The sequence below is a fragment of the Neolamprologus brichardi genome, chromosome 11 (assembly GCF_056152115.1).
Source record: "Neolamprologus brichardi isolate AB-2024 chromosome 11, ASM5615211v1, whole genome shotgun sequence".
NCBI lineage: Eukaryota > Metazoa > Chordata > Actinopteri > Cichliformes > Cichlidae > Neolamprologus > Neolamprologus brichardi.
The window spans coordinates 18,450,066-18,506,474 of record NC_142114.1 but is presented as its reverse complement, the minus strand read 5'-3'; the positions used below and the strand labels follow the sequence as shown (position 1 = coordinate 18,506,474).

At 38.7% G+C, this 56,409-nt stretch overlaps 6 protein-coding genes across 10 annotated transcripts; 1 reads left to right on the top strand and 5 right to left on the bottom strand.

Moving 5' to 3' along the window:
- Positions 1 to 1,396: 1,396 nt before the first annotated feature.
- cldc1 (C-type lectin domain containing 1) lies at positions 1,397 to 9,780 on the bottom strand. The gene is made up of 6 exons (XM_006802842.3): positions 9,269 to 9,780; positions 7,352 to 7,462; positions 4,458 to 4,592; positions 4,204 to 4,355; positions 2,815 to 2,936; positions 1,397 to 2,541 (listed from the first exon to the last, which is right to left on the bottom strand). Exons 1-6 carry the CDS (start codon positions 9,357 to 9,359, stop codon positions 2,379 to 2,381), a joined length of 774 nt encoding a protein of 257 aa, XP_006802905.1. The 5' UTR covers positions 9,360 to 9,780; the 3' UTR covers positions 1,397 to 2,378.
- A 757-nt stretch (positions 9,781 to 10,537) lies between these two features.
- Positions 10,538 to 13,968, top strand: LOC102780723 (perlucin-like protein). The gene is made up of 5 exons (XM_006802843.3): positions 10,538 to 10,739; positions 10,827 to 11,021; positions 11,130 to 11,281; positions 11,369 to 11,490; positions 13,679 to 13,968. The coding sequence occupies exons 1-5, from the start codon at positions 10,718 to 10,720 to the stop codon at positions 13,839 to 13,841; spliced, it is 654 nt and encodes a 217-aa protein (XP_006802906.2). The 5' UTR covers positions 10,538 to 10,717; the 3' UTR covers positions 13,842 to 13,968.
- cd4-1 (CD4-1 molecule) lies at positions 13,891 to 17,431 on the bottom strand. Its single transcript, XM_006802844.3, has 9 exons — positions 17,374 to 17,431; positions 17,122 to 17,277; positions 16,872 to 17,021; positions 16,368 to 16,604; positions 15,903 to 16,280; positions 14,950 to 15,195; positions 14,703 to 14,803; positions 14,556 to 14,599; positions 13,891 to 14,339 (listed from the first exon to the last, which is right to left on the bottom strand). The coding sequence occupies exons 1-9, from the start codon at positions 17,429 to 17,431 to the stop codon at positions 14,309 to 14,311; spliced, it is 1,401 nt and encodes a 466-aa protein (XP_006802907.2). The 3' UTR covers positions 13,891 to 14,308.
- Positions 17,432 to 35,456: 18,025 nt separating this feature from the next.
- LOC148100535 (uncharacterized) lies at positions 35,457 to 40,637 on the bottom strand. Its single transcript, XM_087848266.1, has 9 exons — positions 40,316 to 40,637; positions 39,347 to 39,387; positions 38,896 to 39,054; positions 38,677 to 38,814; positions 37,021 to 37,263; positions 36,872 to 36,937; positions 36,640 to 36,776; positions 36,448 to 36,512; positions 35,457 to 36,229 (listed from the first exon to the last, which is right to left on the bottom strand). Exons 2-9 carry the CDS (start codon positions 39,372 to 39,374, stop codon positions 36,154 to 36,156), a joined length of 912 nt encoding a protein of 303 aa, XP_087704392.1. The 5' UTR covers positions 39,375 to 39,387; positions 40,316 to 40,637; the 3' UTR covers positions 35,457 to 36,153.
- Positions 40,638 to 44,418: 3,781 nt separating this feature from the next.
- LOC148100534 (roundabout homolog 1-like) lies at positions 44,419 to 47,373 on the bottom strand. 3 transcript variants are annotated; one of them, XM_087848263.1, is made up of 6 exons: positions 47,346 to 47,373; positions 46,895 to 47,053; positions 46,674 to 46,811; positions 44,994 to 45,236; positions 44,824 to 44,910; positions 44,419 to 44,720 (listed from the first exon to the last, which is right to left on the bottom strand). In XM_087848263.1, exons 1-6 carry the CDS (start codon positions 47,371 to 47,373, stop codon positions 44,554 to 44,556), a joined length of 822 nt encoding a protein of 273 aa, XP_087704389.1. In that variant the 3' UTR covers positions 44,419 to 44,553. The 3 variants fall into 3 exon arrangements, with proteins under 3 accessions (XP_087704389.1, XP_087704390.1, XP_087704391.1); XM_087848264.1 differs by having other exon boundaries at positions 44,833 to 44,910; XM_087848265.1 differs by having other exon boundaries at positions 45,021 to 45,236.
- Positions 47,374 to 53,232: 5,859 nt separating this feature from the next.
- LOC148100533 (uncharacterized) lies at positions 53,233 to 55,858 on the bottom strand. Of its 3 annotated transcripts, none has more exons than XM_087848260.1 (6): positions 55,831 to 55,858; positions 55,380 to 55,538; positions 55,161 to 55,298; positions 53,846 to 54,088; positions 53,675 to 53,758; positions 53,233 to 53,571 (listed from the first exon to the last, which is right to left on the bottom strand). In XM_087848260.1, exons 1-6 carry the CDS (start codon positions 55,856 to 55,858, stop codon positions 53,405 to 53,407), a joined length of 819 nt encoding a protein of 272 aa, XP_087704386.1. In that variant the 3' UTR covers positions 53,233 to 53,404. The 3 variants fall into 3 exon arrangements, with proteins under 3 accessions (XP_087704386.1, XP_087704387.1, XP_087704388.1); XM_087848261.1 differs by having other exon boundaries at positions 53,684 to 53,758; XM_087848262.1 differs by having other exon boundaries at positions 53,873 to 54,088.
- Positions 55,859 to 56,409: the final 551 nt, after the last annotated feature.

Sequence of the window (56,409 nt, the reverse complement as noted above, 5' to 3'; positions counted from 1 at the left end):
TTTATTCCCTTTGTATATTTTATCTATATATGTCTTTGTATTTATATATGTGTGTATATATATATATATATAATATTCTTAACTCTGTAACTTCTGTCGGTGCTGTGCTTTTTTGGAAAACAAATTTCCCAGAGGAACCCACCCGAGGGATTAATAAAGTTTTATCTATCTATCTATCTATCTAACTTAGGAACATAAATATGAAAAAAAGGCCTCAACTGTTTATTATCTTCAATAACATTTACTAATATTTATTTTCTCTTTAATATTACTCTACATCTCCCAAAGTCTATGTATGTATTTTGGCTTCTCCTTAGGGATCGTCTGCTAGCTCCTAGCATCCTCCTCTGTTACACCAATCCTCTGCATGTCCTCCTTAAACAACATCTGAACCTACGCTGTGGTTTGGTTCTTTCCTTTAACATATTTGCTTAGGAATTAATACAGTATTCTGATTCTGAATCCTCCTGCCTGGATGCTCGATATTCAACATTTTCTCAGTGATATATCCACACTCCCTCCTCTGCAAATAAACCAAACCATCTCAGCTCTCTTATGTACCCTCTGTTGCTTTGAATGGTTGGCCACAGGTATTTAAATCTTTACTATCTCTACTCATTTTATGATCCCTCACACACACACGTATTCTGTCTTGCTTCTGCTGACTTACATTCCTCTTCTCTTCAGACTATGCCTCCATCACTTCAGGCTCTCCTTTACCTCCTACCTACTCTAAGTATAAGTCACAATGTCGTCTGCAAGGAGCATCCTCCATAGAGACTGCCTGACCTCACCTGTGAACCTATCCATAATCATTGGAAACAACAAAATGTTCCCCATACCCTTCACCACATGCTTTTAAATTACATAACTGATCAGTAGATATAACTGTATTTAAGTACTCATGGCCCCAAAAGGTTGATTCTGTTCATCTGGACGTAGCGTGACAAAACGTTTCTCCAATTGAAAACGCTACGTCCAGATGAACAGAATCCACCATTTAGGATTTACTTACCTGGATCACTGAGCAAGCATCAAGACATTACTCGTGCCTTTTTTAAATTGCACAAGTTTTCCAGTATATGTTGTTAGGGCTTGTATCTATTTAAACGTTATATTGTCTGTTTATTAAAAGGTGCTCTACGGGGGCTTGTATATGACATTCTTGCAACACATAATACTCTAATTCTTGTAATAGTCAAAAAATGTATCAAAAATAAAAAAGAATGTAAAGTCTGTAAGAGATCCGCGAACTCACATCTACACGAAGGCATTAACATTTAACAAGAGGTCAGTAATTTAGCTTTAAACAATAAAAAAGGTTTGTAAACTGTTATATCTTTTTTATTTGTTCATTTGTCTGTAAGCAGCATGGAATAGACAGAAAGCAAAAAGGTAGATGATAAAATATAGTTTATTGATTTACAAGTGTACATACATACAAATATAGAATACTCCAGACAAGCAACATGGTACATCTTAAAAGGAAAATACTAAGAAATTATACTGTAGCTGAAAGCAGATATGAAGGGCCTGTTCAGCAGAGCAACACACACACACACACACACACACACACACACACACACACACACACACACACACACACACACACACACACACACACACACACACACACACACCAGATGTTTCAGATGTAAGTCGAAACACTTGACCACGTTTACACATCAAAGCATTGCAGAGATATTATCTCATTTCCTGTTTTGCAGCCATTTTTTTGAAATTCAGTTGAAATCCTCAGTTTTAAAAAAACGCAACTTCTGTGTACGCACAAAACTCGATCAACAGAATCAAATCGCTTCCCTAACTTTTTTTTTTTACACAGGGTTTTACGGGCTGTCATGGGTTTTGTGTGATAAGGTAAGGTGGATTTCTAAGAGAAGGTCAAAATAGGACATCCGCTGCTTGGCACCCAACAAACCCTACAGTGCTATTTCTAAATCAGTTTGCAGCCCTCAACAGCAGACAGATTTAAAAAATGTGACACAGTGACAACATTCATGGTCATTTCCCAGCAGACCGTGCAACTCTGAAACTACATTGTTTCAAAAATTGCCACCTGATGTCATGGTCTCACATTTTTTAAAAAAAATATTCACGTCCTTGTGTAAAATCAGTGCACCACTAAGCAAAGGATCTCTTTCAGCGAACAGCTTAATCTCCAACAAGCTTTCTCAACATAATGTGCAGCTTTTCAGCAACCGTGAGCTTACAAAAAAACCCCAAAAACAAAAAAGCAAAACTGTGCTTATTTTAGTGCCGACATCTATTTTCAGTAATCCCAAACATGTCCCCATTCATTTTCTCGTCTTGCATATCCAGCCTTTGCAGGTCTGCATCATTTTTAGTGGTGTAGGGATTCAGTTGAGCTGAATGGCATCCATCTGGCAGATTCGTTTATAAATGTGATCACAAGGAACATCAAACCATGTCTTGGAGTGGCTGTCTAAGGTGGCACAGTCCTCTCCGTGTTCCCCTCCTGTGTGGTGGTTATCTGGCTCTGAGCTCGCTTGATCCCAGTATCTGTGACAGAGGGAGAGAGCAGAACGTGTGATAGATTGGTGAGCTATAAATAACAACTAAACATGTCTGACAAATGATAAAAACAAGTTCACCTTGGCCAGCAACCTGATTTATTGATGATGAAATGTTTGATATACCTGAGGCTTTGATATAAGTGTGGGCAGAGTTTGCCTTTTGAATTTATATAGGTTGCTCCTGGACAGATTGATTGGTGTCATAATCGAAAATAAAAGTTTAAAAAAGAAAATAAATGCATGCATTAAATTTTGTTACTTGTGTTCGAGTGTCGTGTTGTCCACCCATTTCCACTCTCCTTCAGTCTCTGTGTCAGACAGGCCGATCCAGTAGTGGTAATAAAATCCACCAATTCTCTTAGCTTCCTTTGCCAGAGCATCCTGGAGAAAATGAACACACATACATAACTCAGAGTCCTTTTTTACACCTAAAATCTAAACTCAACCTTAACCGTAACTTAGAATCTGTGTTCCTTGAAAACTGTTGATGTAAAATTTATGTTGCAAAACGTACACCCGCAAGGTCGAAAGCTCAAAATACATTCTCTTAATATTGCACTATTGAGGAATGATCTCCAGTTAATGCAGTAAACCAAACCCACATAGCTCCTTAGACATTTTTCTAGAAGCACAACAGCAAATTTAACAGCATATAAGACTAACAGTGTCTCCGTTGTGTCCGGCAAACCATCAGTCATGATGCAAGAATGCCAGGAAATGGAACCTGAAGGTGATACATTGACTTTAGCCATCATAAATCTTATTATTTACACCCATGCCTTTCTTTTTTGTGACATGTCCCAGAGTCTTTCTTGACAAATTAACTCAGTTTACACTGTGATGTGGTGCAACAAAGCCAAAACGATAGTCGAACATGATCTATTCGGATCACCTGTGTATGTTTATTTTCTTAAATTAGCATTGTAACTAGGCGTTAACCTCTGGAGCTCCACTCAGCCAGTTGCCACTTGAGGCTGACGCCCTAAAAAAGTCAAATCAGTGAACATCAGCAATGAAATGAGCATTTTAAAAACCTGATATCAAAAGGTTTTTGGCCTATTTAACCAATTCCCCTTTCACAATAACTGGACAAGAGGAGATTTTTCTCTCTTCTTTTCTTTTTTTGTAACTCAGTCACTCAGCTAGTTGGCTAATGTGGTCTTATCTGGTTCCAAAAGACCAAGATGGTGATCAGATGAAATCACACACTAAGTAAATATTACTTACACTGTGGAGTTTAAACAATTGACTGCATTATTTGCGTGTAGCTTGGTTACTGTTTTTTAACAAATTATGTTGAATGTGGGCTGAGTTTTATTTTTTCGCTCCTATTGCAGCATCCTGTATTGTGCATGACTCAGCTAACTGCCACACTGACCATGTTAACTGTGACACTTGAATAGAAGGAAGGCACCATTAATGTTATCGCTGAAAAATCCAGTGGTCCTCTAAACTTCAGCAGATAAAATAACCTTGTCTCGCAAAGATATATGAGTGTCATCGCTCCTTCCACCCACATCCACTCCTTCGCCAACAGCATGCAGTAACCCACACAATTAGGGGAATGAGCAACACCTGTGCTGGTCAGCAGGGTTCAACACACTCACACACACAAGCACACGCACACAAAACGTATTAACTTGCATACATGCTGTTCTATGGTGTGCAGTATGGTGAGATGGCTGCCAATTTCTTCACAGCTGTCTCTGCTCTTCACCCAGTCCAGCCTGTCATTGCTGAAATAGTAACACTGATTCCCGATGTGAAGCCAACCTTCAGGACACTCCCTGCACTGCTTAACTGTTAATGAGAAAGAGCAAGATAAAGGGATGAGGGGAAAGGGAAATCAAAGACAGCAGGAAATGAAGACTGTGTTCATTTGTTTGAACGACTTCCTGCCACCTGTCTTTGAACAGCCCTGTCCCAGGGCAGTGTAGTCTTCACACAGCTGGATGTAACGCCTCTGCATCGATTTCAAACCCAGAGCTGAAGAGGAGGAAGACTCCAATGGGCCTGGCGGCACCGGCCTACTAATCACTTAGATAGATAGATAGATAGATAGATAGATAGATCCAGTTATTACATGTAATGAAAAAAGTCTCACCAAAGAAGAACAGGAATTTATGCTCACTGGCCACAATAGGTATACGTGTTCAGCTAATTGCTAATTTAAACATCGAATCAGCCAATCATGTGGCAGCAACTCACTCACTGCATTTAGGCAATGTGACATGGTCAAGAAAACTTGCTGAAGTTTAAACTGAAAATCAGAATGGGGAAGAAATATGTGCATGATTTAAGTTACTGCAGTGACCTTTTGACTTTGGTTGTTAAGTCAAAAGGCCATGGCGCCTTATCCCGCTTTCAGCAGCGCCATGTCACAAAGCATAACAATGATTTTCCTGGACTCAAATGGCCTCTGTAGTGCTCCACACAGAGCACTGTTGAGATGTTGCACATCACTGTTGATGTGACGCTATCATGTCAATATGGGCCAAAATCTCCGATGAATGTTTCCAGCACATCCAGAATTAGAGCAGCCGTGAGGACAAAAGGGTGTCCGACCCAGCAGTGGCAAGGTGTACCTAATAAAATTTCTGATGAGTGTATGTACCAAATTTTATGGCAATTCATGTGATACTTGGTAAGATCAGTCTAGAAAAAAGTGATGGACCCACCAGCAAAGCAATCCACAGCAAATGTGATCGTTTGGTGGAGCATCCGCTGCCATGCTTTGCTAACAGCTATCAGAGTGCTCGCACACTAATGTTTGGAAATTAGCTGGTTGATAGGAACATTATGAGGAAAATCTAATTGTTGACTCAGTGATGATATTGATGAAAAGAACACGGATGCATGTGCAAAATTATATGAGAAAGTGACGACATTTCAATCAACACAGCCAATATCTCGGGGTCGATCACCAGATAAATCCATCCAGTATTTCTCGAGTTGGACCCGCATAAGACTGAATATAAACAAATGCAGTTTTTATACTGTTGTGGTTTCTCATTTGCCAATAAACCGCTCCCTCTTGAAGCATATAAGCCTTCTCTTTACAGTCTGTGACTCTGTATGGTTTCATTGCTGCCCTGGCTGGAATGATTGTGTTTACATGAGATCCCTTGCGGCCAGAAGAAATTATCATTTGCAATCTGGTTTCATTGCCACATATTTTTCCATTTGTGTGTCTGCTCTCTTTTATGTTGCCACTTCCCATTTGAGTACTGAAATGTTTAAAAAATATATTCATCTAATGACATAAATAGAGATAATGGTTACTATAGTTACCTCACTGTCATTAAGAAGTACCATAAGAAGTGGTGACATCCTTCTGGCCCAATCAACATGTTACCCTGAAGAAGTGTTGCAACTTGTCATGTGTTAGGGAAGTGAAAACCAAGGTGCTTGCAGCAGCTGAACTGATTCAAAGTTATTTTCAGCATGTTTATCTTGATTTACTGTAAGCTGAACTGTGGTTAGTAAATCACATCAGAGTTAATATGTGCTAGAAAAACGAGTTGGACATTTTAACACTAATGACAGGTAATCCTTTCCTGGAAAGCCCTCTCAAAACGCAGGTGCAGGTGCTGCTGTGGTAAAATGTGGCTTGCATGACGTCACAAAAAACTTTTCTACAAATGCATATGCTGCAGATGTTTGTGAAATGAAATGTGTTAACTTTTCATACGGCAGTTGTGATTTAATCTGCAGCTACTGTATATATCATTATATACCATTACATTACATTTAATTTGTTTTACTTTGGCAGACTTGCTCTACAGAGTCATGAAGTGGAATTAAAGCACTCTCTCTTTCGAAAGTCTTAAAATATGTTAGAGATCCCGTTGTCATAGGAAGTATTTCTTTTTATTTCCTCCTCTTGCTGCAAGACATCCCAGTCATCATTTTCAGATCTGAAAATTGTACTCGATAGCTTGGGAGTGTGCGTCTGAACGAGTGTGTATGTGCATGCGTGGCAATAGATCAAGCACGTACGGCCCCAGTGGTGTTTGTTTTAAATGAGAGAGTGTCCTCACAAGCACATTATCAGGCTGAGCTGCCAGAGACTCTTGGCCCTGCAGGAGAAATATTTCACAATTATGGACTTTTGTGCTTTTTCTATTACATGACCCTCACTGGACTGGAGAGAGTGCTTTATCTTTTTTATTGCCAATTCTAGGTGTCCAAAAGCCCACTGAGCTGAAATAAAGAGAGAATAATCAGCGCGGGATAGAGACCCAAAGACACAGACACAGACAGGCAGATGTAGAGCACAGTGCAAAAGTTTTAGGCACTTCAGATGTTTTTTTTAGGGGTCATTTTCTATCAACCAATACCCGAGGGAGACATCAGGTTGGTACTAAATTCAGACTGCAGCACAAAAATGACTCCAAACATAGAGCCAGAGTCATAAATGACTATCTTTAATGACAACAAGAGCAATGAGTTTTCCCCCTAAAGAGGCCTGATCCCAACATGGTGGAGTCAGTCTGGGATTTCATGAAGAGACAGAAGATACTGAAAATAAATCCTCTGAGGAACTGAGGGAAGAGCTCCAACATATACATCCGAAATACTTCGAAGCTGTGTACATATGCAGGGGAACTGATGGTAGTTGCTTGCAGCAAATATTGTTTTCTTTCCTCTTTCCTACACTCTTTATGAAGAAAAACTGATAAATATGGACTTTTAGTTACTAAGCTTTTTATTTTAAGTACCAAAATCTTTTGCACTGGACCCAAAGTACAGCACACACAGGAGGGGGCACAGTATTTATACTTATTTATACTTACAGAGCACAGCGAGTACGATGTTGCCACAGATGGAGGCCAAAAAGCCAATAAGTATCAGGAGAGAAGTCTTACTCCTCAAACACTTGACGCCTTGCTTCAGTCCCTGGGAGCCTGATTAGACACAAGACAGTCCACAGCATGCAAGCTGTCAATTCACCACTTTAATTCCTCTGGTGTAGCAGCGAGAGCAGACTTTAAAGGAAATTGTGGGGCAGAACCGTTTGACCAGAGTTTAGCTTCATTATATTTTCAAATCCCCAAAGATAGCAAGCCAGTGGATACTCTCTGCCTCATGCTGTCACATATGTACACTAACACTAAAATACAGAGTTTCAGATACTTCACTCAAGTAACATGTAACAGTTGTGCATCAATTTCATCCTTAGAGATTACAGTCATGGCCACAAGTTTTGGCAGGGTGCTTTGACGCCCCAGTTTTTATGGTGGTGGCTCTCAGCATTCCTGTATTATTATGATCAGAAACAAATATGTTAATTACAAAGAGCTTCTGGATTTGTCCTGGCAGCTGATATTAAACACACTGCAGAAGATACAAAGAAGACAGATCAACATTCCCCATGAAATGTATGAAATGTGTTTGATTGTTTCTTCACTAGATCACACACACACACACACACACACACACACACACACACACACACACACACACACACACACACACACACACACACACACACACACACACACACACACAACAGCTTAAATAAAGCTGAAGCAGCAGATTGTATGCAACAAGAAATTTGTACCACTGCCAACATTTTTGGCTGTGATTCTATGAGACAGTTGGACTTAAAGCATAATCTGCAGCCACTTCCTTTATGAGACAATCTGTTTGTAAAAAATCTTCATCTGCAAAGTAGGATTGTAGACCAACTCTGTTTAATATAAAGAGGAAATTAAAGTTTAAATGAATTTGATGAGAGTAATTTGAGCTAAGATAAGAAGGAATAACCTAGCAACATGAGCTGAAGATGCACAATCCACACAGAAAGGCAGCACCTAGCTTTGAACCCTGGATCCTGCTGTTTGAAGCAACAGTGCTAAGCATGGAGTCCCTGAGCTGCCAGGAAAGCATAGACACGAACATTCAAGTAAAATTTAGATACGTTAAAACTGCAGCACTAAATTAAAGATAGTTCAAGTTCTTTCCAACATCACATGGACTTCTGCTCATGATAGCTGTGAAAGTAAGCTTGCCTAAATAAACTGATTCCAACTGTGTTTCTTAATATTTATTGTTTTTACTACTACATTCAAAGGATACGTGTTTAAATAGTCTTAACCTCCTGAGATCCTTCAGCCTCATGTGGGGACATCACATTTATGGCTGTTCTGCACCTTAAATTTCAATGTGCTCAGTTTTTTCATGCTTTGTTAAGCAATGTTAACTTTATTGTCTTATGCTGCAAAATAAGAAAAAAATCCTCACTATCCCCTTGTGTGAAAATACTATTTAAAAAAAAAAACAAGGCATAAAAAACTTTGTAGCAAAGTAACAAGTTTATAATCTGGGGTAAAGCTTCATTATTAGACTAGACTATCAGGAGCAGCTAATCACAAATAGCTCGGGCCTCAGGAGGTTAAAACAGCAAAATCTAAAATCAGGTAACCCTAGCTACACAATAACTTTACCACACAGCAGCTGTAATGAGCAACTTATATGAATTCATTTCTTACAAAAACTCTGCTATAATATATAAAAAAGTAGCGTTAATAAAGTCAAGTGAAATACAGGTGGTAAGTACTTTGTATCCATATTTTATTCTGCATCCAGTATAAACATGGATACAAAATAGTAGTCTAGTACCATGTAAATCATAGCTGAGTGTAGCAATTAAGTAAATGTACTCAAGTCCACCTCTGGCTCTCACGCATCTGTTTGTTCACACAAATTACCGTCGCTGTGTTGTGGGATGAGCCTGTTCGCTCCCGGTCTGGGCTCCTCTGTGAACTCGTGCAGGCTGCTGTAGTTTTCTCTCTGCTCCATGTCTGTAGTTTCCTTCTCAACCCTCTTCCCCACTTTGTCCTTCTATATGCTACCTCTTCAGGTCCCTAAAGGTTTTGGTATCTTTTGTCTGGCGAAACAATGTTTCTCCTTAAAATTAAATTTGTCCCTGCTGGTTGAATTATTGAGGCACGTCCCCCTGAATCAAAGAACGTTGCAGTGTTAAATATATTTGCTCAGAGAACTACACAACACTACTCTGTGCCCTCCACGAGATAACTCAAGCTTTTCTGTGTCATCTGTTTCGTAGAAAAGGAGAATTTGTTAAGCCAAACAGGGAGGCTCTTCCCTCACATTTTTGGCACCGTGTGCTTCTTATTGGTGGGACATCTTGCCATCAAGTCCCATCTTGCGCAATCCCAGAAGTTTTCTCGGCTCTGTTTGGATTGAGCCACAGATTCTGGAAATTTGTTACGGATGAGTCAGAATGGGGGAACGTGTTCTTTAAGAGGATCCGAAAAAATACAGTGTGTACTTGAACTCCTCCTGACATTAATTAAAGCAACAAGAACTAGAACTGGAGCTGTGACAAGGTTGTGATGGGAAAGCAGGCGAGAACAGCGTGTTTTAAAAAAGAAGAGCCAAGCTGTGGCTCAGTGAGAAAAGTACAGGAAATCAGAAGAGAAGAATTTCTGGTCATGTGCAACCACAAATTTCAGCACAGCAGTCACTGAATATGACACAAACATGAAACACCCCTCCTCTCTGCTTTAATTAGTTTGGTTTGAATAACAAAAACCTCATGAAGCACAAGAGCTGACAATGTCTGTGGGAATAAGGTGCCAGGAAAAAAAATAACTTGGACATGTACCAGAAAAAATGTTGACAGTGTGCTGGAAGAACAGAGTGGGCATCTGGTGTGTGTGTGGTGAAGAGGTGATATTGTTACAGCTGTTCTGCTTATGGAGAGAATACAAATAACCTTAAGCACGCACGCACATGTTTACCAGCACACACACACACACACACACACACTTGCAGTGCTGGTAAATGCTGAGTCATAGTCAGTCCTCCATTTTTGCCAGTTTTAAAAAAGTTGGGGACAGAAAGAGAACTTTGCTCATGTTTTTGGTAAATAATACTGAACCTACATGCCAGCTCGCCATCATCAAATGTTTGTTTGTGCAATCCAACATGGCAGGTTATCACTAGTTTGGCTACAAGAGATTGCACCATCTGAGTTTACATGGTTTGATAGCCATGAAGAGTCCAATCTGTCTGGAAGATTTGTGCAAGCTGTACTTTTCCCTTCTCTTTGATACACAAACTGCTATATAAAACATCAAGAGGGCAGAGAGAGGACACCAAAGTCTGCGATATCCTGCAAGCTGACAGACACCATGCATCTTATCCAAAAGAAAGGTAAGAAGCCCCGATGCAGCTCCAGATATTCGTATGTCCGGATCTGTTTGCATGTGTGCTAATGCTGAGTCCGCTGTCTGTCATCAGCCACCCTGGGCATTAAAGGCCTCGCCATCCTCTGCGTTGTGCTTGGCCTGTTCGCTAATGCTGAATCTGCTCAGGATGCAAACAACACAGAGGGAGAGCTGACCTTTCTAAAGCTGAAACTAGAGTCTTTAAAGGACCGCTTCAGACACGTGTGTAACCAGTACTCCGACCTGGCACACAACTGTTCAGCTCCAGGTACCAAATGTTCAGCAGATGAATGATAATTCAGTGCTTGTTTCTTCTTCTGCACCTTTCTTTAAATGTTTAACTTGTATATTTGTCTGTCCCCGTGTCACCCTACAGCAATCAACTGCACAGAGTGTCCTGACGGGTGGGTTCACGTAGGTGATCACTGCTTTTTCCTCAGCAAGGATTCCGACGGTTGGCTTAACAGTACGCTCAAATGTAAGGATATAGGCGGACATCTCGCCATCTTGACCACCAAAGAAGAGCATGTGAGAATTTCTTTGTACTTTAAATGTTTCAAATGTATTTTTTTGGAATTCACAAGTGCTAAAGAATTTGACTGTACATATTTTTAGGACGCTCTTGAAAAAAAGGCCAGGACGATTGGGACGTTTAACCCATTCTACTGGCTTGGGCTGAGTGACATTGAGAACGAAGGAGACTGGAAATGGGTGGACAACTCAACGCTTCAAGTTTCGTAAGTATGAATTGATTGATTCAAATTTCAATGGTCTTCTCAGGATGGTATCATCATACAAAAAGTGGGTGATCTAACAAAAAAAAGGATAAAAGAATAAAGTACAAAGCATTTCTGATGGTTGCTAACACATGCAGTTTACAAATGATCATCAGTTAGAGAGACAAATAGTTCTCACTGTGGATTGTGTAATGTTGAAGCTTGTGGACATTTAAAAATATGTAAAAGCTATTAGTTTAAAAATGTCCATCTGATGCTTTGTTAAAACAGGTTAAATCAGCTGCTATAGCTTTCGTGTCAAAAACCCTAAACAGTTACAGGGTTTCACTTATGAGTTTTTCCTCACTGTAACTCGAGTGCGATGTCTGCACCTACTGTGAAGACCACACAGGCTTTGTCTCATGGATGCAGGAACTTGCATTCTCTCAAATGGCCAGCAGGGGGCACCTCATATAGATGCAGAAAGAAGTCAGACTGTATGGAAGTCAATAAAGAAATCACTCATGAACACTTTCCTGATGCCTTATTGTTTCAATTGATAGTTATTTTAATACAAAATTATGCATTTTGTAATATAACATCAGATTGTAGTCAAAAATAAGGATTAGGCCTGTGTCAAACCAGAGTGTGGTTTAGCTCAGGCCTAATTACTGATTAAGAGCTGCAGTGCTCCTCGGGTCGCTCATAGTCATTGCTAAACTCAAGGTTTCATGGCAGGACTTTGCAAACCAGTGGGTGACACCATGCTGGCTGTGTCCATTTTTTATATACAGTCTATGGCTGGTAGAGAAGCAGTTGGGAAACAGTAAAAAAAAAAATTGCGTGATTGTTTATGTCAGTTAAATGACTCCTTTGGCCACTGCTAGATGTACGGATCACATTAGAGTCTGTTTAGTAGTGCAGATTGTGCGAAAAATTAAGGATAAAACGATTGCTGAAAATATGAATTATTAATTTTCAGTTTATAAAACAAAATGAAAATGCTGATGCTAATTCTGACCATTTTGCTCTTTAATCATATTTACTTAGTTAAACATTTTTAAACAAATATTTCTATTATTATGACAAATGACAAACATGACATTTCTCTACAATCCTAAAGCAAACATGTATAAATGAACACGCTAGTCTGAATAATCATCGAGTAACCTATCGTTGGTTTAACGACAAACATTGTTGCATGGAGCTGCAGCACCTGCCTGCCTACACACTGAGCGCTTTAGAGACTTAAAATGAAGGCCTGGGTGTTTCTGTAACGTTGCCATCATCTTTTATTTAGGTTTCATATGCTGTAAAGGAAACATACAGTTTGACACCTACACAGAGTTTTGGCTCATACATGTTCACTAAAGCCTTAACAATAAATGTACTTCTTTTGAGAAAACGGTGATCGAGGCAGAGTTGAGGATCAGCTTCGATTAAAATCAACCCAGATGGGTTCACAGAGCTCGCCAAGACCTTAAAGAGCATTTTCAGCCTGTTAATCGGGCTTTTGTACACAGCAAAGGTTTCTTGGCACCAAGTACATAATTACTGGTTTAAGTAATGGGGGGTGTTTTTATTTTTATAGGTATCATATTACTAATAATGCTGAAGAGGTTGCTAAAGTCTCTGGACTAGCCTATGGTGTATGTGAAATGAATTTCCTCCAACAGACGGTGTTTAGATTTATAGATGTTTTAATATAATTGCATGTCTCGTTATGTCCACGAGAAAACTGCTCGAAGAACAAAACTACTACTGTTTTCATGAGAATATCACCATATTAGACATGATGAAAAGTACAAAGCACAAACATTTATTAAATAACCTTTGCGGCAGTTCCCTGAAAACCTGATGGTAGCGCTGAAGGACAAATCAATTTGATCTTTTTTTTAAAAAGTTTTTTGCAAAACTTCACAGCAATTCATCAACTAGTATGTAGGTGTAGGCATGTTTTGCATCAGTTCCTCCATCCTTCAAACTAACTATAGTCACAACTAGAAATGTGCACAAGGAACCATCCTGTAAATAAACAGGTCTTTTAGCTGGTGATGGCTCTTAAAGAATAAAGAATTACTTAAAAGTAATGCATCTTCCCCTTAGCAAGACAACTGTTAAATCAGTGCACAAACTTAGCAGGTGAACTGCCACTTCAGCAGAATATTAATGAAAGTAATGTTAATCTTCTTCCATCTGCGTTGTAAAGATTTTGGAACACACTGAAGTCTGAGCCGGACAACAACGCGTCCGCTGGGGAAGCTGGAGAGGACTGTGCGGTGGTGGACACCCAGAATCAGAACTGGTACGACGTTCCCTGCTCCTTCCAGTATCGACGAATCTGTCAGATGGATGCCATCCCGCTAAATTAGCCCAAGAGGACCTCTACAGGAACATCACTCAGAAAGATTTTGATGCTTTATTGAAAACATCTGCTAATGTTTTTACACATTACAGTTTTCATCTTTCCATTTTTAGCAATAAACTTCACACAAATAATATGCTGCGCATGTAAATTTACAGAAGCATCTACACATCTGAAAGCATTACAAACCTCCTCAAAAAATATACATAAGTAGACAGGAAATTTAGTCTACAGATAGACTCAAAGTGTAAATGATTTAAAGTCACAGACGGTAATAATCATACATAAAATACATAAAATCAGTCCAGATTGCCTGATATGTTTGATCCTCAACCCAACAAAACTCTTGTACTTTTACTTTCCAATATGGCAAAATGAGAGATGTAAATCCAGGTAATTCAGGTAAATCAGAACATATCAGATCAGAAATTCAGCGTGCTCCCGTTTCTTCTTAAAGATCCGGTCGGTGAGCTTTCATGTTCTGTAAAATCCTTTTGGTTTGGGGCTGAAAAAGAAAAAGTTCCAGGTTTCTGTTTGAGTTATGGAAACTGACGCAGAACTACAAAACCCAAATCATAAATGCTTATTTAAGTAATGTTCGTACTTCAAAAAATATCTCATGGCTCAAAGTGTCATTCAGATTTTAGTGCTGATAAGTGTGCATGCTTGTAAATGTGGCTTTGGAGCCATTTTACCAGTTCAGGAAATGGTTAGTACGTACTTTTTGCACTGGCAGAGTCGATGCCTGAGGAGTCTCGTTTTCTGCTATGTGAGTGACAAAGAGGCAGACACAGAGGGGTAACTCTTAAAGCTGAACTAATAAGTCAGTGTGATTGAAAAGAAAGGAATATGAACGGCTGAACTGTACTTTTCTGCGTCGGTAGTGGATGAAAGCGAGCACGAGGAGGAGGAGAAGGATGACTGCTGCGCTGCAAATGATCACCAGCATCCACACACTCAGTCTGGGCTCTGTACACAACAGAGACAGACAGTCATCAAACAGTATACAGTATAGAAAGAACACATCATGTAAAAGAAGTTTCTGTCTTAAAATTTTGTGGTCACAAGGTCAGGCCCATGTCACACTTCCTGCTCGTCTCACTTCCCGTGCTCACCGATCTTAAGCAGTATCTCATCTGACGTCAGCTTGTTGCCGCCCTGCCACAGCTCACACCCCCACTTTCCGTTATCTTCTTTGCCCACTTCCGGGACAGTAATATGGGTGGGGTAAGAGATGTAAGGGGACAATGTTTTAGGTAAAGTCCAATTTAACTTCATATCATTGGGCAGCTGTTCACCAGTGCTGCAGGACAGATTGACCTGCTGACCGTAGATTAGCTCTGTTTTTGGGTGGGCAATGACTGGAGACGAAGCAGAAGAGAAAGAACAAAGAAATAAAATGAAAAACGTGCATTTTATAAAATATTTTGCTTCAAAGAAGTTGTCTGTAACGGCATTTTCCTGAAATCAGACTAAAACTTTGGCCATGAAAGCAGCGATGATGTCTAATCAAAACATTTTGATTTCTTTCCCAAATAAAAGCTTTTAAAAAACAAAAGGTTTGGCTTCAAACCTCCGCATGTGAATGCTGTAGAAATTCAACATCTCACATCAATATTTAAATATCGTTTTTATCATTTGAATATAATGTGAGTTGTGGGTTTGCTTGAGAACAGTCCAGAGAAATTGTGTTATAGGAGCAATTTCCTGTGAATTAATACATCAGATCTGTATTTGTTTCTGGTTCTACTTTAAAAAACATTCAGCCGAAACTGAGAAATCATAGTTTACTTCATAAATTCTCATAACACACGGTCCAATTAAGATTCACTGTGTTAGCACGCTGTTCTGGCAGAGGGGATGCTTAATACACCCAATTAAAACAAGAGGAGCTTGTGAATTAGAAACATGTCACACTGTGGACACTTGCAAATAAATTCAGTAGCACAGAAATAAAAATACTGGCAGAGCAGGGAGGCAGCAAGAGCGGTCACAAAGAAAAAATAACCCTAAATATAACAGAGGTGAGTGCAACACAGAGCTAGTCTTGTCAAAAAATGTGACTTACTTTCCAACACCACTACGTCTACTGTGGTCTCCAGAGTCCTGCCATTTTTAAATTTCATTGAGCACGTGTAGCGTCCTCTGTCTTCTACTGTTGCCTTTGATTTGGTCAAAGACAGATTTCCATTTTTAATGTAATATACAGGAGACAGTCCGTTGTTTGCATTCTTCTTCCAGGTAAGTTTTTCCAGATCAAGGGAGAAGAGCTGCTGTGGCTGGTCAGGAGAGGTGCCTGAGGAGAGTTTAGGAGCAAAGTGCCACTGAACTTCCTCAATCTCCTTTTTTTTCACTTGTTCCCAGGTAACAGATGAAATTAAAGAACAAGGGATGGTGAGAGGCAAGTCTGTGGATGTATACAGATGCGAAGGCACAGGGGCGAGGTCTAAAAAGGAGGAGAAACTGTTAGAAACGTGATCTTAAAGATGAGGATACACAACTGCGAAACAAATGCAAACACACAGAAACTCACCCACAACTATAATAGAAACTGGGAACTTCTTTTCATTGCCATTTTTTTTCACTACGCAGTCCCACTGGCCGTTGTGTTCACTTCTGGCTTGAATGTTGACTGTTCCTTTGTTTCCTTCTCTGTTTCCCTGGGGACTGAGCCAGTAAATCTCAGGTGTGTTTTGAGGATCACTTCCCAGACTGCAGGTCAGACTCAGATAATCGCCAGACAACAGAGGAGAGGCTGATTTCTCAATCACTAGCACAGAAAACAAGCAGAATAAAGGAAACAGACAAGAAGTGATATATTTTACATTTTAAAATAAACATTTTTGAAATACGTAGTTTAAAAAAAAACAAAAACAGATTGTCATGTCTAATGAATTTATAAAGGCAGAATATATATAATATACATACAGAATATTATGCAGATATTTAAATACAGTGGTTTAAACTTTAATAACCATTAATTAAACTTTTATGTGAAACTGATCAACTAATCATGTGACCTGTTTTTTGCTCTTACCATTGACTTGAATGACTTTAAATACAGTGATCAAGTCACTCTGACCGGCTGCAGTGATTTTACAGAAGAAAGTCCCAAAGAGGCCTTTCTGTAAATTCTTTATGACCAGCGAGGCACCAGTTAAGGACAACCTGTTTTTCCACTTCTCATCTACAAGGCAGAAAGTTATTGTGAAAATTTTTTTTATTTACTTGTATTTACCTGTTCAGTAACAATAAATAAATAAAAAATCTATAAATATATTGTTTACCATTACTGAATCCCTTTCCACCTAAGTGGTTGACCCAAGCAAGTTGATGACCATCCTGTTTTTCAAAATACCAGTACACATAAGATTGTTCTGGATAGGATGTTTTCTCCAAGGTAATATCCTGTCCCTCCTTAGCATAAATCTCCACCTGAGCACCTACAAGGATGAGAAGGATGATATGTGTTAATATGGAATATCAAACAGTCCAGTTTCCAAATGAAAATAAATGAGTCTACAGTCAGGGTGTCTTACCCGTAGTTGACACAATCACAGCGATAAGAAGGAGAAGGGACTGAATGAAGTTCTTCATCCTTGTTATATGTCTGAAAAATATAATAAAAATACAGTTTATAGATTTTTATAGTAACTATAAGCTTTATTTTTATAGCTTCTTTCAAATGTTAACGTTTTTGATTAAGACTTCAAGCCTGATTATTTGCTACTTTCTTAAAAGAGCAGAACAATATTCAAGAAATGTATTACTTTCTTTACATCAGAAAGCCCGAGGTATAATTGTTATATATTATATGATCACAAATATATGTAGTTCTTTGAAACAGATACAACAAAGAAGAAAACCATAAAGAAAATCTCCATGGAATTAAATTCCACATCAGCCTGCTGTACATTATTGATGTGTCAGAACAAATACAGCGAAAAGTGAGTGGTCCGAGTATGGAGCCTTGTGGAACGCCGCCAGCAATTTTTTTTGTTTCAAGTATTGAATTATAACAATTGATAACAATTTCTTTGACTAATAAAACACAGCTTTCTAAATGATTTTGCTGATAAAGAGTAGAAAGAGCAAACAGGTCTTAGGTGATTCAAAAATGGAAAATTAATATTAAATATATGTACCATAATTCTTCAGTTTATATGGCAAACCCAATTTACTGTTCAATTGTCTGAGATTTGCTGCCTGAGCTCAATATAATCCTTTAAAAAATGCATTGACCGATTGATTTGAGGGTGTTTAGTAGTGATGTTGTACTTCACTGCATAAGAATCAATCAATAAATAACTCTCTATGTGACCTGTAAATGAAACTTGAAGGTCTTTCAGAGCTGTTGAACAGGTCAGCAATACATCGTAAATATGTCGTACTATATTTAATAATTTAGTGACAAACAAGAAGAAAAGTAGATGTTGAAAAATAAGCATTTCAGTAAAAATGGGTCTTTAGTTTAGTTGTAGCGTCCTGTGTATATTGAAGTCTGCTGCAAAGTGAAATCATTCAACAGGAAGCAAAGGGGGGTTTGTGGTGGTCTCAGATTTTGAGAGATTTCAGAAGATAAAAGACAAGTAGTTCAGAGAGCTGAGAGTAGGCGGCCTGTGGTGGGCTTTGGATGAAAAGAAGCAGACAAATGTTGGAGGGAAGAGGCTCAGAGCGTAAGCTGGCTTGTGGTGGGACTTGATTTAGTGAAGGGTGCAGATTCTTATCCCAGTCCTCCCTTCTTCTGCCTCTCACACCCCCTCTCTTCCTCCTGTGTTCCACGAAAGACGGATCTCTCCACGCTTAAAAAGACCACAGCACCAGCAGCACACCTAGACTGTGGTTTAAGGTAGATGTTTCTCTCCTTTTTTTTTCTGCGTTTCACCCCTTATCTCTGTTTTTCTTCTCTTTGCCTGTACGCTGTGTTATGGTTGTGCACAGAAACTCTAAAGGTATGTTTGTGTAAAAAGATAAATAAATTAATATTGAAAAAACGTTAAAAGGGGGCATTTATGTGCCCTCCCAACAAACACACTCTTGAAGGGGAAGCAGCTTTAAAGTAAGATTATGGATATTTCTTTAATGTATAAGTCGATGTTCATTAAAGACTTTTTCTTTTGAATGAGCAGATTGAGCGAATCAGATTTATTTGTGCAACACGCCACAATTTCCAGTGATCTTAGGAACTATTTGACTTTTAAATGATAAGACTTGAGTTCTGTATCAGATTTTACCTTTTTGGATTAAACACTTCAAAACATAAATCGATCAAAAATAATAAATTATTTTGATGGAAGAAAAATGGCAATGCTGTGACGACACGATTCTTTATGAGACGTGGATAAAGCTGTGGGCTCTTTATTCATGAAACAGACGAAGATCAGAGAATTGTTTATCAAAATATTCTTCAATAGTGAGGTAAAACATAACTTTACGCCTAAATACATGATTTTTTTTTATCGGCGACCAAATGTGTTTTAAATCTAAATTTAATGCGCTATCATGTGTAAATAGGTGAAGACACTCGATAACTGTTTGTGTCCAGTTATTTTGAGTTATTGTTTAACCTCCTAGGACCTGGCGTCCACATATGTGGACATCACATTTTGGGTTATTTAGACCAAAATAGTCAATTTTGCTCTACAATGGCCTGATATCCACTTACGAGGACATTATACTGCTACTGTTCTATCGAAATTTTAAATGAATATCCTCATATATGGCTCTCATTTTTCTTAGAAACATAAATTAGGTAAAAAAAAATCTGGTAATTCTTTGTTTTTACATTCATCAGGTCCCAATCAGCCCAAATATCAAAGAGAAATTAAAAATGCATGCCGTGGATGAGTTCGGGTCTTAGGAGGTTAAGGTTTAACTGCTGATAGATATTTAAACTTAAGGCAAAATTAAAGGTTTCTAGTTTGTCTCTAGGCACCGGCTCTCCATGTCTCTGTGCAGTGAAATGCCCCCAAATACCTTTAATAATATTACAGGTTTTCACTAGTTTCACCATTGCAAGGAAAATCAGCTCCATGATGCACAATGTCCTTATCAGCTAAATGTGCATAAATGTGTTGGGATAAATATAAAAATCACCAAGTCCTTCTTTATCCTACTAATAGCCTCATTACTCACATGAAAATAATTTAAAAAATAATTCTCGTAACGTAACAGCTTTAGAGTGCAATCATCTCTCTAGGGGCCTCACTCACACAATTTAAAAAGCTAATTGTTAGCGCTCATAGATGAGCCAGCTACCAGGAGAAGAAAATCAACAGGAAATATTAAAATCTGAGGTGTTTTTGTGTTGAGGGAGAATGTCTCATAGAATTTATGCCCCAATATAATCTATTTCACTCGACTGAAACTGTATAGTATTTAATATGAATTGTATCAGAGTTTGTAAGAAAAAATAATGAGGGAAGTTCGGTGATGGAGTGAAACTGATGACAAACTGACGTTCAAAGTCATCGCACCTGTGGAAGTATAACCCAGAAACCAACATGATCGTATCTGCAGTCAGGAGGGAGCAACAACAACAAATACAGAGATGGGGGGAGGGGAGGATGAGGGTCAGACACAGCAGAGAGATGAAGGAGGGGAGCTGAATGAACAGAGAAACCAGATTAACAGCAGTGTTTCATTTAATTTCATTTATCTCGTTTTTTTTTAATCTTCATTTGTCATTTATTCTTTTTTATGGCCAGGCTTTAAATTAATTTGACAAAAAGATTCCTTTATTTTTTTCACCATCACCTCAAACATATTTTATTTACAGAGCTTAAGAAAAAATTAAAGTGTTAGATTGTTTGTTTTTCAGAAAAATCAGGAATAGTTGTGTGTCATAAAGCGTGAATTTGTGTGGAACTTAAAAAATAACTGTGATACACAACTATTGCTAATGCTACGTCAACATATTTAGTTCAAGCTAAAATAATGCACTGGTGTAAATGTTTATATCCTATTTTATTGTAAATGTATAATTTTAAAATTACACATACACTATTTGCTCAGCGGTCATCTGTTTTGTACGGGTCAGTTGCTCAGCGCTTAAACGATTATATGTTTTTTAAAAAGTTAAACGTAAGAAAAAAGAAATACAAGAAACTGGATTAGCATTTTAACATTTTTAATAATACGATCTGAAATTATATTTTCAGGCAACGTTTAATGTGTGTGTTTTTAAAATCCTCCAAAAATTTCATTATTTCGTTTTTTCTTTCAGTTTTTTCATATCTGGAGAGGATCGTCACTGCGCTGTCGTTTTATAAAACTTACCTTGGAGCTCTAATTGCATAAAACTTACATATTCTGGCTCCACTGGGCCTGCTGAGGCTTTAAATGTTTATATTTCAAACTTATTATTTAAAAAATGTGATACTGATAATTCTAGTATAAATTAACAACGTGTGCTGTGGTTCTGAATTATGTGTGTATTAGGTTAAAATCTGAAAAATTACACAATACTTACAGCGGCTGCTCAGTGCAGAGTGTCCCTCTGTGCTCAGTGATCCGGAGTCGGTCGGAAGTGTTGTATATTTATCAAACGAGCCCTCTTTTTAAATGCCGTTGCACCTCCCTCAGCACTGATTGGCCTGGAAGACACACACACAGATGCTGATCAGACCCAAAGTCAGAAAAATGACCTTTGATTGGTTGTTAAACTCTACTCAAGATCAGTTTTTGAAACTTTTCTACCCCCTTAAACTGTTTACCGTTGGGTACTGTTTAGAGTAAACAAAATATCTAAGATTCATATACACAAAACACTGAAACGCATCGCTCTGGCAGTGTAATCATGTCGTCATTTAATCAGTAAAATAAAAATGTTTTTTTTGAGTCTCTGTTTTTACTTTTAATCTGTCCAGTGGCTATAATAACAAATAGAGAACAAATCTTAATGGGGTAAAATGTCTTAGCTCATTAAGTTTGAGATGCTGTTTATGTCATAAACTCTGTGAAGGGTCTCTCCGGACTCATTATCTATCCTTAGCACGTTCTAAGCGGCACATGAGCCGCTTACAGACTAATTTATTGTAATTTTCCACTGGTCTTATAATTGTACCAATTTAGATACATAATTAGTGTATCAGAATTCAAGCATGAACTGCTGAACCAATCTTTACAAAAACAGTTGACTGATGCAAATTAAAAATGCGACATTTCCTGGAGAGAAAGTCGGATAATGTGCAGAACGGGATGAGAAAAGCAAATAGTTTAGGGATTTTTTTTTCCTGGGAGAGCGCCATATATGAGATTAATTTATATATGACGGAATAACAGACTTCATGGACTTAAAACCTTGAAGTCTATCGACGACGGTGCAGTGCAGCGTCTCTTCTGTAAGGTCTCGCTCTCACACTTCCATGACCAGTCCTCTTCAGAACCTCTTCGCACTTTAAAATTGCCCTTAACGTTCATTTTTTCCCATCTTTGAAATGTTTAGATTTCTTCCAGAAAGCAAACAAATATTGCTGTCTGAACACGGCGAGCGAATCATCAATCAGCCAATAATCACGGCCTACGTTTTAAAGTTCAGAACAAGATGAATGGATGTTAAAGTAGAATAAAGTCAACAAACACTATTACTTTGTGAAATTTATAAGTCCACCCAGCCGCGCGTGTAAAGGTGCTAAAATCACAATCGCACAAACATATCCGCCAGAATAAATGTTCGCAATATGTCTTCTTCAGTTGTTGCTGAGTAGCTTAAATGTTACTCATTTTTCGATGTATATAATCTGTTTGTGCTTGTTACGGCGCTCCGCCGAAGCTACAGCATCGAGGAAAACATTCAAATCCAACATACATCAAAATAAAAATCACTGTGTCATATTATTAGGCGGTAACTAGCAATAAATTGAAATTTCCTTTCAATCTAAGATTCTATGAACTAATTTTAATAAAACAAACTGTACTGAAATGTAAAGATTTGTCGAGTAAAGAAAATCTTCCCTTTGTGCGTTTGACAAGAAAAGACCCGCCAAACGGTCAGCGCGGGAGAAAGTGATCAATAGTTTTTTATTGAATGTTTCCGTCTTACATAATTCCCGTTTCTTTATGTTTTACCAGCAAATTTGTATTAAACAGAAAAACTGATCGAACTTCATCAGAAAAATACTGAGTGCGAGTTTTAACTTCAAATGACCGCGTGGACTCATTTATGACGTTAGCGGTGTAGAAATATTTGTCTTTAATCTTTAATCATGAAAACATTTCCTACCATGAATTCATCGGTCTACTTCACTCATATCTTTTCATAGATTACAGGAATTGGAACAATGGTGTGTCAGGGATAATGGAAAGTTGTGTGGGGTCATGTATGATGATGGAAATGTTTCTGGTTTGTTTTATTTAAATTTTTTTACTTGGAATCGCTGCATTACAATGTTTTACAGTGAACGTAGCTAACAGACTCAGAGAACCAAATCTGCAAAAGTCGAGCACATACTCGTTACCCGATGACGATGAAATATAGCTAAAGCGTTTGAGTTGGGTAAACTTCAGCATCATAATGATTTAAAACCGTTACTAATTACATTAGAATAGAGCCATGTAAATTAGGTTTTGTTGTATAAAGTATAAAGGGGTCATTTTAGTTGCTAAAATATCTCGGACCCTTTGTTAACAGACAAACATGTGAATAAAAAGTTGACCAGACTGAGGTCTATGACGGCCAACATTAGTCTGTAAATGTAACTGTGCTAAATGTAATTATCAGCAAACTACTTTGTTCTTTTAAAAAAAGGCACGCAGCATCTATCCAGTTCATTTTACCAGAGTGTGATCAAATTCATGGTAGAGACAATATTCTTCTTTTCTTTGACATGAAGGCAATCAGTCGTCATCAGTCAATCTGCCATGCCACTAAAATTCATTTATACGTATAGCTTGCAGAGTTTGGGCAGTCCGGGAGAAATATAACAACACCTTTCCCTCAATCTCCCTTCTTGACCTGAACAGTGATATAAAGAGTCCCACAGATGACTCTTGTTGGGGATCAGTATCATAATTTTGAGCTTAAGATTTCAGATTCTGTGCACATTTCACTTTTCTCTCTGTACGGCACTCTGATTACTCATTGCTTTATTACTTAATTATAGTAACTGTCCACCTGTGAGGGAGCTGATCATCTGCTTGTTCTTATTTGCACTCATAAAATGCAGCCGAGTCACATCTGCGCTCGACTCAACAACATCTGTAGATTTCTGTGTTTTCTCACTGTTGTCAGCTTCTCAGAAGTTGTACACACGAGCTGTATGGGTGAGTACAGTATTGCCTTACAGCTACGGCAGCTGTGCTGATGTGCTAGATAAAACGTTAAACTGCAAACTAATTACAAAAATCGGAGCATCTTTGATGTCCTCAGAAAACATGAGAGATCCTGTGGCTGGAAGATTACATTAAATTGAATCAAAACTGCTTAAAATTTGGGCACCATACCAGTGAAGTACTACGCTTTGAAGGGCAGACCTGAGAGGCTCAGCAGCATGTTTGACACAGATGCACTGACTCTGTAAAGGGTTAACGTTTGGCTGTTTATTCTGCTGAAATAGAAGCTAATCGCTTATTTTTCATTCAAGAAATCAGATGATCTCTTCCATCACGGCTAATGAAGGCTACAGGGATCAGACTGGTGCTGCAGAAACATGCTGCTGAGGTGGTTTAGATACAGGAACCACAACAAGGACAAAACAAACATCTCACACACGTCTCATGTGTCTCTCTGAGGTTTCTCTGCCTGCCTCTGTACTGCCTTCATGAATTGCTCACACCTGCTTCTGTTCCTTCTGAGCTCGAAATGAAACAAGCTTTTGTTCACTCGTAAAGCAAAACCTTCACGTCTGCGCTGCCTCACCCAAACGTTTGCTTACAGGCCTAAATGAAATGAGCTTTTAAATGGAGCTCCTTTCAGATTACTCGGATATAAAAGCGGCTGCAAAGCCTGCGATCAGCGCGATGCCCCTTTCTTTCCTCGGTGGATGCATATTTGTTTATGAGCTGTGATTTTGATGGAAAACACCTTGAAAGTGAGGACTCCCTCATTAGTCACACACACCTAACGAGGGGGTGTGCACCACACTGTGTCATTACTGAAAAAGAAAAAGACAAAGTGTGGGCCACAAGCAAGAAAGACGAGTGATTCACTTTTTTCATATGCCTCTCATGCTTCCTCAGCCTCCAATCTCTCCTACAGAGGGTTTCCCTCGGCAATCGATCTCTATTTCCTGTCTCTGACTTGCGCTGGTTTTATTGTATTTGATAAAATTACAGGTTAGACTTATGGCGTGCGATTTAGCCAAAGACGGGAGGATGTGCTGAAGGTGCTGGGTGTGTGCTGGAAGTTTAAGAGTCTGTGGCTGTTTTTGTGTTTCATAAATAAACAAAATGTCAGTGGAAAAGAGGTTAAGAATCAGAAACAAGTGACATTCTCCCTCAGTGCCTGAAAACATTTAGTCTGTTTCATCACGAGGGGAACTTCATTCAAGCTTCTTTGAAACCTCAAACTTGTGAAACAGTCGCAAAGACAGAAAAGTTTACTGTCTCTCCCACTCATCGCTAAAACCTCCATCATCAGTATCTGTAAGTTATTTTTGGTTTGTGGGCCGCTGGATGATCGTTTTTATCAAAAGGAAAATGTAGATCTTGCCACAGTTCATGTAGATTTTCTAATTCATATGGACTGCACACGACTGCTACTATAAATCTGTGATTAAGATGATGAGGTTAATGATGACGTTTGTTTGCAGTGGAAACACTGCTGTATATTTCCACAGCGCCTACAGACGTGTATGCAGCATTTGCGCTGAGCGTAGCTGAAGTACGTTACTGCATTCCTGTAAGTAATCGAGATAATGTGATTATTTGCTTATTGTAATAAATGAATAAACAAAATGGAAACAAAAACCATTTGATGTCAGTTTTAGAGCATTTCTCAAAACAATGACACAGACAAAATTCAGTTTTCAGTCAGTAATGTTTTTCTGTACATCCTACAGTTTATATCCGGAAATTATGGAAATGTTTTGCAATTTTTTTTCCATCAACATGCATTTAAATAAGAACTAAATGTCTACTCCTGCATTTTAATTGCATAAACATTAGGCACAAAACTACTATTCCACTACACACATGTTGCCACTCATTGTACAGACAGCCACATTCAAAGTGTCAGGAAGAGTTCAGTGATGTCCCTTTGCTACATCTGCCCAATAGCTAAAAAACACACTAAGCTGCCATTAGATTAACTAATCAAATCATTTTAAAAATATGCCTCACATGTGCATTTGTGCAGTTTTTTTGTTCGCTGCAGGCTCGGCCCCGCGACGTTGATTTTGAGGAGCCTGCTTCCTAATGCCGCTTCAGAGGCAACAGAAGAGGCAGATTTTTTAATGGGCAAAAATCATCTTCAAAGTTAAAGGTAAACTAAAAGAAATAGAAATATAAAAAAAGTGTTTATATTGGCTTTGATAATGATGATCATGACCTGCGGACGAGTCAAAAGTTTGCAGATTGATTTCAAAAGTATCTGTGACAAATTTAATAAAACATCTAATGCGCAAATACACAAAATATAACACAGCCAATATGAAGCCAGTGTGCCTTTTGGAAGATGTGAATGTAAACATTAATTCAGAAGTGAGAAATTTAAAGATGCATTTGTCGTTAAGTTTTCCACTCGCTGGGCTGCTGCTGATTTTTCGCAAACAGTTATTTAGAAGCAAACTGCAAGCAAAACACACACATACTTGGTAAAAGACACAGTTTCCCGGTTCTGTAAGGTAAAAGAGGCTTAACTTACTCAGCTGATGTCGTTCTGTACAAAGTCTTGTTACAAAATGTGAAGAAATAAAGAGATAATTCACTGTGACCGAGTGGGTCATCTTTCATATTATTATCTACTAATTTCTACCTCACAAAACAATGTTTACTCAGTTCAGTGTAAATATCTTACGACTGTATAAGGAAAACGTCAAAGAGTCAATCACCTGAACATGAAACATAAACATTTCGCTCTAAGCACTTTCTATTTCTTTTCCATGTGGGTAGTCAAATCAAGTGACACTCTTTTTAGCATGAAATCTCCCCCTTCATGTCTGCTGCAGCTCATTAAATGTTAGAAAACACTGACAGAGAAACACAAAAAGGGAAAGACTTAGTGGTACCTGCGTTATTTGTCACATTAACTTTAGGACGTCTTTTACGAATGAAGACAATCTCTTACATTAGACCTGTATTAGACAGCCAGTACAGGTGTACAGTGAAAGAGTTTCTATTAATGTGAACCTACTGAAACAGGAAAACCAGAAAACACTTGTTACACAAACAGAGCTGAAGAGCATTTAAAAAGCCGGCCATAATTTAACCATAATGCTTCATTTCCTGATTCACTTCATGTTACCCTTTGCCTACTAACAACACTTTCACTTCTTTAGTTTTAAAAGCCAACAACACACAGCAAGACGAAGAGGAGCAGCTGAGACGCCACCTATGAGAGGACAACTTTAACAAACAAGAAAACAAATGATTTTAGCCTGCGACCGGTCACTGACCGATCACCCTCTGCAGGTTGCTTTAACAGCGATTCCAGTCATGAAAAGCTGCTCTGACACTAAAACCTGTGTGGAAGTGAAACACGAGGGGAGTTTACAGCAGGGAAATCACCCAGCACACGATCATTTCAAAAATAATCAGGAAATTCAGTTTTTAAAAAAGGAGTGCACCTGCAGTGGGGTTACAGCTGGCTGCTGTGTGCTGCCTCTCCCTGCTCTGAAAGCTCACACATCATCCTGCTTACTATTGCAACTGTTTTGTTTTGGGTGGGTTTTTTTGGTGTTTTTTGCAACAATCTGCTGCTGTTTGGCATTTAACAAATTTGTAATGATGGTGGCTACATTGCAACTTGTGTCAGGGTCATTACGTAGTCTTTTTTTTTTCTTTTTTACTGGTGTTTGCAAAAAAAACCCTCTCCGAATACTTCAATCTAACAAACTGGAGTTGAAATCAAGGACAGTTTACAGTTTTGCGCTGTAGTTTGTGCCAATTCCTTTGTACAAAAAAATATTAACAGGAAGCTACTGTAAACTGTAAAAAGTACGTTATATATAATTCCTTTTTCTTTGGTGTTCAGAGTATTAATTCAGAAATGTTATGGTGGTTATTTTAAGCTATTACGTGTTGAGGCTTTACCACCATCAACGAGACTCCTGTAGGGTTCGGTTGTGCTCACTTTCGGGGTAGATGCTCTGAAGTTAAATACCAAAGCATTCCCCTAACCATGTTGTGGAAGAAAAAGGGGAACTTCTACAGAGCTGATATTTTGTCATAGTATGACAAAACCAAGAAACTAAACTCGGGGTGCCCGAGCGAGGAGATGCTGCTACAGTCATGTGAAAAAGATAAAAACAGCCTCTTTGATCTCTGAAGTTTTAATGTAACACACATAATAAGAGAGATCTGGTTCTTAGCAGTACTTAACATTATTTAAATACAACCTCCAATGAACAGCAACATGTGACATGACATATTGTGTCATTATTCATTTAGCAAAAGTCAAAAGTTAAGAAGAAGTTTATGAATAATTAAACACATCCTTAAACAGTAAAGGGCCGTTTCTTATATAGCGCTTTTCTACTCAAGAACTCAAAGCGCTTATACATTTTGCCCCATTCACCCATTCACAGACAAGCGCTTGTTTCTACTTCTACAAGCTTGTTAACTTACTGGCATACAAATTGGAGCAGGGAGGGAATCAAAAGGGATTCAACTTCCAAAAAGTAGATGACCTGCTCTATCTCCTGAGCTACAGCCAACATAGAAAAACTGGTATGGCTCGGATCTGGCTCATACAATGTGCTTACACATGGCTCACATACCGCAAAAAATGACGGCCCTTTAGTGGTCCAGATCTGGTTTTCCAGAGGTGGCCCACACATGGGCCAGCACAAGGCCAGTTGTAGACACACAGCTGGTCCTGTGCTGCCCCAGAACAGTTTCAGCTCTGGCCCCAGATGTCAGCCTAATGTGTACCTTAATCAAGCCGTGTAATAACAACATGTGCCGGAACATAATAGTGCAAAAGTAACATGAGGAAACTCTGTTCAGACAGTGACTGGACTGATTCTTATATAGCGCTCCTCTACTCTCCCAGATTACTCAAAGTGCTCTGTACAACATGACACATTCACCCAATCACACACTTTCTCTTAACTGAGTGCTTCCTAACTACATTCATGCACATTCACACTCTTGATATGCAGACTGGAGGAAACAGGGATCGAACCACTAACCTTCTGCTCTACCTCCTGAGCTACAGCCACCCTGTGATAAACATGAGTAAACCGTCACTAGATTTTGGATAAAGTGTACACTCACAAACCTGTCAAACGTGCATTTGAAACATTGGCTACCATAGCAGTATAGTATTGCAACATGGCATTTGGGTCTTCTAACTAAAATAGGAAAATAGGAACATAAATTATGTCATCATTGGCAGACCTGGCCCACATCTGGTTGACATACACCCTGCCATGACACCAGTCAGTCAGAAGTGCCAGCTTGATGCCGGATCCGGGCCAGACCTCTTTTCTATGAGCCTGGGCAACATAACCCAAAACATAATCGAGCCAGATGTGGCATGCCATCACATAGTCAGTGCCATCTACGCCAGGCCTGGCCCATATATGGATGACATACCGCTTACCATGCCAAAAGTCAGCCAGCAGTGCCGGCTTGATACCAGATCCGGGCCAGACCTGCTTGCTATGTGGGAGCCACCACTTAATTCCTTCGTCATAGGAATTAAGAGGTAAGGATCAGCCTGGTGCTGATAATCAAATGCACTTCATTAATTAATCATGTTAACTGTTTTAACAGTTTACAGGTCTGGAGCATTCAGGTTTGTGTTAACAACAAGAAAGAAATCAATGGTGACCTCAGAGAAGTCATTTTTACTGCCGATCAGTCTGGTAATCTAACTAAGTGCTATATGTAAATGCTATAAATGCTCTAAGGCCATTTCCTAACATTGTGAAGTTTATTATTCTACACCGAGAAAGATTGTTCATCAGTGGAAAACATTTAAGACAGCTGCTAATCTTCAGTGGACGTCCCAGCAAATTCACACCAAGGTCAGACTGAGCAATGCTCAGAGAAAGTGCCGAAAACCCAAGAGCTACATCTCAAACTCTACAGGCCTCAGTTTATTAGATGTAAAAGTTCATAACAATACAATCAGAAAAAGACTGAACAAGTACATCCTGTTCGGAAGAGTTGCCAGAAGAAACACTGTCTAAAAAGAACATGGCAGCATGGCTTTGCATCTGAACAAACCACACGACTTCTTTTAGACAGATCGAGCTAAAATGGAGAAGTTTGGCCATAACGCTCAGAAAAATGAAACACAGCTTATCAGCACAAACACCTCAACTGTCAAGCACAGTCAGGAGTAATGATTTAGGTTTGTTCTGCTGTCACTGTCCTGAGTTGACAGTTAACTTTATACGAAACACTTTTAGAAATGTGAAGCAATCTGTCTGATGGCTAAGTCATGCAACAGAACAACGATCGCAAGCGCAGCAGCAAATCAAAAGTCAAAAATCGAGATGTTGCAATGGCCCAGGTAAAATCCAGCCCTCAACCGGACTGAAATGATGTGTTGGGACCTGAAGAGAGTTGTGCACAAATGAATGCCTACAAACCTCAATGAACTGAAGTAAAAATGCAAAGAAAAGTGGGCCAACATGATGTGAGACACTGATAAAGTCATACAGAAAATGATTATTGTTAAAGGTTGTTCTGCAAGCTCCTGAATCTTCTATTTCACACAGTTTCTGCTTTTTCGTCTAGTTTTTGTTAACTAAACAATGAAAGAGTTTAATCACATGTTGTTGTTTTCTTAATCTTTAAGGCTAGTACCTTATAGCATCACATATTTGTGTTTACTGCAGAGAAGTTTTGGAAGTAGACTGTTACTCTGATACTAACAGACGCAACACTACCTTACAACAACCTCACAGGTATGCGCCCATACAGCTGCTGTTATGGTATGCACATTTCTTTAACTCTACTGGCCTGATTGGAGGACAGGATGTGGTTGCTGTGTTGCCTGCAGATTCCTGCTGAGGATCAGATGATATTTTATTATGTCCTGATACATAAAAGTTCGGAATGTGAAAACGGTCCACTTTCTTTTTTCACATAAGCGTAATTTCACAGTAATATGCTGTTTATGGAGGTTACACAAACAATAAATACATGTATCGCAACAATGTTCTTTAACAGTGACATTTCTAACCTGCTGATATCAAGAAGTAAAAAAAAATTGATTTGCTGACCTGAATTTGGCTCCTGATGGTTTGTAGCGATGGAATGACAAGACAAAGGGAAATAGCAGAAGGAGGGACACACCCTAGTTCAGAAATTGCAGTTTCACTTTGAATGACTGCATGTTTGTGTCTATGAGTGTGCACATTTGGGTAATACAGTGAAAAAGAGAACTGACTAATGCAGTCCCATGAAAAGGGAATCCTAATGTCTCATATCAGAACACCTCCAGTGTAGACAGGTTATATTTTCATAACAGGGTAAGGGAAACACATCTCAGTAATCGCCTACAGAGAACAACAAAATACATACAGTGTGTGCCTCTAGGAGACTTTTTGCTCACTGCTAAAGTCCAAGAAGAAGAAAGAAGAAAAACAAGTACATTTAATGACTCTTCAGGATGATATGCAACAAAAAGAGGAACTCAGCGGCACTTTTTAGTCTGTAATAAACAATAAATGGCTTTGAACTGCTCTGAACAGCTTTATGGGTGTTCCTGGATAAGCAGAGATAAACAATTCAGTCCTTTGAATTGTAGGAAAAGCATCTGGAGCACAAAGCTGAAACAACCAAGAACCCGGGGACATGGGATCAACATTCACAGGCCAAATCAACCAACCAACCTCGATCCTACTGAGCAAACTGAAAAAAGACTACCCTCGAAACGAGAAAGGCAAGAAGACAGTTCAGCAAGTAAGAAGTGCCTGCTGACACCTGTGAGGTGCAGCATTCAGCTGTACGTTAACATTTTGGTGTAAAAAAACAAAACAAACAGTCAACACTGTAAGCTCAAGGTAGCGCTTCTGTTTCAGAGTTCGTGTGCTGCAGCGCTGTGCTGGTTGGCCACTGATGGACTTTATCCAACATGTATGTTACCAAATTTAATTTGTGTCACAAAACATTTAGTTTTAGAGCAAACTGGAACATAAAATGTGCAAACGCAGCAGAAGTAACATCATACAGATATGTGAAAACCAGCAAGTGTCTTAGTTAGAAGTTGGGTCGCAACGTGGCGCCTGAACAGCTTGGGTGCACTTTTCTACACTGTTTGCGTTAAATCTTTGAGACTCTGCTGGGGGGGATGCTCGCCACTCTTTTCCAAGATATTCTCTCATTTGATGGGGAGAGCAGTTCAGTACATCAGCCTAAAATCATTCATACCGGGATAAAATCGCGTGTCTCGGGAGGCCGTATCACATCGTTTTATATTCAAACCGTTCAGTGACCCCTCGCGCCCTCTGGACGGGGGCATTTCCATCCTGGAACAGACCACTCCCTTCAGGATAGAAGTGCATGAAAGGATAAAGTGCAAATCAACTTTTTGGTTGCTTGATTTCTAGTGACGCTTTGCTCTCGAGGGACAAGCCCCTCAAAGTGACAAGGGGCCACTGCATCGCATTGCTTCGCTGGCAGGGTCGGGGGTTTTCAGGATTTTCCTTTAATTTGTTACCACTTTGTAATATCATTTTTAAAATTGTGAGTTATATGACTCCTTTTATGCTAGATAAAACATGGAGAAGCTGAAAGGAGGCGATCTATTAAAGCGCTCGCGCAGAAGGAGCCAGGTAAATTTATTTTTTAGTATTTTACGCCAGATCTTTGTGCATCTGTAGCCACTTTGCCATGTTTGCTAGATCTAATTTTAATGGTGCTTATCATGAGTAAAATTTAAAATACTATGAGCCATGGATTATTGAAATCTAGACTGTTATCCTGATATAATGCTCAGAGATAAGAAAAGAAGCACTATCTAATCTCAAGTGAGATATCTCTAACACTAAATTATTGCCCATTTTTGTAATATTTATCAAAAAATTTGAGCCAGTTTAATCCTACACTTATTTTATTTTATATTCGAGTGAGAGTACAGCGCTTGGTAAATTTAATTATTTGTTCATTTATTTTATATTGGCAGTTTTCATAGGAAGCATTTTCAGTTTCAGGGTCCTCCTAAAACAAAACCAGCAGGACCCCGAGGCCACGCAAGCTCACTGCCTTCACGACTCTTTGGGACCATTCAATAAAACAAGGCCGTCATTGATGTAACCATCGTACGCGTCACCTGTCTTTAACGAGAGGTCAAAACTTTTATTTTCTGAAGGTAACCTAGTTTGGATACCTGTGTAAAGCCTCTGAGTTTAGAGTTTAAAGCAAATATGAGATTTTACCACTTAGTGTGATCTAAAGTTTAATTTCCTCAGTATAACTGCTGAACTATGCTCAGTGTTACAGTTTACAAGGAGATTTGCATTAAACAAGCAAATTTTTTATTATATTACAATCATATGTTGACCACCAGATGTAGCATTTGAACTAACCCTGCTATAAGTTAATTTTTTGGCATCGTCTGACGTATTTCTGAAGATAGTACGCACGCTGGAAGCTTCTCAGAGTTACTTGTTTGTTAAAGAAAACTCAGCAGATGAGGTGCGATCCACACTCAGCTGTAAATGGCCTTTACGAGGGAACGCTACAGGTCTTATTCACCTGAACTAAATAAAAGCGTTACGTTACTGTCGACACTATCAGTGCCAAAAATATAAAAATAAGATAAGCTGTGAGATTTTTTTCGACTTTTTAAGGCTGTTTTAAGGCAGAAGTTTTAACTTGTGAAAACATTTTTAATGTTATATACTTAAAAAGAGAAATAGTTTGCTACAGTGTATTTTAGTAATTTATAAATGCCGTAAAAGAAACACTTTACCAAATGTGTTAAAAATATTTGAAGGTATTTGAAGCTTTTTGAATAACGTTGCTATTTACTTACAAAATTAAGTGTTCTGCATGGCACAAGGCCCTCGGCAAAGCTAGCACTATCATATTTTAGAGGAACAACACACACACTAAACTTAACGTTCAAGCAAACCTGCCTGATTTTAAACTGTTAAGAGTACTGTAACTTTCTTTACATTTTTTCAAAAAAATTAAAATTAGTTTATGTCCTGATTGCGTAAGATCGGGACAAATTTAGCATCTTATTGCAAAATCAACAACGTGTTGCTGGCGCTGCTGTTATTGCATAAATTTTGATCTTTACGTTTAAAGAGACTGCAGAGCAGAAAATTCTATTTTAGGCATTTCTGATGTGACATTTTGAAATCCTCCTCAGGGCTGTCATTAGGTTTAAGCACATCAGAGAGACTAATGAAGGCTGAAAGACGTCCCATAGAGGGTAAAATCTACAGATCAGGTCCGGCTCATTTGAGAATTGCTTAAGTCTGATGATAAAACAACCATAAATCTTTCAGTGTTGACGAATTTAATTCAATTCATGTGTTGACAGTCAGACACACTGAACGCTGGCTACGAACTGTGGCTCGTCACTTTCTTCTAATGATATATAAATATATATGAAAATAATTGTGCTAGTTTTTCAGGCAACAAACACAAACACGAGCAGATCAAATTCAAGACAAATCAGTCAAAAAACTTTTAAAAGCGGCCTCTGTTGGGACCACATTTGAATCTTGACCCTACGTGCCCCTTTGCGTCTATAAGAGTGGATCTTTCGCAGCGTCTCTGACATTTGTCAGCATGTAGTTATGATTCGAGCCCCTGACATGTTGTTATCCTGATTAAAATATCATCTCCCTTGAAGAAAAGCTTTTAAAACCTGCTACTATCACGTAAAACACTAAAGTATACGTACAAAGTATTACAGAGTACTTACATGGGATCTTCTCAGTACAGCTATGAGTTCAGCTTTGACACTTGGTAGGCTGTGTGCACTGCAGGTGCCTCTTTCAAACACACACACACACACACACAGGAAGTCAGCGTTCACTATGATCTCATCCCCTCTGTTATGCACTTAATACATTTTACAGAATAGATTACAAATTAAGGCACAAGCCTGGAGGACACTTTTAGAAGTTTGATAAGCTCAACTTAGTGCACAAAACAGGGGCTTTTCTTAACTCATATAAAAGATTGAAAATACTTCACTTGTGCATATTTATGAGCATGTATGTATGTATGCCACGGGTGGTCGTGTTATTGAGGTAAACAGGTGTTTACTGTTTATTCCATATCATGAAGTGCTGCTCTGGTGTCAACAGCTGCATGGTATTGCACCAGTTTTAGGGAATTCGTGAGCTTTGAAACCAGTGTAGGCATGGTCTAAAGCAGAGAAGAGCAAAAGAACAAGGGTATAAAAGTTTTAAACTATAGTATTTTAATTATTTTGTTACTTGTTACCACTAAAGCACAATGAGGATTTACATGCGCAGTCTGACGGTGTTATGTGACCCTGTGATTGTGACATGCAGATAGAAATAAATGAGCAAATGTTGTCGTCAAGTAAAGTTTATTGAATGGAGAAAAAAAACATTTGATTATAAAGCAATACAAGAAGAAAAGAAATATCTTACACATGAGCAGAAAAACACAAGAAAGACATTCTCTTTAATCAGCTCGATAAATGCGTTACATTTAAAATGACGTATAAATGTTGACCCGAATGCAGCCAAAGAGGCAAAACGAGTGCAGATCTTTAGTTACAATTGTGCTTCATAGGCAGACAGGCCAAAAAAAAACAGAAAAGCCAACACACAAAAAAATCTAAATAAAAAAGAAGCAACAACGCTTGGAGGAAGATTGACAATCTGACAAAGAAAACAGCCGAGGATGTCACGGCTCACTGACTGGAGACATGCAGGTGAGCGTGGGGAGTCAGGTGACAGGAATTGGGAGGAGAGTCCAAGGACATCCGGTGGGTGGATGGAGAGGGGTGGAGGAGGGGTGAAATGTTTAAGACAAACAATGTTCAGATGGGAATTATAGTTGCAGAAAGAACACCTACACAAAAAGTTCCTACATCAGTTCATTTCATTTTTATTTGCATTAAAAGCCTAATTTACATTCACACCGTGTCCGCACTGGGGTTCTCCATCACTCACTCCTTATCTCCATCTATTCCTCCTTGCCCCTCCTCTCTTTCACTCTTTATTCTCCTGCATCTCCCCTCCTTTCAATCTGCCTTTCATGTCACTCCATTAGGCGGGGTGCAGAGGGAGGGCTGATGGCTTCTCTCTCCGGCGTCCTTGCTTCGGTTTTGCTGCAGCTGTTGGGCTGTGATAAAGAGAGCAAAGAGGAGAAGTTTTCACACTAATTACAACATAATAATGGAGCACTCGGTAAAAGCCACTGTGAAAATGAAGGTCAAACAGTCATTCGTATAAAATGAAAAGAGTCTATTAGAAAGCATCTGTAAAGTGAAGAGAGATCGCTGGAGTGGGGGTAAAAGGGGATTTTTTTTAATGAGATTGAAGTAAAATGAGAACATTTACTGGTCACACTGGCAGTATTTCTTATGCCTGGGTCGTTGTTGGCCCTTCATCTTCAGAAATCTCTTCTAAAAAAACAAGAGAAGAAAAAAAAAATGCATTTTTTTGTTTGCTACAGAGAGCCATTCTTCTTTGTTTCATCTTCAGTCATCACAGCACCACATAAAGATGCGATGAATGGATCTCCTCACTTACCTTCCTTCTTTTGACTCTCACACACAAGACAATGACGCAAACCATCAGGAGAATCGCAACCAGGCAGCCAACACCAATGGCAACCCACACCCACCAGGCGAGCCCCAACAGCCCCGGTGAAGCATCATCGTTACCGCCTGAAAGCCAAACAGATTATTGAAGCATTAAAAGTGTCAGATACACATTCAGTGAAGGATCTCTATGAGCAGAAGTCGTGATAAACTGTACGCACATGTGTCGCAGGTTTTCTCACTTTTGCCGTCTGGTTTGGTTGGTGGCTTTGTTGTAGTTGGAGGCTCTGAAGAACAAAAACACACATCTTTATGTTTCTTTGACCACACATGCACACAAAGGTCTTAATTCCCAGTGCCTGTGTATTACCTTCGACTGTGATGGTCAGACTCTGACTTAACTTATTGCTGCCACAGGTGATGATACACTCCCAGGCCCCCTTATGTGAGCTTGTCACAGGTTTCAGTTGAACTGTTGATGGATTTGTGGGAGAATCTGTATTTGGACTCTGCCACTTCACTTCACAACCTTGGGGCTGACCTTTCACCTCACACTGAAGCGTTGCCTCATCGTTCAGCTTGAGAACAGCAGAAGGCTGAACGGAGACTGAAACTGAGAAGGAGAACAGACGGACAACAGATGGACAACAACAGATACAGTGAGAATCACAAAGAGAAAGGGAGACCATGCTGAACAAAGTGCTTCATCCGAACTTGCTACACACATGACAAAGCTTTATAACATGAGAGGAAAAGAATGAGAGCATATTACACTAAGTATTAAAGGAAAAGTGGATACGCTTTCACACATTGGAACATTTTTGGTGATATGAAAATATCATAGATAACCATTTAACTGTAGAGGGATTGTAATAAGTAGTGACCCAGCTGGTGACAGAAAAGATCCGGCCTGGACTGTTTATTATGTCACAAGCTGATGTTTGTGTCTTTTTCCTTTACTACAAATTAGTGTAGTCAAATTGTATTTTTTTGTCACTAACTGTCGTAATTTGCTTACACAGGCATCACTGTCATATAGAAACACAAAAAAAGCAATCTAGCTAAAGTGAATTTTAAGTAAATTATGTTTACAGGGTTAATAAGATAACTAGATTGTAATAGTTATGGATGTAATTCTAGAGCCCTGAGTATGTGTGTAGCCGTTCCAATGCTTCCCACTCATCTGACGGACTGGGCCACACTTAAACTGTGGTGGTCCTGCCCACCCCGTGGCTCATCTCCTGTTCAGGAAGTTTCAGTGGTGTCCCACGTTGGGATTAGAGACATCAAACAAAGGAAAGCTGCCTGTACAACAGAGTTTTTTAAAGAGGTTGTTCCCCGTACACGTCTGAAAGAGGACAGGGCCTTTCAGTCTGTGGAACAGTTTATCACCACAACTACGTTTGGCTGACTCTATGGTATCCTTTAAAAAGCATTTAAAACGTATCTTTTTAAACAAGCCTTCTGTTGATCAACGCTTTTTAAATTTTACATTTTTATTTACTATTAAACTTTAATATTGTGTATATTGAAAATTCTGTGACTTAACTTTCTGTTTATTTTAATCTTTGTGTACAGCGCCTTGTGACGGCATGTCTATGAAAAGCGCTTAATTAATAAACTTTACTTACTTATTTAAAGATGTTGAAGGCTGACTGGGAGAGGATTAAGTTGAATTAAGGGAAATGTAGTACTCTGAGCTTAATTTTTCAATAGTATAATCTGGATTTTGGTCTCTGCTGCTTTAAATTGTCTAATGTGGGTGCAAAACATAGTGTGTAAGAAATACATTGTATATTTTTGTTGTATATCCTTTTACCGGTTATAGTAACAAAACCATCAGTCACATTAAACAAATTTCCCCTCATTTCACAGCAGTGTCATTTTTATTAACCTGATTATCAGTGTAACATGAAAGGATCCAGCAAACAAAACCATAATTGTGCTAAAATGTTAAACCCCTCACTGTTCCAATAAATATGAACATTTATTTGTAATTGTATATTTTCCAGGGTCTGCTGTTTACCTGAAAACACAGAAAGTGAATGTTCATGATGTGTCCCATCTGCCGAACATGTGAACCGTCCAGCATCTGTTTCTGTCACACTGGAGATTTCCAGATTCGTCTGTCTCACGACTGACCTCTGCACAAGTTCAACAGTGCCTAACACAGAAAATAAAAATGTTCTAATATAATGTAATCATCAAATACTTTACTGTTAAGTGTTCTGAGATAATGAAGTACCTTTGCGAGTGATGCCTGTCTGATAAACAGTTAAAAGACGGTCATTTCCATGATGCCACTGCAGAGAGTTTCTGTAGCTGCTGACCCCACACTTCAATGTGACTTTCCCCCCGACTTTTGCAATGAAATCTTCACCTGCTGCAGAGAGTGCACCCAGCACTGAAAAGAAGACAATCACAGTAAATATATACGCATCTTGTATTAATGTGTATTTAAAGGAGGATATAAGAAACGTCTCTACATGGAGACAAAACCAGTCATATTCTCTTTATGTCGTCGTAAACTTGTGCAGTGACATTAAATAACCTGAGATGATTAAAACACCACTTCAACCATATTTATAGAAGATTTTTCAGTTTGATTAAACATGAGGTCACACAGCATCTACAACATGTGTGTGCAGTATTTTAAAGGATTATTCACAATATTGTCTTCAAGTATATTCACTCACCAAACACAAACAACACAATCACCTTCATTCTGAAAGTCGACCTGAGGGTTTAAAATAAAACACAAATGAACATTACTGTTAACACGAAATCATAACAAGAAAACTAATTAAAAGTGAACACTTTCATTTTATACACAGCCACAGAGAGATTCTTCTTCACATGAACACTTTACAGAGAAACCACCAAGCCCTCGCTCTGTTTCCGTCCTCTCTCTGTGTCGTATGTTAAAAATGATAAAACTCAGTGTTGGACTTAAAAAGTGAAAAAGAGTGTCACTGAGAAAGTCAAACATTTCCTGTGGCTTTTTAATTTAATCTCACCAACAACTCATGTGAAGGTGTTTCCTGTAAATCTGCTGTAACTTTATCTGCCCATAAGAAATGAGAAGTTTTAAGAAGAAAAATATAAATTTGTCTCCACTGAACTGACGTATATATATTAACGTAAATATTAATTCTCCTAAAAAACAGCTCAACTGAGATCATTATATGTTGAATTAACTAGCATCAAAATGAATTTTAACACTTATTAAGAATTTGCTGCCTCCACATAAGGTGCTTCGATGACGCCAAAAATAAAAAGTTAAAGCTCAGTTTCAAACTTAACTCTGTGAGGCTCATTTGAAAAATTAAATCTCAGTGACTGAACCACAGAACTAAAGTCACAGGTTAACGAATCTTTAAGCCTATTAAATTAACATGATCGTACACATCAAAGGCTTAGAAACAAACTTCAGCGCATTTTTTCTTCGGTTTTGTTTAAAAGCTTTTAACTTCAACTCCGTACATAAAACAATTTCTGAAACACTTGAAACATTTAATCTGTATTTGCTCTTAAACTGGTGCCTCTGCAGTAACTTTGAACTCCATTACGGAGCAAACAGAAAGTTTCCAGGATAGTCGAGTTAACTCCTTTGAATTTATTCTGAAACATAAAACCCAACTTTAAAATGTGAGTTGAGATCTTACCTTAATTTTGAGCAGATTTTGAGTCTTTTAGTTCAGTTATTGAAGGCAAAATTCTCTCTTCATCCTCTCCGTGCTTCACTTCACTGAAAATAAGAGCTCAAGGATGCAAAAGTGTTGAAGGCGGAAGACATCTGAAGACAGAGCTGCACTCTGGAAAGTTGTAGGCCACTGCAAACCCCAGATCTTTGTGGGTTTGCTACTGATGTCTGTGCTTTCCTGCAATCTAGGCCTGGCATTTTCTACTCAGTGCAGTTCTTACAAAAAGCTGAAGAAAGTTCTGCACAGTGACTTAAAAAAGGCTCAGCTGCACACACTCAGTCAGATTATACTCATGGACCCACAATGATTCCTGTAACAGAGAAGTGAAAATAACTTGAAATAAACAGAGAAGTCATAATAGGAAGAATAGAAAGAACACAGAGTTTTAAAAAAGACCAATATTTATTCATCACAGCAGAAGTAACAAAGCATTTGTTTTCAAAATAAAAGAAATGGAAGGTAAATGAGCTGATTTGCTGTTTTTTTTTTCTTTTTTGACAGACATTAGTTTTTCATTAAATTACATTTTCTCTCACTGTGGATGTTAAAGTCTTTCTTTGTCTTATTTCCTCACACTAACAGGCAGAGGAGGAGGTGGCGTCAGACTGAAGTGATGACACCAAACTTCAATCGTCCAATAAAAGTAGAGAAGACCGGAAGCAGCCGTGGGTCTTGTTGGTTTTCTGAAATAATTTGTGAGTTAAACTTGAACAGATGTCTGACAGATCTCAGGTGGTTCTCAGTTTTACTCAGCAAGGCCCAGGAAACAAACTGAACCTGCTCTCTGAACAGACCTGAGGTTTGTAATCAGAGGATTTAAAGACAAATATCACCTCATTCAGCCTGCAGTAGAGGGAGAGCTATCATAGGTCTCTGTGGTGCACACCTTCACCTGATTGTTGAAGATCACCCATCTGTGAGACACAAAGATAAAACACACAAAGGCCTGTTTAACAGCACCTGCTGCCTCCAAATGTACAGCTCAGGTACAGATGTCATAATAAAAGTTAAAGCAGGACTCATCAGTAGAAACTGGTCCGTTTTCAGTTATTCAGACATGACACAAACATTTTTCCTCCAGGTATGTTGGTGATAGATGGATATAAATCCTTCAAACCTTCACTTCTTTGACAGATTAACACGTCAGACTGTGCACATCAGCAGCTGTGAAATGAGTTTTGTCAGAGCAGATGTGGAGTATGGTGCCCCCTGCTGAAGAAGCTCAAAAGTTACCTCATTTTATTTTAATGCAATTCTTTAGCGATATTTGAGCAAGCACATATATAATAAGCAGTTTGGACGTTTGTAAGGAAGTCATCTATTTTTTTTTTTCTGTAGGAGAAAATGTTTTTGTTTTCTTTTGCAATGATTTCACTAAAGTTGCTTTTAAATTTTGAGTAAAACTATGCAATGTCCCTTCAACCAGGGCTGATTTGTTAATAACAAATATGAACATGGAAAAATGGCTGATCCCCTCTTTTTCTGTCAGGTGCTCCTTTCAGGGTCTTTACAGCAGATCATCTCCATCTCCAAGGAGTTTTTTAACCGAATAAATGTTCACAACCTCATGTCTTTGTAATCACTGTAGTGATATTGTTTCTCCTATGACATCCAAAGACGATTTGTAGATTTTATCAAATTGCTCCAAGTTTCCACATTCGTCTTTTTCACCAGTGAACAATTGCTCGTTATTTTACATAATGTAAAAAAGGATTTTAATGTAAATCCTGTATTTTTAAACTTGCTGTGTTTTCCATAAAAGCAGATATTGTGTCTGATATTTGCAATAACGTTGCTATCACTAGCTCCACTGCAAATATTCAAGGAGTGAGGAACTCACATAAAATGGCACATACAGGGCAGTTGTCAGGCACCTAAAATGCTCAAAATATACAAGTTATTAATGATATTTGTCTCTACACCAGAATAAAAATAAATACAGGATGTAAAGAATGAAAATCCAGTTAAAATTGTAGCACTGCAATAAACACTCGTTCTCCACCACCCCTGGGGGCGTCTCCCATTTTGACCTTGAGACTTCCTGACCGTATTCGGCACAGATGTTTCTCTATACTATGCCGTCCTCTTGGTTATGGCGTTCCATGTATGCACTTCCTTCTAGCATCTTGCACGCTGCTGTTATGTGCTGGATTGTCTCAGGGACATCTTTACAAAGCCTGCACCTGGGGTCTTGCCTGGTGTGATAGACCCCAGCCTCTATGGATCTTGTGCTCAGAGCTTGTTCCTGTGCTGCCATGATTAGTGTCTCTGTCCTGTCTTTCAGTCCAGATTTGTCCAGCCACTGGTAGGATTTCTGGTTATCAGGCACCTCCACTATCTGCTGGTTGTACATAACGTGCAGGGCCTGTCCTTCCATGATGGTTCTTCCTCTTCCTTGGGGCCATCCTCCTGATGTATTCATGGATGTTCGTTCGCACACATCCTGAGTTCCAAGTAATAAACTAATAAAACACTCGAATTTCACTCACCTGAACTGAAGCACAGACTTCTGGGTTGGTTATCAGTTATGAGAATATTAGTCACACAGTCCATTAATTCTTCCCCAAAAGGCACCAGCTGGTCATATCGATTGACAGGTGAGCCTTATTTATGTGATTTTCATCTAATAATTAGCCCTACTCTGCATGAGAAAACCTTCTGATTGGCTGCCGCTGACAAATACAAGAGAAGAAAGGCAAGAGGGTGGGGCTTATAAGCTCAAAGATAAAGATATATAGCTGAGAAATTAACAACACCATTAACATTATCCACTCTTTTTGACATCATATAGAAAAAAAGTAGAAAAAAAATATCAGAAACAAAAATTGAAAGAGCACACAGCCTGACAGAAAAACATTTATTTATCACAGCAGAAGTAACAAAGCGTTTCTTTTTGAAATAAAAAGCAAGACAAAACAAGAATCTTCAAATTACATCTCACCAAACCAAAGAAAAACAAGTTGTTTTGGTGCTTTTTTGTTGAAACACACTTTTGTTGTTATTCTGTTTTTTTGTTTGTTTGGATATTTTGCTATTTCCTCAGACTAGCAGCTCCAGGAGGAGGCTGAATGCTGAAGTGGTGACACCAAGCTGTAATCGTCCAATAAAAGAAGAGGAAGCAGTGACAAATTATGGCAGTGGAAATCAACAGTCAGGATGTGAGGAGGCTCAGAAATGTTGCTCTTGTTTGGGACTTCTTAATATACTCAAAATATTCACTCAAGCATCCAAATCATTAAATTCAGATGTTTTGGTCACTTCGTTTCTAAATTTCCACATTACTAAAAATTCCACGGTCAGCTGTTAGTGGCATTATAGCAAAGTGGAATAACAGAACCTCAGCCATGAAGATGTAGGACACATAAAATCACAGAGCAGAGTCACGCCAACCTTCATGTGGCCTTCAGATCAGCATAAAGCACACTACGACTGGACTCTAGAGCAGTGGAGACATGTTCTCTGGAGTGACGAATCAAGATTCTCCATCTGGACAATGCAATGGACGGTTGCCAGGGGAACGCTACTTGTCTGATTGCATTGTGCTAAGTGTAAAGGTTGGTGGAGGGGGGATTATTGTGTGAGGTTGTTGTTCAGGGGTTGGGCTCAGTTGGTTAGTTCTAGTAAAATGAACTCTTAATGCTTCAGCATACCAAGACATTTTAGATAATTTCATTCTTCCAACTTTGTGTGAAAAGTCTCTTCCTGTTCCTGTTGGAACAATGTGACTGGCCTGCACAGAGTCCTGACCTCAACCTGACAGAACACCTTTGGGATGAATTAGAGCAGAAACTGTGAGCCAGGCCTTCTAGTCCAGAATCAGTGTCTGACCTTACAAATGTGCTTCTGGAAGAACGGTCAACAACTCCTATAAACACTCCTAAACCTTTTGGAAAGCCTTCCCATAAGAGTTTAAGCTGCCACGGTTGGACCTACATCATATTAAACCTCAAGGATTGAGAATGAGATGCCACTCAAGTTCATATGTGTATGAAGTTAGACGAGTGAACACTTTTGGCAATAAAGTGTGAACAGATGTTTCACAGATTTCAGGTAGTTCTCAGTTTTACTCAGCGAGGTCCAGGAAACAAACCGAACATTTCATCTGTACATCTGCACCAATTTACTGAAGAGTGTAATACTCAATCTGAGACAGTCATTTAGACTTAAGCCATTTTTTGTTTCATCGTCAACGATCAATTCTACACATAAATATTTGATGAACGCCTTTCCTCACATACCCTCCTTCTTCTCATGCACTTACACAAGACAGTGACACAAACTATCAGGAAGATCCCAAACTGACAGCAGACTCCGATTGCAATCCACATCCAACAGGAGAGTCCCAGTGGGCAAATGTTGGCAGTACCTGAATGCAACACAGATCATTGGAGAAAGTGAGACTGACAAGAATGAGTTACACATTCAGCAAAGGATCACTTTGATCCAATTTGCAGATATTTTGCAAAAGCTGGACGCACATGTTGTCTTCTGAACACTCGTTACAAATAATGTGATGTTCTTACGGGTGGTTGGTGGCTTTGTTGTAGTTGGAGGCTCTGAAGAACAAAAACACACATCTTTATGTTTCTTTGACCACATATGCACACAAAGGTCTTCATTCCTAGTGCCTGTGTATTACCTTCGACTGTGATGGTCAGACTCTGACTTAACTTATTGCTGCCACAGGTGACGATACACTCCCAGGCCCCGTTATGTGAGCTTGTCACAGGTTTCAGTTGAACTGTTGATGGATTTGTGGGAGAATCTGTATTTGGACTCTGCCACTTCACTTCACAACCTTGGGGCTGACCTTTCACCTCACACTGAAGCGTTGCCTCATCGTTCAGCTTGAGAACAGCAGAGGGATGAACGGAGACTGAAACTGAGACGGACAACAGACGGACAACAACAGATACAGTGAGAATCACAAAGAGAAAGGGAGACCATGCTGAACAAAGTGCTTCATCTGAACTTGCTACACACATGACAAAGCTTTATAACATGAGAGGAAAAGAATGAGAGCATATTACACTAAGTATTAAAGGAAAAGTGGATACACTTTCACACATTGGAACATTTTTGGTGATATGAAAATATCATAGATAACCATTTAACTGTAGAGGGATTGTAATAAGTAGTGACCCAGCTAGTGACAGAAAAGATCCGGCCTGGACTGTTTATTATGTCACAAGCTGATGTTTGTGTCTTTTTCCTTTACTACAAATTAGTTTAGACCAAATTGTATTTTTTTTTGTCACTAACTGTCATAATTTGCTTACACAGGCATCACTGTCATATAGAAACACAGCATAAGCTCTATTGTTTAAGCAGCCGTTCACAAAAAAAGCAATCTAGCTAAAGTGAATTTTAAGTAAATTATGTTTACAGGGTTAATAAGATATCTATATTGTAATAGTTATGGATGTAATTCTAGAGCCCTGAGTATGTGTGTAGCCGTTCCAATGCTTCCCACTCATCTGACGGACTGGGCCACACTTAAACTGTGGTGGTCCTGCCCACCCCGTGGCTCATCTCCTGTTCAGGAAGTTTCAGTGGTGTCCCATGTTGGGATTAGAGACATCAAACAAGGAAAGCTGCCTGTACAACAGAGTTTGTTAAAGAGGTTTTTCCCCGTACACGTCTGAAAGAGGACAGAGCCTTTCAGTCTGTGGAACAGTTTATCACCAGAACTACGTTTGGCTGACTCTATGGTATCCTTTAAAAAGCATTTAAAACGTATCTTTTTAAACAAGCCTTCTGTAGATCAACGCTTTTTAAATTTTAAATTTTTATTTACTATTAAACTTTAATATTGTGTATATTGAAAATTCTGTGACTTAACTTTCTGTTTATTTTAATCTTTGTGTACAGCGCCTTGTGACGGCATGTCTATGAAAAGCGCTTAATTAATAAACTTTACTTACTTATTTAAAGATGTTGAAGGCTGACTGGGAGAGGATTAAGTTGAATTAAGGGAAATGTAGTACTCTGAGCTTGATTTTTCAATAGTATAATCTGGATTTTGGTCTCTGCTGCTTTAAATTGTCTAATGTGAGTGCAAAACATAGTGTGTAAGAAATACATTGTATATCTTTGTTGTATATCCTTTTACCTGTTATAGTAACAGAACCATCAGTCACATTAAACAAATTTCCCCTCATTTCACAGCAGTGTCATTTTTATTAACCTGATTATCAGTGTAACATGAAAGGATCCAGCAAACAAAACCATAATTGTGCTAAAATGTTAAACCCCTCACTGTTCCAATAAATATGAACATTTATTTGTAATTGTATATTTTCCAGGGTCTGGTGTTTACCTGACAACACAGAAAGTGAATGTTCATGACGTGTCCCATCTGCCGAACATGTGAACTGTCCAGCATCTGTTTCTGTCACACTGGAGATTTCCAGATTCGTCTGTTTCACGACTGACCTCCACACAAGTTCAACACTTCCTAACACAGAAAATAAAAATATGTTCTATTATAATGTAATCATCAAATACTTTACTGTTAAGTGTTCTGAGATAATCAAGTACCTTTGCGAATGAAGCCTCTCTGATCAACAGTTAAAAGACGGTCATTTCCATGATGCCACTGCAGAGAGTTTCTGTAGCTGCTGACCCCACAGTTCAATGTGACTTTCTGCCCGACTTTTGCAATGAAATCTTCACCTGCAGCAGAGAGTGCACCCAGCACTGAAAAGAAGACAATCACAGTAAATATATACGCATCTTGTATTAATGTGTATTTAAAGGAGGATATAAGAAACGTCTCTACGTGGAGACAAAACCAGTCATATTCTCTTTATGTCGTCGTAAACTTGTGCAGTGACATTAAAGAACCTGAGATGATTAAAACACCACTTCAACCATATCTTTAGAAGATTTTTCAGTTTGATTAAACATGAGGTCACACACCATCTACAACATGTGTGTGCAGTATTTTAAAGGATTATTCACAATATTGTCTTCAAGTATATTCACTCACCAAACACAAACAACACAATCACCTTCATTCTGAAAGTCGACCTGAGGATTTAAAATAAAACACAAATGAACATTACTGTTAACACGAAATCATAACATGAAAACTAATTAAAAGTGAACACTTTCATTTCATACACAGCCACAGAGAGATTCTTCTTCACATGAACACTTTACAGAGAAACCACCAAGCCCTCACTCTGTTTCCGTCCTCTCTCTGTGTCGTATGTTAAAAATGATAAAACTCAGTGTTGGACTTAAAAAGTGAAAAAGAGTGTCACTGAGAAAGTCAAACATTTCTTGTGGCTTCTTTATTTAATCTCACCAACAACTCATGTGAAGGTGTTTCCTGTAAATCTGCTGTAACTTTATCTGCCCATAAGAAATGAGAAGTTTTAAGAAGAAAAATATAAATTTGTCTCCACTGAACTGACGTATATATATTAACGTAAATATTAATTCTCCTAAAAAACAGCTCAACTGAGATCATTATATGTCCAATTAACTAGCATCAAAATGAATTTTAACACTTATTAAGAATTTGCTGCCTCCACATAAGGTGCTTCGATGACACCAAAAATAAAAAGTTAAAGCTCAGTTTTAAACTTAACTCTGTGAGCCTCATTTGAAAAATTTAATCTCAGTGACTGAACCACAGAACTAAAGTCACAGGTTAACGAATCTTTAAGCCTATTAAATTAACATGATCGTACACATCAAAGGCTTAGAAACAAACTTCAGCGCATTTTTTCTTCGGTTTTGTTTAAAAGCTTTTAACTTCAACTCCGTACATAAAACAATTTCTGAAACACTTGAAACATTTAATCTGTATTTGCTCTTAAACTGGTGCCTCTGCAGTAACTTTGAACTCCATTACGGAGCAAACAGAAAGTTTCCAGGATAGTCGAGTTAACTCCTTTGAATTTATTCTGAAACATAAAACCCAACTTTAAAATGTGAGTTGAGCTCTTACCTTAATTTTGAGCAGATTTTGTGTCTTTTAGTTCAGTTATTGAAGGCAAAATTCTCTCATCATCCTCTCCGTGCTTTACTTCACTGAAAACAAGAGCTCAAGGATGCAAAAAGTGTAGAAGGCGGAAGACATCTGAAGAGAGAGCTGCACTCTGGAAAGTTGTAGGCCACTGCAAACCCCAGATCTTTGTGGGTTTGCTACTGATGTCTGTGCTTTCCTGCAATCTAGGCCTGGCATTTTCTACTCAGTGCAGTTCTTACAAAAAGCTGAAGAAAGTTCTGCACAGTGACTTAAAAAAGGCTCAGCTGCACACGCTCAGTCAGATTATACTCATGGATCCACAATGATTCCTGTAACAGAGAAGTGAAAATAACTTGAAATAAACAGGGAAGTCATAATAGGAAGAATAGAAAGAACACAGAGTTTTAAAAAAGACCAATATTTATTCATCACAGCAGAAGTAACAAAGTATTTGTTTTCAAAATAAAAGAAACGGAAGGTAAATGAGCTGATTTGCTGTTTTTTTTTTTCTTTTTTGACAGACATTAGTTTTTCATTAAATGACATTTTCTCTCACTGTGGATGTTAAAGTCTTTCTTTGTCTTATTTCCTCACACTAACAGGTAGAGGAGGAGGTGGCGTCAGACTGAAGTGATGACACCAAACTCCAATCGTCCAATAAACGAAGAGAGGACCTGAAGCAGCCGTGGGTCTTGTTGGTTTTCAGACATAATTTGTGAGTTAAACTTGAACAAATGTCTGACAAAATCTCAGGTGGTTCTCAGTTTTACTCAGCAAGGCCCAGGAAACAAACTGAACCTGCTCTCTGAACAGACCTGAGGTTTGTAATCAGAGGATTTAAAGACAAATATCACCTCATTCAGCCTGCAGTAGAGGGAGAGCTATCATAGGTCTCTGTGGTGCACACCTTCACCTGATTGTTGAAGATCACCCATCTGTGAGACACAAAGATAAGACACACAAAGGCCTGTTTAACAGCACCTGCTGCCTCCAAATGTACAGCTCAGGTACAGATGTCATAATAAAAGTTTAAGCAGGACTCATTAGTAGAAACTGGTCCATTTTCTTTTATTCAGACATGACACAAACATTTTTCCTCCAGGTATGTTGGTGATAGATGGATATAAATATTTCAAACCTTCACTTCTTTGACAGATTAACATGTCAGACTGTGCACATCAGCAGCTGTGAAATGAGTTTTGTCAGAGCAGATGTGGAGTATGGTGCCCCCTGCTGAAGAAGCTCAAAAGTTACCACATTTTATTTTAATGCAATTCTTTAGCGATATTTGCCCTGAACTAATAAATAACTTAATCACTGGGCAGAGAGCAGCAAGCACATATATAATAAGCAGTTTGGACGTTTGTAAGGAAGTCATCTATTTTCTGCTGGAAGAAATGTTTTTATTTTTGCTATTATTTCACTAGTTGCTTCCAAAAATTTGTTTAAAACTATGAAATGTCACTTAAACCAGGGCTGATTTGTCAATAACAAATATGAACATGGAAAAATAGCCGATCCCTTCTTTTTCTTTCAGCTGCTCCCTTCAGAGGTCTTTACAGCAGATCATCTCCACCCTCCAAGGATGTTTTTAACAGAAGAAATGTTTAAGACTTCATGCCTTTGTAATCACTATACTGATTTGGTCTCTCCTTTGACTTCTTTGAGCACAGATTTGATCACATGGCTCCATCCAGTTTCCACATTCCTCTTTTTGAACAGGGAACAGGTGCTTGTTATTTTTGTCATTATGTAAGTACCGATTTAAATATAAATCCTGCACTTTCAAACGTGGCCTGTTTCCCATAAAAGCAGACATTGTGTCTGATATTTGCGATAACGTTGCTGTCACTAGCTCCATTGCAGAGTTTCAAGGACTTAAGAACTCACATAAAATGGCACATAGAGGGCAGTAGTGAGCCACCTAAAATAATCCAAAAGTTATTAAAGCTGGCATGACACTTGTCTCCACATCAGAATACATTTTTTACATTAGACTCCAGGAAATAAAAAATTATGATTTTGACTAAATGCTGCTATTGTAAACTTGATTTGTTACTGCATCAATTCAGATTCTGTCTTAATACAAATGTAGTTTCATCTTTAAATGGTTTAAGACATTTAAATGTTAGAGTTATAACCTTCAAGTAGGGTCCAGCTCTTCTACGTGTAGGCCTGAGTGATTGTTTGACAAAAAGTAATTGCTTGTATTATATCTGCTTTAAATAACTTGTTGGCCTATAATATGTGAAACATATGTCAACTGTGTCCCTGATTAATTATATCAAGTCATCTTGAGCCACAAACAACATTCCTATCACAAGGTAGAAGCTGCAATCAGTTTTTTGCAGTGGCTTATATATAAGGTAAAAAATCTTGTTGACATTTAAATGTCTTTTTAAAAAAAGTAATTTGGCCAAGTGGACAGCAGGAATTGCAACAAATATAACAATAGTTCTGTAAACATATTTTAAGTTGCCAAAAAGGACATAGATACAATAACATTTTACATATAATGTTTGTAAATCCTGTTCACTAAAGTTTGGGGCGACCGTGGTTCAGAGGGTTGGGAAGCTCATCTTGTAACCGGAAGGTTGCCCGTTCGATCCCCAGCCCCAGCTGGTCGTTGTGTCCTTAGAAAGACACTTCATCTACCGCCTACTGGTGATGGCCAGAGGGGCCGATGGTGCGATATGGCTGCCTTGCTTCTGTCAGTCTGCCCCAGGACAGCTGTGGCTACAACTGTAGCTTGCCTCCACCAGTGTGTGAACGTGACAGTGAATGGAAAGTGGAAATGTAATGAGGGTCTCAAAAAGCGCTATATAAATGCAATCTATTATTATAATAAAGTGTATTTACCAATATAAGTAAAGACATTACACATAAGAAACACGTGAAAACAAATCAGTTTTGGACAGAGCGTCACTTTTTGGCACAACACTGAACACCCAGGGGGCAACAGCCTTAGCGGTCTCCTTTTGATGTGGAGGAGCAGCGGCTCTACTCTGAACCATAATCACTGAACTCCTCATCCTAACGCTAAGGGAGAGCCCATCCACCTTTTGGAGAAAGCTAAGGGCTTGATTCACAGATTTTTGGCATTTCTCAACAATGTGCCATCTAGTGGCAGAGTGTTGCCAACATTTAGGACAAAGTAAGTTACTGGCAGTGGGCATCATTTTTTTAATTTTAACAATTAGATTAAATGACAAGTAAATCTGGGACTTACTAGTGACAATGACGATGTTTAGTCCCACACATCCCAAGTTCCAAGTAATAAACAAATAAAAGACTTGATTTCACTCACCTGAGATGAAGCACAGACCTCAGGGCTGGTTATTAGTTATCAGAATATTAGTCACACAATCCATTAAAACGTCCCCAAAAGGCACCAGCTGACGACTTAGATTGACGAGTGAGGCTTATTTATCGTTCATCGAATTTTTCATCTAATATTCAGCCCTACCCTCTGTGAGAAAACCCTTATCTGATTGGTTGCCCCTCACAAATACAAGATAAGAAAGGCAGGAGGGTGGGGCTTATGTCCTCAAAGCTAAAGCTATATACCTGAAAAATTTACAACATTAACATTTTCCACGTCCTTTGACATCATATAGAACAAGAAGTAGAAAAAAATATCAGAAACAAACATTTAAAAAGCACATAACTTGACAGAAAAACATTTATTTATCACAGCAGAAGTAACAAAGCTTTTCTTTATGAAATAAAAAACAAGACAAAACAAGAATCAAATTATCACAATGTCAAGCTGTAATTGTCCAATAAAAGAAGAGGAAGCAGTGATAAATGATGGCAGTGGAAATCAACAGTCAGGGTTAAGAAAGAGTGAAGAGACTTGGGGAAGTTGCTCTAATTTTTGGGACTTGTCATTATACTAAAAATATTCACTCAATCATCCAAATCAGTAAATCAGGTGTTCTGGTCACTTCCATTTCTGAAATTTCCTCACTAAATATTCCACGGTCAGCTCTTAGTGGTATGATACCAAAGTGGTATAACAGCAGCACACCCATGAAGATGTAGGACACATAAGATCACAGAGCAGAGTCAATCGCTACAGACCTCCAACCTTCATGTGGCCTTCAGATCAGCATAAAGCACACTACGACTGGACTCTAGAGCAGTGGAGACATGTTCTCTGGAGGGACGAATCAAGATTCTCCATCTGGACAATGCAATGGACGGTTGCCAGGGGAACGCTACTTGTCTGATTGTGTTGTGCTAAGTGTAAAGGTTGGTGGAAGGGGGATTATTGTGAGGGATTGTTTTCCATTAGTTGGGCTCAGCTGGTTAGTTCCAGTAAAATGAAGTCTTATTGCTTCAGCATATCAAGACATTTTGGACAATTTCATTCTTCTTTGGGGATGGCCCCTTCCCGTGCCTGTTGGAACAGCGGGACTGGCCTGCACAGAGTCCTGACCTCCACCCGACAGAACAACTTTGGGATGAATTAGAGCAGAGACTGTGAGCCAGTCCTTCTAGTCCAACATCAGTGTCTGACCTCACAAATGTGCTTCTAGACAGCAGGTGTACAGAAGCACCAAAAACACCTATAAACACTTCTAAACCTTTGGAAAGTCTTCCTGTAAGAGTTTAAGCTGCCACAGTTGGTCCTACATCATATTAATCCCTATGGATTAAGAATGGGATGTCACTGATGTTCATATGTGTCTAAAGGTAGACGAGTGAATACTTTTGGCAATAAAGTGTAATCTGTGTGTAAAGCCGGAACGGATGTCTGAGAGATCTTAGTTGGTTCTTAGTTTCACCCAGGAAGGCCCAGAAAACAAAACGACATCTCATCTGTACATCTGCACCAATTTACTGAAGAGTGTAATGCGCAATCTGAGACACTCTTTTAGAATTTTGCGAGTTGAGAAGCGTGCCAGGACTTTTGTAAGAACTTGGTGGAGTGAAATCATGACTCTGATCAGTTACACAATCAATGAAGAACTTTAAATAGAAGTTCACCATAATCTGTAAACAAAGTGGTGCAGGAGGTCTTTAACCCATTTTCTTTTGGTTTCTTTTAACATAAGCTATCAACTCTACACATAAATATTTGATGAACGGCTTTCCTCACACACCCTCCTTCTTCTCATACACTTACACAAGACAATGACACAAACTATGAGGAGCATCCCAAACTGGCAGCACACCCCAATCGCAAACCACATCCAACAGGAGAGTCCCAGTGGGCAATCGTTGGCAGTACCTGAATGCAACACAGATCATTGGAGAAAGTGAGAATGACAAGAAGGAGTTACACATTCAACAAAGGATCGCTTTGATCAAATTTGCAGACATTTTGCAAAAGCTGGACGCACATGTTGTACCCTGAACACTCGTTACAAACAATGTGACGTTCTTCAGGGTGGTTGGTGGGGTTGTAGTTGGAGGCTCTGAAGAACAAAACCACACACCTGTGTTATGTTTCTATTGACTACATATGTAGACAAGGGTCTTCATTCCTAGTAACTGTGTATTACCTTGTACTGTGATGGCCAGATGCTCACTAAATGTATTCCTGCCACAGGTGACGATACACAGCCAGGGCCCGTTATGTGAGGTTTTTACAGGTTTGAGTTGAACTGTTGATGTATTTGTGAGTGAATATGTATTTGGACTTCTCCACTTCACTTCACAACCATGGTGCTGACCTTTCACCTCACACCTGAGCGTTGCCTCATTGTTTAGCTCGAGAACATCAGAGGGTTTGACAGAGACCAAAACTGAGAGGGGAAACAGGCAGATAACCACAGATACAGTGAGAATCACAAAGAGAAAGGGAGACCAACAAGGTGCTTCATCCAAACTCATTACACATGACAAAGCTTTATAACATGAAAGAAAATACAATGAGAGCATATTACACTGAGTATTAAAGAAAAAGTGGTAACTCTTTCACACATGGAACATTTTTGGTGATATGAAAATAACATAAATAAACATTTAACTGTAGAGGGATCGTAATAAGTAGTGACCCAGCTGGTGAGAGAAAAGAGCAGGCCTGGACTGTTTGGTTTGTTTTGGTTTTTTTGGTCACTGTCATAATTTGCTTACACGGCATGACTGTCATATAGAAACACAAAGTAAGCTTTTTATTCAAGTATCTGACAAAAAGAAATAAAAACTAAGGAATACAGCTAAAGTAATTTTTTAAAGAAAATTATGTTTATATAGTTAATAGTATAAAAAATATAGAATTATTAATTAATAGTTATGTCTTATGTAATATTTAATAGCTATGGATGTAATTATAGAGCCCAGCATATGTCCGTGGCCCCTCCGACGCTTCCCCTTCTCCTGATGGACTCCAGCAATGGCAGGGTGGCCACACTTAAGACTGTGGTGGTCCTGCCCACCCCGTGGCTCCGCTCCTGTTCAGGAAGTTTCTGACATTGCCACAGTTTGGAATCAGAGAGGACAAAGTTTTGGCAGGTAGCCTGCCTATAAGACAGAACTTGTTAAAGATGTTGAAGGTTGACTGGGAGAGGATTAAGTTGAATTAAAGGAAATGTAGTCTCCAAATTTCAAAACATATACAAGACATGTTGTGCAAGACATTCATTTTGTATATTTGCTGTATATCCTTTACCTGTTATAGTAAAAGAACCATCAGCCACATAAAATAATTTCCCCTCATTTTTCAGCAGTGATGTTTTTATTAATCTGATTATCAATGTAATGTGCAGGGAACATTAAAACAAAACCATAACTGTCCTAATATGTTAAACGCTGCACTGTTCGGTTATATTTGAACAGTTATTTGTAAATGTATATTTTTCAGGGTCTGCTGTTTACCTGAGAACACAACAAGTGAATGGTTATGACGTGTCCAATCTGCTGAACACGTGAACCGTCCAGCATCTGTTTCTCTCACACTGGAGATTTCCAGATTCGTCTGTCTCACGACTGACCTCCGTGCAAGTTCAACAGTGCCTAACACAGAAAATAAAAATGTTCTAATATAACGTAATCATCAGATACTTTACTGTTAAGTGTTCTGAGATAATCGAGTACCTTTGCGAGTGATGCCTGTCTGATAAACAGTAAAAAGACGGTCATTTCCATGATGCCACTGCAGAGAACGTCTGTAGCTGCTGACCCCACAGTTCAATGTGACTTTCCCCCCGACTTTTGCAAAGAAATCTTCACCTGCAGCAGAGAGTGCACCCAGCACTGAAAAGAAGATGATCACAGTAAATAAATACTTGTCTTTATTAATGCTTATTTAAAGGAGGATATAAGAAAAGTCTCTACATGGAGCTAAACAAGTCATATTTTCTTCATTTTGTCGTAAACTTGTAGAGTGACATTAAACCACCTGGGATCAGTAAAACACCACAACAACCACATTGCTACATGACTTTTCAAGAAGATTAAACATGAGGTCACACACCATCCACAACATGTGTGTGCAGTATTTTAAAGGATTATTCACAATATTGTCTTCAGAAGTATATTCACTCACCAAACACAAACAACACAATCACCTTCATTCTGAAAGTCGACCTGAGGGTTTCAAATAAAACACAAATGAACATTTCTGTTAAAACTAAATCATAATAAGAAAACTAATTAAAAGTGAACACTTTCATTTTATACACAGCTACAGAGAGATGAACACTTTACAGAGAAACCACCAAGCCCGATTTCCATCCTCTCTCTGTGTCGTATGTTAAAAATAAGAAATCCTTTGAAGTCATTCTGAAACATAAAACCCAATTTTAAAATGTAAGTTGAGCTCTTACCTTAATTTTGAGCAGATTCTGTGTCTTTTAGTTCATTTAGTGACGGCAAAAATCTTTCTTCATCCTCTCCGTGCTTCACTTCACTGAAAACAAGAGCTCAAGGATGCAAAAAATGTAGAAGGCGGAAGACATCTGAAGACAGAGCTGCAAAGTTGTAGGCCACTGCAAACCCCAGATCTTTGTGGGTTTGCTACTCATGTCTGCATTTTCCTGCAATCTAGGCCTGGCATTTTCTACTCAGTGCAGTTCTTACAAAAAGCTGAAGAAAGTTCTGCAGAGTGACTTAAAAAAAGCTCAGC

Bases quoted from the DNA above. Each gene is read 5' to 3' on its own strand.
- LOC148100533 (XM_087848260.1), bottom strand. From the start codon at position 55,858: ATGAAGGTGATTGTGTTGTTTGTGTTTG. The intron at 55,299-55,379 runs GTACTCGATTAT...TTTCTGTGTTAG, and splicing joins GACAGGCATCACTCGCAAAG to GCACTGTTGAACTTGCACGG. The intron at 53,572-53,674 runs GCTTTTGCAAAA...TGTTGCATTCAG, and splicing joins GGGTACAACATGTGCGTCCA to GTACTGCCAACGATTGCCCA.
- LOC102780723 (XM_006802843.3), top strand. From the start codon at position 10,718: ATGCATCTTATCCAAAAGAAAG. The intron at 10,740-10,826 runs GTAAGAAGCCCC...GTCTGTCATCAG, and splicing joins GCATCTTATCCAAAAGAAAG to CCACCCTGGGCATTAAAGGC. The intron at 11,491-13,678 runs GTAAGTATGAAT...TGCGTTGTAAAG, and splicing joins AACTCAACGCTTCAAGTTTC to ATTTTGGAACACACTGAAGT.
- cldc1 (XM_006802842.3), bottom strand. From the start codon at position 9,359: ATGGAGCAGAGAGAAAACTACAGCAGCCTGCACGAGTTCACAGAGGAG. The intron at 2,937-4,203 runs GTATGCAAGTTA...CATTTTCTCCAG, and splicing joins TGCACACCATAGAACAGCAT to GATGCTCTGGCAAAGGAAGC. The intron at 2,542-2,814 runs GTAACAAAATTT...CCTCTGTCACAG, and splicing joins AACACGACACTCGAACACAA to ATACTGGGATCAAGCGAGCT.
- LOC148100535 (XM_087848266.1), bottom strand. From the start codon at position 39,374: ATGAAGGTGATTGTGTTGTTTGTGTTTG. The intron at 38,815-38,895 runs GTACTTCATTAT...TTTCTGTGTTAG, and splicing joins GACAGGCATCACTCGCAAAG to GCACTGTTGAACTTGTGCAG. The intron at 36,777-36,871 runs GTGCGTACAGTT...TTTGGCTTTCAG, and splicing joins TGAGAAAACCTGCGACACAT to GCGGTAACGATGATGCTTCA.
- LOC148100534 (XM_087848263.1), bottom strand. From the start codon at position 47,373: ATGAAGGTGATTGTGTTGTTTGTGTTTG. The intron at 45,237-46,673 runs GTAAACACCAGA...TGTCCGTCTCAG, and splicing joins TTCACTTTCTGTGTTGTCAG to TTTCAGTCTCCGTTCATCCC. The intron at 44,911-44,993 runs GTAATACACAGG...TTTGTTCTTCAG, and splicing joins TCTGACCATCACAGTCGAAG to AGCCTCCAACTACAACAAAG.
- cd4-1 (XM_006802844.3), bottom strand. From the start codon at position 17,431: ATGAAGAACTTCATTCAGTCCCTTCTCCTTCTTATCGCTGTGATTGTG. The intron at 17,278-17,373 runs GTAAGACACCCT...TCATCCTTGTAG, and splicing joins TGTGATTGTGTCAACTACGG to GTGCTCAGGTGGAGATTTAT. The intron at 16,281-16,367 runs GTGAGTTTCTGT...CCTCCTTTTTAG, and splicing joins AGTTTCTATTATAGTTGTGG to ACCTCGCCCCTGTGCCTTCG.